The sequence below is a fragment of the Phodopus roborovskii genome, unplaced genomic scaffold (genome assembly GCF_943737965.1).
Source record: "Phodopus roborovskii unplaced genomic scaffold, PHOROB, whole genome shotgun sequence".
Lineage (NCBI taxonomy): Eukaryota > Metazoa > Chordata > Mammalia > Rodentia > Cricetidae > Phodopus > Phodopus roborovskii.
Window position 1 is genome coordinate 31,431,862 of NW_026126482.1, and position 72,089 is coordinate 31,503,950.

Sequence of the window (72,089 nt, forward strand, 5' to 3'; positions counted from 1 at the left end):
TGGGAGTCTATTCCAGCACTTAAAAGGATGAGGCAGCCTGGCAACAAAAACCCAATCATCATCATCACCATCACCTCTGTCCTGAGCTCCAGAGATACAGGGATTATTTAACCCTATAATCTGTGAGCCACATGTTGGCCATGTTGGAATAAGTTTGGAAAGGAATCAGCACAGGGGCTGTATGTGCTAATAAGCAGCTCTCTCCTTTGGCAGGGTACCACACAGGCTATCATCCCAGGAGTGGAACATGAATGAGCCTTTCAGCTTATGTCTGAATTTTCAGAATTATCATTAATTATAGTAAAGAACTCCACATTAGGGTAGCCATTTAACAATGAGAGGAAGTATGGATTGCATGCTGTTGCTTTATACTTAGAGTCATTTCGGTGTGTTTAGTGTAGAAATTAAAGCAGACAGGAACTCACTGAGTTTGTTTGGGCTTGAATTCTAGAGGATTTGTTTTTTGTTTTTCAGTTACTTTAGAAATAAAAGAGGCTCTCATGTAGCTCAGGCTAACCTGGCACACTCATTAGGCCAGGCTGAACTTGACCTCATAACTTTCCTGCCTTCTTTCCTGAGTGCTAGAATTATAGGCCTGAACTGCCACACATAGAGTTACAGCATGGATCCTAAATGTCCCCTAAAGGCCCATGTGTTAGAAGTTCTATCTCCAGTGTGGTGCCATGGGGAATTGTTGGAGCCTTTTAAGAGGTGGGACCTGGGTCATGCCTTTGAAGGGGTGGTGGGAGTTTTATCAAATCTGTTCTCTCTGTCCACCTTTACATGGGTTCTAGGTTGGCACAGTGAGTGCCTTTACCTACTGAGCTAATTTACCGGCCCTCACAAATTCTCTTCTAATATAGACAGCACATCTTCTGTTCTGCTTATATATTTACAGTACTTAAGTAAAATTGACTCCCAGGAATAAGTCTTGTTGCTATTCTCATGTTTTGCTTTTGGACAAAGTCTTGTGCATCCCAGGGTCAGCCTCAAACTTGCTGAGGATGTAGTAGCTGAGGATGGTCTTGAACTCAGACCTACCCATGTCCACCTTCCAAATCCTAGCATTGCAGGTGTACAGGAACCAGGTTCCTGTATGTTAGGCAAGCACTCCCCATGCAAGAAGGGTGCTTTTTTCTAACTTTATTTCAACCAAAACTTTCATAGATACCAAGCATCTATCTGGCCAGGCTACATTAGAGTGAATACCACAGGTTCTCAGGGAGATCGTACTCAGTTCCTGTAATTGATTTGTATCTGTTTAATGTATTAACCTTCGTAAATGAACTTGTGTTTCAAGTGAGTTTGCATTGATCTACTGTCCTCCAAGTGACCCAGGCCATGTGCATTTCAGAATGGACAGGACAGAGCCTTCCTAGGGAGGGAGGAGATGCAGGGCCTGTCTTGAGTGCTGGGAGTCCAACCTGTGAGGTAAGGATACTATCCAGCCAAGCTCCCTGACCACTGAAGTTTGAGTTAGTGCATGTGTACCTCAAAATATCAACTTGAGCAAAAAAAAAAAATCTTCCTTAAGATGAACTTTTGAAAAATATACCAGCATAGATAAGAATAAGTTATGACCTTAATAAAGAACAATTTTCTTTCTCCCCCTCTCCCATCCCACTTCCCTCCTCCTTCTCCTCAATTTTCCCTTTCCCTTCCTCCCCAGCCTTCTGAATTCATTCTCCCTGTGGCCTGTCTACCTGTCTATAGAAAATTACTGTGCAGTAATTATAAGCGCACATTTTTTTCTAACAGGCCAACAGCACATACGTCTCAAATGTCTCCACCTCTACTTTCCTGACTGCAGAAGCCAGGGAGCACCCTCCCTCCGTGTAACCGTTGTGAGGAATACAGGTTCAATCCCAGTGCAGGCAGAACTGGAACCTGGGATTCCTGGGTTCAGAGTACAAATCTTTAGCTTCTAGGATCTGGATTTTGCTTTTTGGAGGGTGTGCCACCAAAACCTGTAGATGGTAGAGAGAATGTGTTTTCTCGTGTGAATATGTGCTTTCTCTGGACATGGACAGTGACATTAAGGTATGATAGCCAATGGGGTAAGTGAAATTTTTATCTTTTATCCAAGGGGTTCAGTGCTTGATGTATACATAAACCTTAGGTTAAAACAATTCTAGAAGTCTGGTGTAGCAGCTTGCGTCTGTCATTCAGTTAATCCAGGGTAGGAACATCATTTTGATAAAGCTAGCCTGGGCTACACAGTGAAACCCTGTCTTAAAATCCGGGAAAGTAAAAATATATCTAGCATTCAAGAGTTTAGCTCTTTGGTAGGTTAGCTTGCATAGCATGTGGGTGGGCTTGGGTTCAGATTTTTAAAAATCTGAAGTGGTAAAGCATACATTTAGCATATGTGAAGTCCTGAGTTCAATCCTCAGAACAGCAACGTTCTAGACACAATTCCTGTCCAAACTATCATTGGATTGACCCTTCCAAAAATATCTTCACCTGAGCTTATATAGTTTCGTTTTCCTCTGTGGGGAAGGCGGACTGAAAATCAGCTGTGTATTGATTCCTGCAAGGTCTTTTCTGTAGATCAACAGACTAAACAATTCTTGAAAGCACTGTTAGAAAGGAAGAAAGTGTGGAAAAACAGCAAGACCGAGGCTCCTGCTCACCCCCTATTTACCTTCTCTCCATGAAGAGGTGTGAGCAGATTCGGCTTCATGTTTCAGAGAACAAAGCGAAGTGGGAACCTGCTCAATTACTACATTTATCCATAAGATTAAAGCCAAACTAAAAATGAAACATTTTTGATCCAAAAACCTGTGAAATTGTTCTCCTGTAGCGACTCATAAAGAGGACAAGGCTTGATATTGTGAAAAAGGCCCTTGGCCACATCACACTAATAGACACAAAAACAGCTTTCAAGTTGCTGGTTCTTTGATATCTTTGAGTAAAGGCCAAGGGCAAAAGACCAAGGCATGCTCTACAAGAGGCCAGAGGACCTGTGTCACAGGTCCTAAAACCATGTTCAGGAAATACAATAGAACTGTAGTACCAGTTGAGCTAAAACACAATTCAAATATATCTACAATGCTTAGAACTTTTATATAAACCTTGTCAAACTTCAGGGAGATGAAGACTAAATACTGGGACAGTGCAAGGCTGCTTTAAAAAAAAAAGGGGGGGGGCTTGGAATGGTGGCACACACCTTTAATCCCAGCACTCAGGAGACAGAGACAGATGAACCTCTGCGGGTTCCAGGCCAACCTGGTCTACCTGGTGAATTCCAGGCCAGAACAACACAGTGAGACCTCATCCAATGAAAGAAAAATTATGAATCTGGAGAGGTAGATCAGCAGTGGCTGTTCTTCCAGAACCTGTGGGTTCTACTCCCAGCACACACAGCTGCTGGAAAGTGTAACCCCAGTTCTATGGGGTCCAACTCTGGCTTCCAAGGACACTACATATGGTACACAGGCATACATGCAGACAAAACACTTATACACATATGATGATAAACTTTAAAAATTAGATTTATTTTCTGCGTGTGAGTGTGAGGCATGGATGTGCCAGGAAAGGTAGGTGATGGGAAATCAGAGAACAACTTTGGGACATCAGTTCCAGCCTTCTACCCTTCTGAGAGAGCATCTCTTTTGTTGCTTACTATGAGATTTGCACACCACGCTATTGATTGGGCCCCAGAGCTTGTGGATGATTCTACCTCTACCTCCCATCTCATCATAGGAGTGTTGGGATTACAGGCCACTACGTCTGACTTTTTTTTTTTTTTTTTTTTTTTTTTTTTTGAGTCAGGCTCTCATCTCACTGTGTAGCCTTAGATGTCCTGGAACTTGCTACATAAACCTAGCAGATATCAAAATCATAGAGGTCTACCTACCCCTGCCTCCAGAGTTCTGGTACTAAAGTCCTTTGCCACCACACCAGCTACTTTTGGCTTTTATGTGGATTATGGAGATCAGTTCTGCTTGTTAGTGTTGCTTGATAAATAACATCGATATTTGGGTTCAAGCTGAAGATCATAAAAGCAAAGTAGTGAGCCACTAGCTCTTACTGCCACCTCAGGTTGAAAGGGCTGATCCTGCTACCTCTTCTCAGCATGGCTGGAGAATCCTGAGACCCAATGTCTTCCTAGTCCCAATGTGGCTGGAGAATGAATGCCTGATACTGAGACCTTGCTCCTATTTTATATACCTCACATGAGTCCTGGGATTAAAGGTGTGAGCTCTAATTCTCTTTTGGACTGATTCACTCTAATGTATCCCTGGATGGCCTTGAACTCAGAGAGATCCATCTGCTTTTATCTCTTGAATCCTGGGATTAAAGGTGTGTGCCACAACCTATTGACCTCTATAGCTTGTGACTGACTTTGCTTTCTGAATCCTCAGGCAAGCTTTAATAAATCATAAATGATATATCACCACATGTCAGGCTTGAGGACAGAGGGCTACCTTAACCAGATGAGCCATCTCCCTAGCACCTAGAGAAAAGCTTCTTGGGTTGTGACCTCATACGGGTTCTTTTAATTGAATGTGGCAATCTCAAAATATTTGGCATCAAAAAAAGTTTTCTGACCCCACAAAACCCAAAAGTGAATTCAAAATCAAACACATAATGATCTGAGATATATCTAGCTGGCAGCCACTCAAGTTGCACTGTGGGATTCTATTTCTGTAGCCCTGGTTCTGAACACACAACATGTACACTTCTCCCTATGCCTGCAACTGCTCTAGGCAACACCAAAGGATGCTGCCTGAAAGCCCTTGACTTGGACTTGGGACTATTGGAGATGGTCAATTGCAGTGTTGATTTTTGTTTCCTGTATCCCAAACTGGTCTTAAATTTACCATGTAGCGGAGGATGGCTCTGCCTCCTCAGTGCTAGGATTCAGCTAGTGGGCCACCATACTTGGTTTCTGTGGTGCTAAGCATCAAACACAGGCTTTGTGCATGTTAGACAGTCGGCCAACTCAGCTATGTCCCCAGCCCAAGAAATAAAAACTTCTACGATTTTCCTGACATCATTTTTCAGCATGTATCAACTTAGTATATCTCTGCATGGTGTTTCATTAAATAGACAAACAAGCACTTCATTGAATGTATATTTGCTTTTATCTTTAATAACTGATAAAATAATCATACCCAAGAAGTGATTACTGTTTTGAATGATTTCGTTTATTTCTAAGTGTGTGTGTGTGTGTGTGTGTGTGTGTGTGTGTGTGTGTGTCTGTCTGTCTGTCTGTCTGTCTGTCTTTCGATATGTACATGTGAGTACAGGTGCCTGAAAAGGCTGGAAGTGTCAGACACCTCTGGGGAACTGAACTGACATGCCTTTGTGAGCCTCCTCATGTGAGTGCTAGGAACAAAACTGAGGTCCTCTGCAAGAGCAGTAAGTATGCTTAATTGCTGACCCAGCCTCTCCTGTCCCTAAAATTCACTAGTTTCTTTATAGTTTATCATTAGTGAATGTTCAAATTGCATATCTGGTTTCACATACATATATACCTGCAGTCCCACAAAAATTTCCTGGGTGAAAAGAAGTCATGGATAGAAAGTTCGAGAAGTCTTGGTGAAAGCAGATGAGCAGTTACCTCTAAAGCATGTATGATGGGAATATGTTCTTATGACCGGGTTTGTCCAAAGCAGACACAATGTAGAGGAAAAGGTTACAAGGAGTTGAGTGTCAAGGGAGCTCAGGGGTAAGGAAAGGGAAAGTAATTATGCAATGGATAGGCACCAAGGAAAATGACCCTTTCCTTTCCCTTTCTCAGTGCTCTGATCTTTATGAGAGTATTAACTTGGCTGAAGGAGGACCCTTACATTAACTCTAAGTGAATCTTAAAGAAAAATCTCCACACACTGGATTGACAGAGGTAATTTTAGATAAGATTTAAAAAAAAACTCAACAGGCTCTAGTGAGATGACTCAGCAGGTAAAGACACTCTCAAGCCTCCTGGTGTGCTTTCAATCCCCTAACTCAAGGAAGAAGGACAGAGCAGACTCCTAAAAGTCGTCTTCTGACCTCACATATACCATGGTGAGTGCACACTATGGCACATGCATGTATGTGCATGGGTACATACGTACACACACACACACACACACACACACACACAACTAATCATGAATTTTAAAAAGATTAGAAATTCATAGAGATGAAAGGAGAATAAATATATTTTTCTTCTTCCTGTTTTATTCTGTTTTTGAGACAGAATCTTACTGTGTAACCAACACTGACTTTGAACTCAGGATCTTCCCACCTCAGTCTCCCCTAGTAGATTACATGTGTGTACCACTGCACTAACAGATGTTTTTGAGACAGCAGTAGAGGAGGCCCTCTGTGCTGTTTCCCCAGTGTTTTGATGCCACCTCTTCCAAATAAACAAATGTCGGGTGTCTGCTGAAGGCCACACATTGGCCCCGGTACTAGAAACCTAGTGTGAAGGACATAGAGAAGCTGTGCCAGTGCTCAAGGGAGTTAGAAGCTGGGCATGTGGGCAGGTGTACTTCCTTGAAGAAACAGAGCATGTGGAAGCAGCCAAATAGAAGGATGTGTTTCCATCTCACCTGGTCACTGGAGGAATGAGAGTGAGGGAGATGAAGACACAGCACAGCACAGGGGGAGGAACATAAGTGAGCTCTGGAGGACTTATCATGGATGGAGGAGAGATGCAGGAAATGATATGGGGAGGTGGCCAATGCTAGCTCATGGAGGGGAAGCTGTCTGGCCTCTGGCATTGGATGGAGGTATGTAGCGACTTTTTTCTTATCACAATCAACAAGGCAATTCAAAAGTTCATTACATTTTAGTTATTATTTTGTGTAGGTAGAGGTCAGAGGTCAATTTATAGGAGCCCTCTTCTTCAACCATGTGTATCCCAAGGGATCAGTCTCAGATCCTAGGTGCCTTTACCAATTGAGCATCTCCCCAGCTCCAACATAGCATGTCTGTTATGATGACTCTTGAGAAAGTGCTTCAACAGTTGGACTTGGTAGTACACTGAGGGTGGGAGAGAAGGCTATTTGGAGGTGGTCAGATCAGTTTCAATCATGGTGTGCCTTCAAGCACAGATTTGGGAGAGGTCAACAGTCAAGGTCCTTTATGGTCTTTTTTAATGCTCTATAGACCAGGCTGATCTTGAACTCACAGAGATCTGTCTGCCTCTGCCTGGGGTTAAAGGCAGCCTGGCCTGATATGGTTATTTTTAACCTGACTTCCTGGTGTACAAATGGCTTTTTCTGAGAAGAGGAAGGGGAGTCAGTTTTTCTTTTTGAGACAGCCTTTCTACATAGGTCTAGGTGTCCTGAAACTATGTAGACCAGGCTGGCCTTTAACTCAGAGATCCACAAACCTCTGCCTCTTCAGTTTTAGGATTAAAGGCCATTTGCCACCACACCCTGCTTTGTTTACCTTTTTAAAATGTGTTCTTCTCCCCTCTCTTCCCCTCTTCATGTCAGTTCTCAAGTTTTACAAAAATTATTTTTATTTTGTTTTATGTGTATGTGTGTTTTTCCTGAATGTTTGTCTGTGTAACACTTGCGTGCTTGGTGTGTGCAGAGCCCAAAAGAGGGCATTGGATCCGTTAGAACTGGATTTAGAGATGGTTGTGAGCCACCCTGTGGATGCCAAGACTAGAACTCAGGTCCTCTGGATGGGCAGCAAATGCTCTAACCACTGAATGATCTCTCTAGCTCCCCCCCCCCCCCATCAGTTCTTAAAGGACACTAATCCTAAGAATCAAAGCCCCACATCTTATTACATCTTAAACCGTGATTACTTCCTTGGAGGCCCTAACCTCCAAATAGAGCCCATTAGAACAGGAAGTTAGGGCTTCAACATCTGAATTGGAGGATGTGGCAAACACTGTCTACCACTGAGAGGATTGGAGACGCCAAGGACAAAAGCACTAGGTCGTTATGCTGTTTAAGCCTGGAAGACTTAAGCACACAGGTAAGCCCCCACCCCCACCCCCACCCCAGCTGGTGGTATTGTTTCATTTCCCAAACAGATGGTATTACTGAGAAAAAGAATGAGGATCGTTGGTTGACGTTGAGGAAAAATTGTTAAGGTGGGTTTAAGATGTGTGAAGGTGAGATGTGTGAGGGAGGCAGCGTGGAAATGTCCAGGGACAAGGTGTCTTCATGCGTGCTTGGGTAGACCTCTCCTGGGTTGGAGGACCAGGAAAAGGAACTCGTGTACTGAGCAGCACGGACAGGCAGAAGCAGGGTAACAGGGGAAGAGTTCCAAGGACTGGCGATGGGAAGAAGCCTGACCTGGAGACACCCAAACACCCCATTACTGACAGGCCTCTAATCCCAGCATTGGGAGGCGACGTCAATGGGACCCCCAAGATCAAGGTCATCGTCCACTATAGAACAAGTGGAGACCAACCTGAGATATATGACAGTCTAAAAAAGTTAAAACCAAAACAACAAATAAATCAAAACAGGTCAAGTAAGCAAACAAAAAAATACTTCAAATCTTGTTAAAGATCACATTGCTTCATCCAAACCCAGGGGATATAACCTAGGAATACTTTTAGTTTAATAATTTATATTTTTTTTCATGGTTCACATCCTCAATCTTAACAGTTTTGTCTGAACACATCCCCACTTTTATTGCATTCAAAGTCGTATTTTAGCTAATAAATGAAAGAATCTTCCGGAAGGTGCCCTAACAAGCACTCTGTATTTAGCTGTGAATTTAACCTCTGTAACTCCAGCTGCAGAATGAAGTGATTTATGACAGGGAAAAAGTGTTGGCTAGGGAAGGAAATGCTTGTTTGGCCTACTTTATGTAGAATGATGGCTCTCACGTGGTTCCCCAAGGAAGGGGGTCCATCCCAAGGAGGATCCTGGGGACTTTTTATGGGGGCTCTCTGTGATCCAGGCCAGGAAGGTCTGCTGTGAAGTTCCTGCCTGCTGTGGACAAAGAGACTCGTCTCTAACTCTTTTTATGACAGCTAAGATTGCCAGCAAATAAAAGCAAACTCCGTAAGTAATGAGAGAGACACGGTGGGGGAGGGGAGGAAGAAAGGTCTCTCCATGCTAACTCTTAATATGAACCAAGAATGTAATGGGGCAGGGAACCTGAGCGTGCTGCTGAGCAGGTGGAACACTGACAGAGGCTCCATTTGTCTACTCCAAATTCAAGAGCAGGTGACAGAACACAGGAGAATAGTGTGGTGGCGCATGTGCCTCCCCCGGCCTGAGGCAGTAACCTCACTGGAGGAAACAACAGACTGCGTCTTTTAAAAGAATTTAAAACTCAATCTGAGAAAGCAATGCGTAAAAAAGGCCACTTTATTTATCTCCTGTGTTTTTTTGCTGTTCTGTTTTTTTTTTTTTTTTTGGAAGATAAGCTTGTATTTTATGTTTATGTACAGAAAACTTAGCAGTGAGTGTACATTTAACCCAGTTTAGTGGCGAGTTCTTTGGCCTTTGCTTTTTCCAGTTTGGCATTTCGAGCCACAGATTTAGGACCCAGGACATTGCCTCCCCAGTGGCGGCGTATCTCATCATATATCTGTCCTTGTAATTGGTCCTAATAGCTTCCACCAGCTTAGCCAGAGCACCCTTGTCTTCCGAGTTAACCTGTGTGAAAGCAACAGTGGAGAATGTCTTCCTGTGGACCAGCCGCCCCAGCCTGGCCTTTCCCTTGATGATGCAGTAGGGGACCCCCATCTTCCCACACAGTGCAGGCAGGAAGACCACCAGCTTAGTGGGGTCTGCATCGTGGGCGATCACCACCAGCTGAGCCTTCTTGTTCTCCACCAAGGTGGTGACTGTATTGACTCCTGCTCGAAAGACAGGAGGCCTCTTAATTGGGACATCCCCCCCCCCCCCTTGCCAGCAGCTTTCTTCTCGGCACGGGCCAGGGGCCTGTAACAGTCTTTGCTTCTCCTGTTTTGTCTCTGACCTGTACTTGTGAGCAAGCTTAAGCAGCTGGGTAGCTGTTTGCCGGTCCAGGGCCTGGATGAACTGGTTAATGGCAGGAGGTACTTTGAGATGATTATAGAGGATGGCCCTTTGCCGCTGCAGCCGGATGTAACGAGGCCATTCGACGAAGCGGGCGAGATCTCTTTTGGGCTGCATGTCCTGCCCAATGCCGAAGTTCTTAGGCCTCTTCTCAAGCAAAGGATTCACCACCTTTTTGGCCTCCTGTTTCTTCACGACGGCGGGGGTCCGGGCTACCTTCCTTCCTCTTGGCCTTCTTTCCTTTGGGGATCTTGCTCTGCTAGAGAAAAGAGCTGCTGTTCTGGTTTTTGATACATAGCCCAGGCTGGCCTCTAACTTGTGTAGCCATAGCTGACCCTGTACTCCTATTCTTCTCCTATCTTCTGAGTGATACGAATACAGGTGTTCGTCTCATCCCGTGTGTTTATTTGGCAGTACTGGGGTCTCATGCATGCTACATAAGCACTTTATCCTTGAGCTCAAGCCAGCAGTCCCTGTGATCCAACTTTCTTTTGGGCTACCAGCTCACAAATAACGACTTGGAGACTTATTATTAATTATGAAAGTTCTGCCTTAGCTTAGGTTTGTCCCACTAGCTCTCATAACTTAAATTAACCTGCTTTTATTAATCTACATTTTACCATGTGGCTTTTTTACCTTTCTTTCATCCTGTATGTCCCACTCTCTCCATGATTCCTTGGCATCTCCTTCACACCTCCATTATCTCCTCCTCCTTTCTCTCTCTGCACAGAATCCCTCCTATATCTCCTGCATAGCTATTGGAAGTTCAGCTCTTTATTAAACCAATCACAGCTATACATCTTCACACAATGTAGAAATACCCCACAACAACCAGGGTATGGATTTAACTCTAACTAACCTGGAAGTTGCTCATTATCTGTATCAGGCTGGCCTCCAACTCAAGCGAGATCTTCCGAGTGCTGGTTAAAGGTGTAAAGCCACCACCTGGGCCCTTCTGGTACTTCCAATAATGTCTACTTGATAAAGTCAAAGGTGCACAAAAAGACCCCCTGAGAGACTTCTCTGACAAAGATGAGCACTAAGGATTTCCTGGGCTTTTTTTTTTTTTTTTTTTCTCTCTGCCTGGAAGAAAATACCCAGTAATACCTCTCTATATAAAACAACACATTCACAGCCAATAATGGCCCATACCTTTAATCCCAGCACTTGGGAGGTAGAGGCAGATGGATCTCTGTGAGTTCGAGGCCAGCCAGGCCCACAGAGTGAGTTCCAGGACAGCCAGAGCTATACAGAGAAACCCTGTCTCAACAAAAACAAACTAACAACATATTTGTCAGTTCTACCCTTGCTTAAGCTGTATTGCCTCAAGTATTTTAATAGAACAGAAAAAAGCATGCAGAAAAATTGGAAAATACGTATTGCGAAAATTGTAAGAACTGAAAGCTAATAGATAAGGACATTTCCTCCCCTTGAATTCATTGCCTTTGGGCTAAATTGCATCTAGCAGATAGGAGGGATGAATGTTGTAGAACAACAACAACAACAAAAAAAAACCAAAAAACAAAAAACAAAAAACAACAACAACAAAAAAACTCCCAGGAATCAGAGTTCCACAATTACATCATCTACTATGGAAAAGGATCTGAGTTTTTTCTCCTTTCCTGCACCTCATGACTAGGTGAGCACCCAAGAACAGGGTTTGTCATCAAAAGTGTAATGCACTTTTTACTGATTCTCCATGAAGTATGGGTTCTAGCAGTACAGACCCTGGGACTGTGAGACTGTGGAAAGCAGGAGGTGAATTCAGAGTGTGTACAGGTGCTGAGGAGAAAAGAAACACTCACAGAAGGAAACACTTCAGTTTCTGTTTAAGACAGGGCTGTTCTGGGACCTTCTAAGCCTCAGAAGGCAACGGAATGTCAATGACTCTTGGTTCAAATGCTCAGCAAGCCAGGAGTCTTAAGGCATCAGGAGAGCCTATCAGGGTTTACACAAGTGCCCCTGCGCTCTCTCACGTGTGTGTGTGTGTGTGTGTGTGTGTGTGTGTGTGTGTGTGTTAGAGAAATAGAAAGTGGGATTTGCTGTATATCAGTAGTCTTAATATGAAAAAGTGTTGCTGTCACTCATAGGAGATTTCAATGACAATTCAATTATGCCAATCTGTCCCTAACTGTAAAAGAGGCTATATCTCCTGATTCAGAGAACCACAGAAAGTAAGTTTACCAGCTACTTACTTCACTTTCTAATTTATTGTCTGAGTTAGTAGTATATTCTAGGATCATGACAAGTAAACCAACATATAAACTTATCCTTACAGTCTCACAATGTACTTGAAACAAAGAACAAAGTTTTGTTTTTTTTTGTTTTTGTTTTTGTTTTTTTTTTTTTTTTTTTTTTTTTTGTGGAAGTCCATGAGACTGGCATTTTGTGCCTCAAGCTACCTTGGGGGTATGTATAGGGGTCATCTAGGTGAGTAGATATCAAGGAGGGTAGCCAGATCTTATCCTATGAAAGGTGTGCCTAGGAAGCTGCTGAGCCTTGGTAAAAAGCCCTTCAGTCAGCACGTGAGAAGGCTGTGTGCCAGCATCTCTCTCTGGACCATCCTGATCATCCTCACAGGGGCATGAGGGTGGTTTTCCTGAAGCAGTTGGGCAGTGGCTTGCTTCTTGTGACAGGACCTCTTGCCCTCAACCGAGTTCCTTTGAGAAGAACACACCAGAAGTTTGTCACTACCACCTCTACAAAAGTTGAGATCAGCAAAGTTAAATTCCCCAAACACCTGACTGATGCTTAGTTCAAGAAGCAGCAGTGCAAGCCCAGGGCACCAGGAGAAACACGAGATGACAGCGCAGTGCAAAGCTGATCAGAAAACCGTGGACTCGCAGACTTTGCCGAAGATCAGAGCTCAGCTCAGATCTGCAGTCTCAGGTTCTCTGGTGAACGGTATGTATTCTCACAAACCAGTTTTCTAAATAGCTAATAACTGAATTAAACAGCTTCATGAATTAAAAACAACAACAAAACAAGCAAGCAAACAAAAAGATGGATCATCATGAATTTGGGACCAGCCTGGGCTACATTGTGAGTTCCAGGCCAGCCTGAGCTACAGGGTGAATGACTCTACTTATAAAAGCAAAATAACAGATGTAGCAGGCTTTCTTTCGGGTCACCAACTGGCTCCCAAATCATGACACAGAGACATCTTATTAGTTATGAATTCTCGGCTTTCTAAGTTAGCTTAGCCTGTTTCTCTTCACCTACATTTTGTCTTGGGGCTATTTAACCTGTCTTTCTCTCATGTCCATAATTTATATCTGACTGGAGGCTGCTTGGCTAGCCCTGGGGGTTTCCCTCTTTTATGCTCTCTCCTTCTTTTCTTTCCTGAGCCTAGACTCATCCTCCTATTTATTCTTTCTGTCTGCTAGCCTTGCCTATCCCTCTATTTCTTAGCTATTGGCTGTTCAGCTTTTTCTTAAACTATTCAGGTGCCTTAGGCAAGCACCTGAAGCAAAGGCAACACATCTTTACATAGTTAAAGTAATATTCCACAACAACCCAGAAAGACAAAACACCCCCCAAAAGTCAGTGTACCCTGAACATACATAATATGGTTCTCCTGTTAGTATTTCTAATACAGTTTAACAATTCTAACAATTTCTACAGGTTTTGTTTTGCTTTGTTTGTATGTTTGGGTACGTGGGTTGGGGTGAGGCATAAACATGAAGGTCAGAGGACAACTTTCAGGATTTGGTTCTCTCCAAGAGACTAGTGTCATTGTTCATAAGATGGAAAAGATACATGTAGAACAGAGTTCCTAATCTCCACAATTGCCTGGGTGAACATGGCATTTTCCAATACTGTTGTTCATTTGAGTCCTTCTTTTTGGACAGTTTGAAGTCTTCTGTTGCCTGTGTTTTGTTTGTTTGTTGTTTGTTTTGTTTGTTTGTTTGTTTGTTTGGGAGACAGGGTTTCTCTGTGTAGCTTTGGAGTATGTCCTGGAACTCACTCTATAGCCCAGACTGATCTGACTACCTCTGTCTCGGTGAGTGCTGGGATTAAAGGCATGCACCACTCTTCTCTGTGTTTTAGCAGAAGGAATGCACTAGTACTGATCAAGAAATCTAGTTTCTCATGTTGATTCTTCCTCCGCCTCTTTATGTATTTATGTATTTATGTATTTATTTATTTATTTATTTATTTATTTGAGAGAGGCCTCATGGTGTCTTGAGAGTTCAAGGTCACCTTTGAGGTATAAAGCTATGTAGCCAGGTCTTCCTGCCTCCATCTCCCAAATGCTGGGATGACAATTGTTTGACAACATATGTAGTTTATGTCATGCCAGAAACTAAATGGAGGGCTTCCTACACGGGTAGGCAAGTACTCTATCAATTGAGCTACACTCCTAACCTCTGTTATAATTCATGTGTGTGTGTGTGTTACAGGAGATCAAATCCAGAGCCTCACAAAGTATTCTCTACTGAGCTACATCTAGTTCCTCTTTAAGAAGTTCAGATAACTTTTTCTTCCATTCCCATCATCCTTAAGGAAGATCCTTTCTATCATTTCAGACTTTATGACAGAGAATCAGTAAGCCACAGCACTGAGCCACCAGGCCCAGCTTTAGAAGATGTTATCTATCTATATGGCTATCTAACTATCTGTCTATCTATCTGTCTGTCTATCTATCTATTCGTTTTTGTTACTGTGAAGAGAGAAAAATACCTAATAATGTTCAGGATCTTTGTGGATAGGGTATGGAAGTACCACATAGGACAAGGTCACATAGGACAAGCCCTAAGGCAAGCTCTAACTACCTTTCCTCTAGGATACAGAACCCAACACCAGTATCCACTGTTAGCACTTTCATCTCACACAGCGTGGGATGTCCCAGTCAGAGTTACTATGAAGAAATAAATGAACAGTCAACACTTTCACAGAGGAGAGGAGTAGGCAGAGTTGTTTCTTTGTAGATGCTCTGATCTTATGTACATAACATCCTGAAGAATTTATAACAACAACAAAAGCCTCTGAGAATAAGCATATAACTTCAATGAAGTGGTAAAATACAGAATAAATATGGAAATACCAGATATTGGTATTTTAGTCATTATTTAAAAACCTTTGTAAGAGACACTTAACCCTATCATTTTTTAAATTCTTTCCAAACCTTCCCACAATGGTGGCTTTAGGAGAGAGAGAGAGAGAGAGAGAGAGGCTTATCTTTAGCAAGAATAACATGCCTGCCTGGCAAAGCAGGGCTACCATCAGCTGAACATGTCATGAACACAGACATTCAGGACAATGGGGAAGGAAGATGGAGAGGAAGGAAGGCCTCATGTGCTATGGGCCTGCCTTTTACCACAGGCTGAGGAAATAATCATTAAGGAGACAGACAGCACACAGGAGAAGATGGATGCTAATAGTTCAGAAACAAAAGAGGATCTCACTTCAGAGGACTTAACTTCAGATATCTTTTTGGGAAAGGGAAAAGGTGGATTATTTACTAAAAACATTTTTTTTACAATAAAACAACAATTGGGAATTAGGAAAATGAGAACCATGTTAGAGTAGACAAGGATCTTTAGTGGAGGTTGTGACCACAGCAAAGTTAGTTAGCAACTATGGAGCATTTTGAACATTTGCTGTGACCATGGGCAGCTTCTAGATTAAGCACTTTAATTTAGTATCTCATTTAATGTTCCTAATAACCCCATGAAATAGCTAATGACTTCTTAGTTTATTAGGTAAATAAAACCAGTGAATTTTCTGAAGAAGTCTAGCTAAAAGACAAAGTAAAATAAAAAATGGGACATGGTTGTGTATGCCTATAATTTCCTCCAGGCCGACTCCAGAAGATGAGGGGTTCAAGGACATTCTCAGGGGATACGTGGAGTCTGAGGCCACAGTGGTTGAGATTCTAATCAATGGTTCTTAACCTGTGGGTTGAGACCCCTTTGTGGAGTCAAGAACCCTTTTGTAGGGCTCACTTAAGACCATTGGAAAACACAAATATTTACATTATGATTTATAACAGTAGCAAAATTACAGTAATGAAATAGCAATGAAATTGTATGGCTGGGACTCTCCACAACACAAGGAACTGTATTAAAGGGATGCAGTTCACACTTAGTGGTTAAGAACCATTGCACTAGCTATATAAAAACAAAGGCCTGGTAAGATAAAGATTTACCAAGCCCACAGTGTTGGTTAAAAGGGCCCCCAAGTCCATAAATCAATAGTAAAGATTGAGAAGACCTCATTCTTGCTTTCTTTGGGCTATTGTAAAAATGAAGTATAGTGTACCTCATAAAGTCCTGCCTAATTTTAGTAATTGGTTAGTAATCTCTCCCTCCCCCCACTCCCCAGCATGATCAGTTCAAAACGAAAATAATTCAGGGCTGGCGATATGACTCAGAGGGTAAGAACCTTGCCTGCTCTTTCATAGGACCTGGGTTTGATCCCCAGAACTCACATGGTGGCTCACAATAGTCCTCTTCTGGCCTACTTGGGCACCTGACAAGTACTTGGTATACAGACATACATACAGGCAAAACACCCATTCATATAAAATGAAATAATAATAATTATTAAAAAAACAAAAACACTCACAGAGGCATATAAATAATTATAAATACAAGCAAGTCACATGAACTCTCTTGACTCAAGGGAGATATGTAGCATTTCTCGAGACAGGGTTTCTCTGTGGCTGTGGAGCCTGTCCTGAAACTAGCTCTTGTAGACCAGGCTGGTCTCGAACTCACAGAGATCCACCTGCCTCTGCCTCCCGAGTGCTCGGATTAAAGGTGTGTGCCACCATCGCCTGGCTTGTAGTCTTATAACTACGTGGTCATTTGATGACTTCTTTGTTATAGTGGCTAGGATGAAAATGAGGCTTGTATATTATCTCATATGGCACTGAAACAGCTGCTTCTGCACCTTGAGAAATTTGCGGAGAGGTAGTATAGCTTAGCCATACAGTTGTAACTGCCTAAAGCCCTTTCACTGTAGTCTGAGTCTTACTCCACCTCCCAGTTTCCCTCTTCTTCCTCATCCCCTTCCTCTCCTCATTGCTCCCTCCTATTCCTCATCTTAGTCTTCCTCTTCCTCCTTCTCTGCCTCATCCTCATCCTCCTCTTCCTTTTCCTCCTCCTCTGAAATATGACATTGGAGACTGAACCCAGGACCTTGTATAGGCCAGGCATTTGCTCTATCACTGAGTTACACTGTACCTCTGCTTTCTTTGTTACTTTGAATTCATTTTTTCAAAACAAGTGTTTGTAGTTAATATTTCCTATTGCCTTGCTGACTGTTGTCATTTGAGGAAGCAACTTGCTATGACCATTATGAAGCTGTTTATACAATTACAATAGGTAATATATGATTCTGTTTATCCCTACTCTGTCTCAGTGAGTGCAATACAGTTGATCTTAAACTACTGCATAGCTAATTAAGCACAATCCCTAAGCATTTGCTATTACTGAAGTGAACTTTCTTCCAGGGAAAATGTGATCTTCTACCTTCTGTCTCCAAACAGAATGCATTCTTCCCTCTATAAGAACCACACACAAAAGGTGTGGTTGAATTCCCTAGGACAGCACTTAGCAGCAGGTCTATTTGGTCTGTGATTCCTGAAGGACCAGGAGAGAAAAGAGCAAGGAAATCAGAAGGGCAGAGAAGAAGAAAGAAGAAAGGAAAGGACAGACAGAGGAGAGAGTGAGTCAGCTAACACAGTTAGCTCCCTGAGAGATGATTGCTGTGGGTACATGTGGCTCAAAATCGGTGGCCCCAGGGAAACTAGAATAGTTTACCATACTCCAACCTCCCAGTGAGTATGTCACACCACCTCTGAGGAAGGTTTGGACTGAAGGGCTTCAATGGCTGCCATTTGTGCCTTGCCCCTCTGTACTAATCACATGGTCACATGAGTATAAAGGGAGAGAGACATTTTGCCAGGTGTCATTGTCAGAATCCTTAAACCAAGCCTGGCATGACAGTATACATTTTTTTGTTGGTGTGCTTTTTTCAAGACAGGGTCTTTCTGTGTAGCTTTGGAGCCTGTGCTGGCCTCTAACTCACGGTGATCCACCTGCCTCAGCCTCCCGAGTGCTGGGATTAGAGCCATACACCATTACTACCCACCTATTTTTTAAATTAATTAATTAATTTAAAAGGTGGAATCACTTGTAGCTGAGAATGACCTTGAACTTCTGATCCTCCCCCTGCCAACTCTAGACTTACAGGTGTGGACCATTGTACCTGATTTTGTGTGACACTGGCTGGGGATGGAACTTGGAGGATGTTAGATTAATATTCTGCCTATTAAACCACATCTCCCAGCATTTATCCTGTGTGTGTGTGTGTGTGTGTGTGTGTGTGGTGTGTTCATATGTTTATTTAAAAAGAACAGCATACTGTGCCAATGAGAAGTGAGGTACCATTTTGGGTTTCAATCCTTTTCTGTTTCAGACAATGGAAGAATTGTTTGAGATTTCATACTTGAAATTTTGGAATCTGTATTCTTTTTGTTTGTTTGTTTGTTTGTTTATAGCCAGGAGTTAGTGGTACATGCATGCCTTTAGTCCCAACACTCAGGAGGGAGAGGCAGATGGATCTCTGTGAATTTGAGGCTGTCCTGGTCCACAGAGTGAGTTTCAAGACAGCCAGAGCTATACACTAAAAACCTGTCTCAGAAAACAATAAATACAAAATAAATACACATTTATTTCTTTTAAATGCTGACTGCAGTTTCCCCTTCCCCCTCTCCTCCCCCCCCCTCCTGCTAGCACATATCTTTTAAAAATACATGACATGTGGTCTCTACAAAGAGATGGATGGTGCCCTGGCTAACTTTATGTCAACCCAAGACACAAACTGAAGTCATCTGAAAGAAGGGAATCTCAGTTAAGAAAATGCCACCATTAGATCCAGCTTTAGACAAGACTGTAAGGCATTTTCTTAATTAGTGGTTGCTGTGGGAGCCCAGCCCATTGTGGGCAGTGCCATTCCTGGGCTGGTAGCCCTGGGTTCTGTAAGAAAGCATGCTGAGCAAGCCATGAGGTGCAGCCTAGTTCCTGCTTCCAGGTTCCTGTCCTGTTTGAGTTCTTATCCTGATTTCCTTCAGTGATGTGGAAGTGTAAGCCAAACAAACCCTTTCCTTTCCAGGTTGTGGGTCATGGTGTTTCATCACAGCAACTAAGAGCAACAGCCGCCTTTTAAAACACAGTATTGAACAGCCTGGCACAGACTCGCCTAGAAGCTAAGAGGATGAGGACTTCTGAGATTCTTCACAAGCTGTCTTTCTAAGGGGTATTTCATACATGGACAGCAAGGAAAAACTCTAAGGTTACATGATCCTTTGCACCTAGTAAGATCTTTATCCTTTCTTCCTTGAGACAGGAGTAAATATTTTCAAAGGCTTGGTAATCTTTTTTGATCTGCTTTAATCATTCTTTTTTTTTTTTTTTTTTTTTATCGCAGGGTCTCACTATGTAGTCCTGGCGATTCTTGCAACTCACTTTGTAGGCCAGGCTAGCCTTGAATTCAGTCAAGTTATTTGCTCAGCCTCCAAAAGGGTTGGAATTGCCAGTGTGTTCCAACAGGGAGGATTGGCATTGTTTTACACTGTAAGGGTTAAATGGAGAACTGGGTATTATTTAGGAGCTAGAAACTACATAGGGATTGATTCGACCTACAAATTGTAGTATTTTCCATAAGCAGCGGTATGGAATTGTCACTACTGACTTTTCGTGACTTTTAACGCAGATATTTGAGACCAGGGGAAAGAGCTTATCTGCGGGAGGGTCCATTTCTCCTAAAAAGAGACTTCTTAAGATCATCATAATTAAACAAAGAGGAGAATGTGCCAGACAGGGGTGAGTGGGGGTGTTTCCTCTTTGTGGTTGATTGTGATGCCTTCAAGATTCCTATCCTAAAACGCGGCTTTTGAACATCCAAGAGGCCAGTGACAGTTCCAGGATACCGCGCAGTTGTCTTCAGCAGGTGAGGGGCTCAGCGGACCCCTAATATATGGCCGTGTGCTTCCAGGATCCTATGCACCATGGTGTGAGCCGAATCTTGGCGGGACCTGCGCGGGCATGCGCCCCGCCCCTAGTGAGCCCGGGGCCTCCCTTTCACAGCTGCCGGAGCCACCGCCCTTGGCCTTCGCGGATCCTTTATCTCTTTCCTACTTTTTTTTTTTTTTTTTCTTTTCCGGTAGACGCCTCTACTTCACGTAGTTTCCCTGACATTCCAGACTCAGCAGGGTCCCCAACTTCAGAAACTGCTCTTAAGAGCGCTGCTTGCCTTTTGCAGAGGACTGCCCAGGCACGCGAGTGTAGTCCAGTGGAGGACCGACCTTGGAGAGGGCATCTCTCTGATCCTGGGATGCTATTGTCCGGTTTTCTTTTGACCAGGGAACCTTGTGCGCTAACTCTAGGGGAAGTTGATTATAAAGTTTCCTAGAGCTAATCCAGTGGGCTTTGGAGAGGGAAACACCAGACCCTCTGCAGACCCCGGGAGGCCAGGGGAAAAAAAAATCAACCTCGCATCGGAGTTGTCTTTGTTCTGCCCTGGGGAAGAGACCTGGCCAGCACTGCTAGGGTGATTGCAGGGACCCACACTCTTGACGTTCCAGACCGAGTAAGGGTCCCTTAGTACCTACCCTTCACGTCCTCCATTCTAGCCAGGAGCACTCCTAAAACCCCCTTTCACTCCATCTCTCCACCCTCAAATTTAAGCCCACGGAGATCCCATGTCTGGACTTGGGGAAAGAAAGAGTAAATGAGAAAGTGTACCGTGGTGGGGATGTCAGCAGAAGGTTTTATATTTGCTTTGGAATGTTTGGGTGTTTTTTTTTTTTTTTTTTTAAACCCCCTTTACCCTAAAGACTGACTCTTTATAAAGGCCGCCCTCCCTCTACTTTCTCCCACCTTCCTGCTGTTTTCTTCAGTTCTGGAGAGATCTAGAAAGAAAATTGGCGCTGCTTTGAGTTCCTTAGCGAGTCAGTCTTGTAGAGATGAGAGTCGAATGTTGAAGGTTTGTAAAGATGTCCCTTACCCGTAATGGAAGTGATGGACAATTTGCAGAAGACTTGAAGGTAGAGAGACATCCCAGATACTGAAGATTCCTGGCTTGCCCTGGACCAGAGGTTGGGGGAGGGGATGCAGGGCTAGAACACACCAGTTGCAGAGGGTAGAAGATGGGGAGTTAGAAGAAGGGGAGGGGGGCCCTGTAGCTGTGAAGGAAAGGCAATGGGGAGGGATGCCAGGCCTGGGAGTGGAGGGAGCCCTGTTAGACTGAGAGTCTTGTAAATGTAGTTGGAGATGAAAGGAAGTTACATGGAGTTTGCGAGGGTGGTCCCAGTGCAGGAACTCGCGCATCTTGACAGACATAGTGTCTGCAGCAACAGGTAGCTTACAACGGCTGGGTATAGGCCCCTGTGGAACACTTATTGGCTTCTGCCATGCAAATTTGAGGGCTTTTCTCTGGAGTCCTATGTGGGCACTGTTAGGGGAGGGACAGGAGAGTTTTCCATCACTTGGAGCGCCTTTGAATTCTTCCTGCCGGTTGGGTTGAAGAAGGTAAATAGGAGTGGAGGATTGTGGATGGAGAGGCTCCTCTGAACCCCACCTCTGATTGAGCGTCTTATCTTAAGAGGTTGACTTGTATCCTTCCCATTATGTCTCTTGAGATGCTGAGAAACGGCAGAAACTCATTGCAAAGTGGATGTCTCTCCCTGATTGGCAGGGAAAGTGCAAACAAAGAGGTGCATCTCCCGGAAACAATGAGTTTGGAGATTTCCCCCGGGCGTGAGAGCGCAGACTGAAGACTGGGTGTTCAAAGGGTGTGTGGGAAGGGACCTGGACCCGCATCTCCAGGGCAAAGTTTTCCTGGAGGTGGAAGGAGAAAGGGTCGGGACTGAGTAGCTGGTGCTTGGGGACAGAGCTGGCCGAGCTAAGCACCAAGACTAGGAGCCGGGCGGGAGATGCGGAGAGAGGGAGGGGGCGGGGAGGGAGGGGAGGGAGAGAGGAGGAAGGGGTGAGAGGGAGAAACCTGCCGCGGCTCTCCGCCTCTTTGTCTGCTCTGGGACTTGGAACAAAAGGGGGAACTCTGATGAACTCCTTCTCCCGCTCCCTGGACGCCAGGGTATCTCTCTCTCGCAACTTTGTCAACGCGACTTTCTCCGCTGTCAGGCTGCGCAAAAGTGTCCCAGCGCCTTGCAGGCTGCAACAATGGAAACAATGTCCCTTCAAAGTGCGACGAAGTGGGGGAGAAGGTGAGTGACTTGTCCTGTTTACCCCGTTCCCTTCAGGTCGCCAGGCTCCCAGCCCTTCCGAGGGCAAAGTCGTAGATCCAGTAGCCAAGTTTGACTGTTTCTTTCTTTTTTCTTTTCTTTTTTATTGTATCCCTTTTCCTGGTTCCCTTTCTTTTGTTCTTTAAGGCTCTTGTACAGATTGTTTTATTTGTTTATTTGGACCGCGTTCATCTCATTTACTTCTCTGGGGGGTCGTGGTGAAGGGCTGGGGAGAAGGGCATCTAAATGGGCACTGCCTCGCTTTCCCCCAGTTGTATGTAGGCTGGAAGAAAACATTCTAATAAGGATAGAAGCTAGATTAGGCTCACCCGCACCCGAGCCCGGACTTTGGTCACGAAAAAGGAAGGGATGCAGAGGTGGGGGGTCATTTCCTCACGCGTTTTCAAACTTCACTGTCTGTGGAGCGCTCTGGAGGCATGAAGCTTGCAACAATGGAATGCAGAAGGGATTTGGGTGCTAAGGGGGTTCCTGTAAATTGATAGGAGCCCTGGAAGTTTTCTTGGGGGCTAGGGTCCGGTGGAGGAAGCTACAGGTTCCAGTCTGTCAAGAGTTGCGCAGATGAAGCGGATGGGGCCTGGACCATCAGTTAAGAGTCCGCTCCCTTCACTTCTCTGGTCTGGTTCAGTTTCATGACCCACCCAGAATGACCTCCGAATCCATCTCTTCGGTGGCGGAGACAACACCCCCCCCCCCATTTAAGTGAGTTTGAATAGAAAAGGGACCACGAGCCTGCAGAGCTTCTCTGACCTAGCCCTCCGCCCCGCCTTTTGTGTTTTAACCTTTTGTTTCTATCGGCCACACCCGCCAAAAAGAGCGGCGGCTCTTCATTTCTGCTCTGCGGGGGAAGCTGCGCAGTTCCCTCCAGTTAGTGGTGAAGGGTAGTTTCCTAACTTTGTTTCCCAAGTCCCCTAACTTCGAAAGCTTCTGGGTTGGTTCTTGCTTAATAAGTCAACATCTTCGCTTTATTTGAAATTTCTTTTGCTGCTTTTCTCCTTCGTTTCAAAATTAATTTACCTCTACCAGTCACTCTCGAACATAAAAAAGATAACTTAGAGATCTAAGTTGGGGTTTGTCCAAAGGACAATTGTTGGCTTTATCTGTCGGATGTCTTCAAATACGACGCTGTCTTGATTCTGCAACACAAAACCAGGCCCATCATCTTCAGGTATGTTTTGTGGGACCAGTCCAAATACCAATGTAATTTATCAGCTTCTTCACTGCCTCCCGTGTTCCCAATTGCTGGAGGTGCTCTTCAAGCTCTTGGAACCACTCCACAAAACTGAAACACAGAACCCAGCCCACGGCTGGTAACTCCAGCAAGCATCCAAAGACAGCGGTAACTTCTGAAAGTGACCACTCTGCAAGGTGCCAGAGTGGTGGATCTCTGAAATTTCAAGTCAAAGACTTTAATAAATTAAGATGATGACAGCTATTCTTTCAGGAAGGGAGATTATAGACTGGCCTGGGAACTAACCTTAATAAATTCTAATCATATAGGTGTCATTACCAGCGCCTCCAAGTGTCATGCCATGCTTAGCCGGAATACTTTCCACTGATCTGCCTTTGAATTGTTCTTATTGGATATATACTTATCAGCCAGTGGCATGAAGATGTCCCGACTTCAGCAAGTTAGCTCCGAACAAAATGCCACCAATTTCTTCCTTTGGAGTTTCTTCTGTTACATGGTTGAGATTTTGGACAACACTTTCCTTTTGTGGATTATTGCAGTTTCATGACTGGGAATTCTCCACTTACAGAAGGTATGTTTTTCTTAGACAACCATAAGCACTTCACTTTGGGCCTCATACTTACTGGACTGGTAAACTGTCTCCTTGTTTTGAGTTGTTGCCTGACCAAGTAATTTACGACTTCGTGTTTCCTTCACAGTCTTGGGGACTGTTTTGTAGATCTTTTCTCTGGTAGAACAATGATTTGGGTGTGTGTGAGATAAAAGTTTATTGATTTTACAATGTGTCTGTCAATATCTGCACATATAATGAATGTTGATTTATGCAGATTTATGTATATTTTATGTCAGTAATGGGTGCAATATGTTCAACAGTTCATACCTTGTTTTATTTGTGGCTGATTTTCTCCTTAAATGCTGGAGTGGATAATCTATTTTAACAGAACTTATATGGCTTGCATTACATTATTATTATTATTATTATTATTATTATTATTATTTGTATCTTGACAGTTCATTTTGATAAGCAAAATCCACAAGTGGTTCCAAATAGATGAATTACTAATGGCAGGGTGTCGATACAATTTCTCTTAGAATGGAAGATTTAGCCATATTTAGCCATGCAATAATTCAAGGGCATGTTATTTTGTTTAACCTTCATGGCAGACTACCAAGACTTTATATTCTTTTTAAAATTTTAAAATTCTTTTTAATTTCTATTCATTTCTGGGAATGCAACTAAAAATTCTCATCTTCTCAATGATAGCAGATAGGCTTACTTTTGGATATAGTATTTCCTGCTCTGTTGAAGTGGTGGTTTGTTCTGGAAACTCAGAATTTGGTCAAAAAATTAGTTGGCAATAACTTTATCCCTCTATGAGTGAAACAGTGATTTTTAGGTTTGTGTGTAAAACCCACACTTCTTTTTATATCTACAAAATGAAGGTTTAACCAAACCCATGAAATCCTTCATCTTGGTGCAGTGCTTTGTCAATTCGTCATGAAACTTAGATACATCGTTTGTTGTGAAGTTTTGGGGCCTCATTCTCATTACTGTGTTTCAGTGCTGCAGAATCTGCTTCCAGAAAGGTGTGCTAGAGTGCTCTGTCAGGGTTCCCTACGTTTAACCAGAAGTTTATAGGCCAACACTTTTCTGAACACAGAAATGACAGTGTCACTCCTAAGAAGAGTATTACCCCTCTGAAGTGACTCGATTGGAGTCACTCAATGTTGGGTTCAAAGGTGTAGACTCAGGCTTTGGAATGAGTCCCAGCCCAGGCAATTACTCCCTGTGACATCTTGCCCAGGTTGCTTGATTTCCTCTGGTCCTCCTTAGTTTTGTCATTTGTAAAGTAAGCTTAACACCTGTCCCGTAGAAGTGTTGTGAGAAGCATACATGTAGAGCTGGGGATGTCGCTCTGCTCCATTGTGGAGTTCTTGCCTGTCATGCCTGAGACCCTGGGTTCAATTGCTAGCACTACAAACCACAACAGAAACCCAAGAGCACATATATCTGAACAAACCATAACATGGGGCTAAGAATTAATAAACTTAATTAACAGTACTCTTTTTGGCTTCTGCAATGAATTAGTGATGTTTGAATGCCTCAAACTTTCTTAACTGGCTTACAAAATACAAGCCATGTCCCACAGAACTAGTCACTAAAATAATCCAAATTAATTTGGAAGGAAGTGTGTGCATGCTTGAGCATGCCTTTCTCTGAGAACATATTCCATCCACTTCTGTTGTCCAATCACTTACAGATTAATTTGCTTCAGCAAACATCGGTTGAGCACTGCTATTAGCCAGGCTGCTGCTGAGGAGCCAAACTTCACCCTAAAATAAGTGGCTGTTCTTTCCCAGATAGAATGTCCCTCAGCTGAGATGATAGTGACTTCCAGAATTAATTTACTCAGATTTTCACCTTTGTTTTTACATTTGTTTGTTTATATGTTTGTTTTGTGGGTTGGGGCCTGGTGTGTGTGTGTGTGTGTGTGTGTGTGTGTGTGTGTGTGTTGGTCAGGAGCCTGCTTAGTGATAAGTCAGTGCATTTAGGGGATGAGTCATCCTACCTGCCTAGTCTGAAAGCTGTTACTGATGGTCTTTGGTATCGATTTAAAATTTGAAGTGTGTGAGGACTAGTAACTCGGTTCACACAGTGCTTGCCTCACACTATGTGAATCCAGATCAGTGATACATGCCTGTAACTGCAACACTCACCTGGAGCATCTGAAGTTCAAGGTCATCTTTCGTTATCAATTTGAGTTTGAGGCCAGCCCAAGCTACATGAGATCCTGCCTCAAAAAAAAAAAAAAAAAAAAAAAAAGCCATGTGGTGGTAGTGGTGGCAGCCCAGTGGCACACACCCTTAATCCCAGCACTCGGGAGGCAGAGGCAGGTGGATCTCTGTGAGTTGGAGGACAGCCTGGTCTACAGAGTGAGCTCCAGGACAGCTAGGGCTGCACAGAGAAACCCTGTCTCACCACCCCCCCATTTCCCCCAGAGTAGTTATTCAATAATCGGCTAAAACATGAAAGTAATGGCTTCCTGGGTTATCCACCTGGAAATGAAGAAGTGCCACCCCTCCATTCACTGCGGTCTTTACTCAGTGGTCTTTCTTTACCGAGGAACTCAGGGTGTGTGGAAACTGTGATCACTACAACAGGGGTTCTCTCTAAAACGAAGCCGAACATCTAGGACTTTGTTTTCTAGCTCTGGGCCTCAGGAGGGTGTGGCTTTACCTGGAGGGAGATTACTGTCCTTTTTTTTATCCTTCGGGAAGTTTTGGATAGAAATACCAAGGTATGGCTTCTTTTCATTGCAATTTACTCGAAGATGTTGCCTAGGAACAATAATATTAAGATAGGATAGGACAGAATATGAAATATGAATATTAAAGTGGAAAAATGTCTCCCAAAATGTATCCAAAGCTGTCATAAACATTCGTTTAGTCAACTACCCATCAGCCACTAATAGCTGGAAACAATGTCATAAAGTTTCTCTGAAAGTTGGTCATTGAAATTATTACCAGGCTTATTTAAAGTAGCTGGGGCTTTACACTCTTGGGATTTAGCATGGCCAGGACTGCATCTGCTTCAGTTGGGACAGTCCCCCAGGCTGTTCCCAATAAACTCCTGTAGGAAGCAAGTCTGTTCACCTGTCCTGTCCACAAATGGTGACTTTAAAGACCTCACAAGTAATGAAGAGCATTTGCTCAACTTTGATTTTAAAGTCTGAGAGGTCAGTATCTGAGCCCTGAGCTGAGCCTGAGCTGGGCCTAAAGCAGAGCTCTGAACTGGGCCATTCAGTGGGCCTTGAGCTGAGCCCTGAGTTGAGCCCTGAGCTGAGCTCTGCTTATTTATTTGCTCAAAGTTTCTCTAGCACCTGCTTGTATCCCCAAACTTACTTTGATTTCTTCATAAAAATTGTTTTTAAAAATTACATTTACTTATTTATGGTGTGTAGATGTGTGTGTATGCCAAAACAGCTTGTAGAGTTGGTTCTTTCCTTCCACAATGCAAGTACCAGATACCAACTCAGATTACCAGACTTGGCAGTAGGTGCCTTTACCCTCTGGATCATCTTCCTGGTCCTGATTTCTTCTTTCTGGTCTCAAGTCTGCTGAGTTTTTAATGGAACTTTATTTTTTTTTAAGACTTATTTTAATCTTTGTGTGTTTGTACATTCTCTAATATGTGCTTGTGCCATGTGCTGTGATGTCATGCATGCCTGAGGGGACCAGACAAGGATGTCAGAAAACTGGACCCCTTGGAGGAAGAGTTTTAGGTGGTTTAATCCCTCACCCATGTTGGTGCTCTGAACCAGATTTGGGATCTCTGTAAGAAGAGTGAGCTTTCCTAACCACTGTGCCATCTCTTCAGCACCAGTTTTACTGGCCTTTCTAATGCCATCCATCTCTAAAAACTTAGATGGCATTCCTGCCTATTGTTTAGACTAGGAATTAATCCTAGTACCTGGTGCTTTCTGGGCTGAAAGCACCCTCAGTCATCTGTCCATTATTGTCTAAGATAGAGATGTACAGAGGTATATCATGAATCTAGGACGCCTACACTGTTCTATCCTTTCCTCCCTCGTGCCTTCTTTTAACTACTATTGTGAGTGCACTCTGTGGGCCAAGTGATGCTACACGCTTTCAGGACATAGACACGAAGACCATCAGTAAAAGCCTGAAGCTTTTACTAGTGGAGGTAAAATATAAATTCAAACAAGGAAGTCACTATTGAAAAAAATGGGACGGGAAGGGAGAAGGGGATGAGAGCGGAGAGGTTGCTGTTCTCTATAGTCTGTCTGGTCAGGCATGGCCTTATCAGGAAGGTAACCTTGAGGGAAGATAGGAAGGGAGGAAAGGAAAGAACTCCTCCTATCTGGGTGGAGAGCATCCCGGCTGAGACAGGGACAAGAGCCTGAGTTTTCAAGGCAAAGCCAGGGGAGGATGGAGGGCACACATGAGACAGTAGTGAGATGAGCTATGGGAGGAAACAGGAATGTGGGCAGATAGCAAGGGGCCTTGAAGGACAGTCAGAGTGGTACAGTTTATATATCTATATATACACCAAGGGACAGGATGCCACTGAAGACTTTCAGACAGCAGATGACCTGACATAACTAAAGCCACCACAGAGTGACTCTGGTTGACTTAGCCAGAGCTAAGATGTGCAAGATAGAACCAGGGACAGCCCTGGAAGCTACTGTACTTATGCCACTGCCATGATGGTGGCTGGGACAGTAAGGTAGAAAGAGCCTATGGGGTTGGGGTGGGTAAGAGCCAAATCCTTGGTTAGAGCTAAGATTGGAGGGTTTTCCTGGTAGAGTAGATGGGAAATGGAGAAAGAAAGGGGATGCATAAGAATCTAAGACTTTCAGACTGAGCCCAAGAGGAGAAGGGAAGCCTTTCATCAAGATGAGGGTGAACTTGCAGGAAGGGTGACCAGTACCTCAGCTAGAAGACATAAGAATCTAGGTGTGTGTGTGTGTGTGTGTGTGTGTGTGTGTGTGCTTGCGCGTGTGCGTGTGTGCCTGTGTGTGCCCACTCACACCCATGCCTGCATAGAGGCCAGAAGAGGACATCTTGTACCCTGCTCTATCACCTTCAACCTTACTCTTTTAAGACAGGGTCCCTCACTGAACCTAGAGCTACACACAGCCATGCCTGTTTTTTTTACATGGGTTCTGGGGATTTGAACTCAGATTCTCATACTTAAATAACAAGCACTGTCACCGCAGTGAGTCATATTCCAAGCCCAAGATGCAGAGATACCTTTAAAGCAACTAAGCAGTCTAAGAGACAAGTCATGTTTTCAAGATAGTCATCTAGAAATATAGATGTATAAGTTGGGAGAAATTAGTGCTATTGTCATGGGTAGATGAGTTCAAGGGAATGAGTGTGGACAGCATAGGCATTGAGGCACTGAATTGTATGACCCCCACATTTAGAAGCAGGGAAGCTGATGGACAAAGACCATTTCTTTTCAGTGGTTTGTCCTGTTACACACACAGCTTTACAACGTCAAGGACTGGTGAGATGGCTCTGTTGGCAAAGTACTTAGGACCTGACTGTGATCCCCAGATCTCACATGAAACAAACTGGGTGTGGTGTGTCCTGGTAATCCCAGCAGAGGTAGAGACAGGCAGATCTCTGGGGCTGGTTGGCCAGCCAACCTGGCCTACTTGGTAAATTCTAGGAAAAACAAAGCAGAAACCTAAGATGGACACTCAGAATTGACCTCTGGCCTACAGACACCTACACACCCCCACATGCAATATATATGTATGTGTGCGTGTCTGTGTTATGAATCCTAAAATTTGTCACTTCCATCTGCCTGATGTAGGACAAGCTTTTGATCCCAGCACACAGGATGCAGACAAGTGATTGGAAGTTCAAGGCCAGCTTGGTCTACGTAGTGAATTGCAAGCCAGCCAGGGACACACAGTGAGACAGTCTTAAAATAGACAATGGACTTTCACATCTATTATCTCAGTGGAGACTCTTAGTAGCCACAGTGGGATAGCATAGTAATGCTCCTGTCTTACCTTGTAGAAGAAGAAATTAAGCCTGAGAAATAAAATGGCTTTTCCAAAGTCACCCAAGTATAATATAGGGCTATTGTTTAACTTCAGATTAGTGCCATTCACAAAAGAGTACATAATAGTAATGAAACTAAGTTCCAACCGTGTGGGACAAGAGGCATAACTGCAGTGTACACACAGCACAGGAATCAGAGCAGAGGAGGGGCAATCACTGCTTTTTGTTATTATACACACTGTCTCTTTCTGGATAGCCTAGGAGGGCCTTGAACTCATGATCCTTTTGCTTGGTCTCCTGCTTTTGTTTTTGTTTTGTGGTGTTGTGCAGTAACCCAGGGTCTCACCCATAGTAGGCAAACACTCTACTTTTTGCCCGCACCTCCAGGCCTTAGAACATGCGTGGCTTTTGGGCATGTTTTCAGAGGAAAAAAGACTAGTTTAAGTTAGGTGGGATGAGACAACAGCTGTGATACCTGGATGATGTGGGGGTTTGGGAGCTGCTCTGTTCAGGCGGAAGTGGATAGGAGGTAGAGTGAATGACACTGTGTGACAGACCCTTCCTGGGAGAGATAACATATGTGTCTGTTCACTCCAGAAAAGGAGTCCACAAAAGACCAAAGTAGCAAATGAATCAGAGTCCAGTTTGGTGAACTATTGAGTCGTCCCCCCCCACCCCCCGGGGTTACTAGCAGGAGTACGGATGAGGGATAATTCAAAAGCACCCTGGTTGTCAGAAAAGCCACCCCAACATGGTGTGGACTCAGACTAAGGAAAGCTGCAAGTATGGCGCTCTCTCTGCCTCTTGTGGGCAGTTCCACAGTCCTCACATCCCTTTCTGGCTGCAGTTTGGCTGTTGGGACTCCATTTGCAGCAACTGTTTATTCTCCAGAGCAAATGTTTCAAGTTGGAGGGAATGTTGCAATTTCGAGCTACTTCAAACTTAGACAAACTTTTTGAGATTTTTATTTTGGGGTGGGTGGGTGTGTGTGTGTGTGTGTGTGTGTGTGTGTGTGTGTGTGTGTTTGTGTATGAAGGTACGTGTGTGCATGTGCCTGTGGAGATTAGAGAACAAACTTGGAATGTTTTTCATCCTTCTTGTGTTGTTTTGTTTTGAGTAGTCTCACTGGCCTTGGATTCTGGGATAGGCATGGCTGTTTGGCCAACCACACCATGGACTTGCTGGTCTCTTTCCAGTGCTGCTATCACAATGGCCCCTTGTAAATTTTTTTGTTTGTGGGGGAGGTGTTCTGAGTGTGGAACTCAGGTCCTTATGTTACAAGGCAGGGGCTTTACCATCCTGTGAGCCATCTCCCCAGATCTGTTTCTTTGTTTCAGGTGGGGTCTACCGCAGGACAGGCTGGACTTGATCTTGTGACCCTTCTGAGTGCTGGCATCACAGGATTATGCCACCATGCAGATCAAAATTGAATTTGAACAGAGTGATTATGATGTAACATCATGGACAGTATTGTTATATACATATATATCCAAAGATACATGTTTTAAAAGTTCTACTTTTTTTTTTCTTGTCATTCATTGGAGCTTTGTCTGAGTAACCCCCTGTCACCTATGCTATGAGTTCAGTATTTGGGTTTCTACTTGCTGGGAAGCTTTTGGGATCCAGTAAGAAACATCCCAATTTATCTTACAAAGCAAAGATTTGCTGGGTGTAGTGGGATGTGCAAGTAATCCCAGCTTTTCGAAGCTGAGTCAGGAGGACAGTAATTTGAAAGCAGTCTGGTTTACGTACAGAGATCTTGGCTTAAGAGAGAATTTTATTTTTATTTTGTTATGTGTTTGTTTTTCCTCACTGAAGGAATTCCGAGTAGGGCTGTTCCAGGGAGCCTAATGGGGTTGCTTTGTATTGCCTTGGCTGCCTGAGATAGGAAGAATGACCTTCAATACATATGATATGCACATATTTGTGTTTTTTGTTTTTTTGAGACAAAGTTTCTCTCTGAAATAGTCCTGGCTGTCCTGGAACTTGCTTTGTAGACCAGGCTGGCCTTGAACTCAATGAGATACGCCTACCTCTGCCTTCCAAGTGCTGGGATTAAAGGCATGTGCCACCACTGCCTGTTGAATTGTTTCCAATTTTTAACTATCTCAAATAGTACCACAGTGAACATTTATCCATGTGTTTGCATGGATGGATACTTGCCTGTCTCTTGAGTAAATACCTAGGTGTTGAATTGGTGGGTGGCACAACAATTATATGAAACTTTAAAGAGACTCTTTTCTAAGTTTGTGTCTTAGTCACTGTTCTATTCTGTGAAGAGATCATGACCAAGGCAATTCATATATATATTTATTTATTAATTGGAGGCTTACTTACATTTTCATTGGGTTAGTCTATTATTACCATGATTGAGGGTTGTCATGTCAAAATTCAGGCAGGTATGATGCTGGAGAAGTAAGCTGATCTGCAGACACAGATGGAGAGAGGGGGAAGGAAGGAAGGAGAGGGAGAGAGACAGAGACAGAGACTAGGTGTTTTGAAACCTCAAAGCCCAGGCCAGTGACATACTTCCTCTAACAAGGCTACACCTCCTGATCCTTCTAATCTGTCTCAACTGTTCACCATCTGTGGTCTAAGCATTCAAAAATGAGAGCCTGTGGGGGCCATTCTGACTCAAATCACCAGCCACGTTACAGGCTTGGAATTATTGGCAGCAATGGATGACAGCTGGAGTTTCTCTACATCTCTGCTTTTTATTAGCTTTTTGTGATTGAGGAACATCCATGAGAAAATTTCCCAGCATAACCTCAGAGCCCAGGATAAAATGGAGCCACTCATAGGGCTTAGTTTAGTCAGTGAAGTCCCTAGACCTCAACAGGTCTGTAATGCTTGTCCTGGTCTATTGTCAGAGAATGAGGTGGGTGACCAGCCACCACACGGAGGGCTTTGTCCCAGTGGAGTGTGCTGCTAAATCGCACATACAAAGGGAGTGGTGTTCTCTGCACATGTGGTTTAAAGGTTAGCTACAAACTCACAGAGAAGCTGTCCATGCTGTTAGACTCATGTCATTAAAGCATTTTATCACGTTAAGCAATTGGGAGAACTAGGTGGGGGGTAGAGGTGGGAGCCGGGGCGAGGGTGGGGTAGGGTTTGATACATGCCTGTAATCTAAACTCCTGGGAGATGGAGACAGGATAATCCAGAGTAATAAGCTAACCTCAGCTGCTACATGATACCCTGCCTCAAAAAAACCAACCAACCAACCAACCAACCATCCAAAGGCAAATAAAAAAGATCACAGAAATAATTTGGGAGAACTAACCTGTGTAAACTACTGCAAAGCACAGCCCTGGGAGGTGACCAGTGGCAGTTGCCAAGCCCCAGCATTCCTCTCTTATGAGGCAACATATGAGGTTTGGTATCCCAGTAACAGTTTTTCACAATCTTGAGGGCATGCAAGCTCACAGTCTCAAATCTTGGTTTAAGATAAGATATTTAGACTAGGTTAAGTGTCAGGCAGCTTGGCAGCAATGTGAGAGCAATTTGAGATTTTTTTTTTAAATAAATTACTTTCTTGACATTTTTGAGATAGTCTTACACTGTAATTCAGGTAAGCCTGGAACTTATGGTGTAGCTCAGACTGTCTTCAAATTTGTGACAACCCTCTTGCCCCTGTCTTCTTAGTGCTGGGATTACAGATAAAAATCACCAAGTCTGATATTTTGTAATTTGTTTTTTTTTTCCATTTTGTTTTATTTATTTATTTAATTGATTTTTGAGACAAGGGTCTCAAGTATCCCAGGTTAGCTTCAAACTTGCTATGTAGTCAAGGATGGTCTTGAACTTGTGATACTGCTGCTTCTGATGCCCAAGTATTGGGATTACAGGCAAGTACTGCCTTGTCCAGATCATGAGCTGCTCAAGATTGGTATGTACCCAGTGCATTTGTTATACTAGGCAAGCATTCTCTGAACTACATCCCTGGCTGGCTTTCCTTTTGTAATCCTTTAAAAAATATTTATTATAGGGTCTGAAGTTGGGTAAGTCTACAAGATGTAGATAATGCCCATGGTAGGCTGATATGTCAGGAAATTCCAGAGCAGCTGGGTTTATGTTTATTATGATCAGTAGGGTGGAATGGAAGACTCTGAAAATGAATATATAGTTAAAAAAACTCTAAATAATTAGGAGACATTAATTAAAAAAAAAGTGAGCACTATATGATGTCAGACTTTGTCAGACTTGTAATTCCAGCACTCAGGAGGAAGAGGTCAAGAATCAGAGGTTCAAGGTCAGCCTACTTAGGGAATTTGAGATCAGCCTGGGCTATATAAACAATGCTTTGGGGCTTATTCTTCTCACTTTTTTTTTCAAGTCCGATGTTCAAAGAGCTGTAGGCAGGCAGCCCTACAGTTAGCTTCACCAACCAACTCTTACAGCTCCAATCTTCTTTGTATGTTCTCTCTCTCTCACCTGCACATACACAGACTCATAATTCCTTCAGTATCTATGACCACCTTGATACCAGAATCCAAGATGCTGATGTCCTTTGTGTTGGCAGAGAAAGTGTGGTCACACATACCAAAATATTAGCGCTCAGAAAGTTAAGGCCCGCCTCCTTCCTACTTGGGTCCTATTAGTCTTCTAGGTTTTTCCCGTCTAGTGGTTCACTTACTTTTCTCATTGCTGTAAAAGTTCCAGTGTCGTGAGGAAAAACTCATTTCTGCTCCAAGTGCAAAGGGATGCAGTCCATGCTGGTGGAGAAGGTGTGGTCTCAGGAGCATGAGGCAGCTGGCCACAATGTGCCTGGCAGCCAGGAAGTAGTGAGTGGTGAACGCTGCTGCTCAGCTTGTTGTCTGCTCTTCATTTATCCAGGCTGGAATTCACCTCCCTTAGGCACCTTTGTTTTTAAGTTAACCCTTTCTGGAAACATTCTCATAGGCATGATTCTAAGTCCCATTGATCTAACAGTGAAGGCGAACCTTCAGATATGGGAATATGGCTTTTCTAAAACCCCAGAGCAGGATTGAACCCACAAATCCAGGATTTACTCTTTCTCTTGGGGCCTGGTCCCAGGCTCAACTCAAGTCAATCTGACAGTGGTGTCTTCACTCTTTGAGCCTTTTACTTCTGACACCAATTTGGAAGAAAGAACTTGAAATGTCTTTACGATGCCACGCACTGTAGCCTGGACCTATCTCTGTGCCCCCCCCCCCCCCCCCCGGCCTAAAAGGTGATTCTCAGATGTCCCAATGAGGGAGGGAGGCAGGTGTCAGAGTGCATGCTCAAGCTCTTTGCACATGTGTTACCAGGAGGTAAATAAGAAGTGGAAGGAAGAAGTCTAGAAGTTGGGGCTCCCAGAGTCAGGCAGTTCTATTTAGCCCCACTCAAGCTGCTCGTATTCCCTTCCTGTCTTTTAAGAAAAATACCCCAGCACAGGAGCTCAGCTGGGAGCTATTGGATGAAGTCAGTGTCCTGAGGCTCATCTGCATAGGTGTTAGACTCTACAAGGAGCTGCATCACCAATGAGCTCTTCTGAAATGCTTCCCAGAGTTAGGCCACTGTGGTCAGAATAGAGGAGACACTGATACAACAAAGAACTTACCAGCATATGTTTTCAGCCTCTTGCATTTTGTAGATTAGTGTAGTTCAAAGGATAAGGGAAGTTCACTATCTTTCTGTCTTAGGGTAAATAAACCTTGGTTGCCTCTGAATTACTGCTCAGCTTTTGTCTCAGTGTGGGAATTCGGGTGAAAGTTCATAGAATGTTTTTCTTGCATCTTTTTTCTTGTCAATGCCTACCTGACTCTACAGCCAAATTAATAACTCTCACTTTACTCTCATGACCCAACTGCTATTCCTAAGTATATCGTGTGGGCTTCCATCCAAATGTTTGCACAGGACTAGCCAGCAAGGATGGGAAGGACGCTGCCCTTGTTCTAGCGCCAATAATTGGCTTGGTGACATGGCCTCCTGAGTTCTAAGGGTTTGAGCATGATCCCTAGAAAAGGGCGCTCAACCTGAGCAACTGGTGCTTCCACCAGAATGATCCCATCTTGTTTTTTAGTTTTAGTTACATAAATTTATTTGTGGTGTATGTGCACGTGTATGTGCATGTGTGCGTGTGTGTGTGTGTGTGTGTGTGTGTGTGTGTACATGCACTAAGAAACCATGACACACTTGTACATGCCAGCAAACGATTTGTGAGTATTAGTTCTCTCCTTCACACAGTCATATCCAGGGATTGAACTCCTGTTCTTAGACTTGACAGCATGCACTTTTATTTACTACTTAATATTCTGTCTTGACTTTTTGTGCTCTTCCACTGTTTTAGGCCCACACTTAAATAATGGTTGTTGCTGTTGTTTGTTTGGTTGGTTGTGGTTTTTTGAGGCAGGGTTTCTCTGTGTAGCTTGGGCTGTCCTGGAACTCATTTTGTAGAACAGTCTGGCTTGGCCTCAACTTTACAGAGCTCTGCCTGCCTCTGCCTCTGCCTCCTGAGCACTGGGATTAGAGGGGTGTGCCACCGCCTTGTTTGTTTGTGAGATAGGGGCTTGCTGTGTAACTCGATCTTGCCTCAGTTTCCTCAGAGCTGGGATTGCAGGCATGGGCCATCATGCCCAGCTATACTCGGTACTGTTTGTCTTCACTCTTGCTCTCATGTCTCTTTTGCCCTTTGCCCTGTTTCTTTTTCCCTGGTACCACTGATTGCCATTCCACCTACCCCTCCATCCATCCCTCCTTTCTTTCATCCATTCACCTACCCATCCTCTGTTCATCCATCCATCATTCATTCACTCCCTTGCTCATTCATTCTCCCCTTCCTACCCCCATCCATGCATGCAAACATCCATCTTTCCTTCTACTATGCATTCATTCATTCAGATATCATTGGGTAGCTATCTGTTATGTGTTAGTCTTCAGCTAGTGTTGATAATACAAAGTTTAACCAAGCTGAAGGTGGGTCCAGCCTTCATTCATCTTAGGGGAAGTGGTTTCTGGGTATAAATGCATGAAGAACCATGGAGAACACCTTTTGGAAAGGTTATCAGCACCTGTAACCTGGCACTGTCTGGAGCTTAGTGGGTTCCCCTCCTAACTTCTTGAATGTCAAATTGAGGTCTCCGGTCTCCACTAGCTTTTATTTTTATTTATTTATTTATTTATTTATTTATTTATTTATTTATTTATTTTTTAAACTCACAGAACTCTTATTGAAAGGATTCTATAGAATGTGCTTGAAGTTAAATAGTCTCTGGTTCCTGGGGATGGCAGGGGAAGAGGGAAAGATTCTATTCTTTAGTTAATATGTGCCCATCATAAGGGATGTACCATCTCTGCTCTCTGATAGCTTAGAGAATGCTTGGTAAATTGCTCAGCAGAAGTAAGAATTGCAGACCCTATAGGGCACCTGCCACTTGCTTTACTGTCTGTCTGTCTGTCTATCTATCATCTATCCATTTTATTTATCTATTTATCTATTTATCTATTTATCTATCTATCTATCTATCTATCTATCTATCTATCTATCTATCTATTTTAAGCTAGGGCTTCTCTGTGTAACAGTCCTGGCTGTCCTGGAACTACTCACTCTGTAGACCAGGCTGGCCTTGAACTCACAGAGATCTGCCTGCCTCTGCCTCTGGAGTGTGCCCTGCTTGACTGCCTGCCATTTCTTTTGCAGCGTCTCTGAATGCTGGGAAAAAAAGAGGCTGCTGCAGGCCTGAGGCGCTCAAGCCCAAACCCAACAGTTGTCTACTCTGTTATCTACTAGCTTGTGGCAGTGAAGACCTGTCTTTCTGTGTCTTTCAGGTTCTAGTCTGTAACTAGGATGGCCTTCAGGTCATAATGTCACCCTCCTGAGAGCTGGGATGTCAGGTGTAAGCCACCAGGAGCTGTGAAAAGACAGAACCCAGCTTAGACACACAGAAAAGCGATGGTCTAACCTTGTGGCAGCTGTGCTTACAGCTGTGATTACAGCCATGCACCCCAGGCCACTGCTCCACTGCGGTGCCACCAAAATGAAGCGATGGAGGCTAAAAGTGACTAAAATGGTCTTTGCCGTGGAGCTTCAGTTGAGGGTTTTAGCCTAGAGTAGTTACCTTGGGTTACCTAGATAAGCCCTAAGTCTACTCTCAGAGCCCTTACACTAGAGGGGACACACAGAGATTGCACTTAGGTGGCCATAAACCAAGGAGTACCAGCAGCCACTACTAAGTGGAAAGGGAAGGGGGGACTCCTCTTTTTGACTTAGACATACGTCTGTGGCTTTAAGACACAGACTTTATGTACTCTGTCACAGTAGAAAATAATTGGAGCCTGGCAGTGGTAGTACACACCTTTAATCTCAGCACTCAGGAGGCAGACGTCGGCGGATCTCTGTGAGTTCGAGGCCAGCCTGGTCGGCAGAACAAGTTCCAGGACAGCCAGGTACATAGAGAAATCCTGTATCAAAATAATAATAATAATAATAATAATAATAATAATAATAATAACAACAACAACAACAATAATAATAATAATAATAATTTCCAGGACAGCCAGGTACACAGCAACAACAACAACAATAATAACAATAATAATAGGGTTGTAAGGTTGTGTGTGTGTAGGGCAAGAGTCTACCTCATCTATTGTTCTGGAAGAGCTGGGTACTTTGATTTTGAGACAGGGTCTCTCACCGGCCTGGCCCTTACCCTTTCAGCTGGGCTGGTTGGTGAGCAGATGCTGGGCTTTCCAGTGCCTGCCACCACACCTGGCTTTTTATGTGGGGTCTGGGGATTGAACGCAGATCCTCGTGTTTGGTAGCACCTTCTCATCTGTGTTGTCTCCCTGCCTCACTGCTCTGTCCACTTCCCGAGGGTTGAGGCTTTGTCTCCTTCTGTCACGGGAGTCTTGACAGTAAGCAGACTTCTGCACACAGCAGGAACTACATATCCAGCTGCTCGAACTGACTTCTTCATTGGCTCAGAACTTTAGAGCCTGAAGATTTGTATTTAAATTTTTATTGGAAGAGAAGTGAGGCCGGCAAGATTGTGGCATTTATTTGCAAAAGAAGAATTGATACCCCAAGGCTTACTTCTGTCTCAGTTTATTGCATCTTGAAGCTTGGATTTACACCACGTTTTTAATGTAGCAATTCCTGCACCGGGCTAGAATATTAATAGACGCACCAAGAAAGCTCATCTGGCAGAACAAGAAGAGCGAGTTGGTCCAGGCAGTGGTTTGATGTCTTAATTAGATAGGACTTCGGGGTAGGTGCTCCTGCACTGACAATATCTAAGTGACAGTGTTCAGGGATTTCTGAGTCAAAGGCAGAGCGTCTCTGCTCAAATCTCCCATGAAATACAATTTGGAAACTGTGAGCCTGGTTCTCACTCAGGCAGAACCTTGCTGTATTTACTGCGACTTGGGCTGAACAGCAACTGTGGATCACATTCTTTGGGAAATAGAGTTTGCTTTTATGTGTAAAGAAGCCACAGAGAAATAGCTGGGGTTTGGGCTGGACAGATTGGGCTGCTGGCTAATAAGACTCTACCTCATAGTGGGGCTTTTTCCTCCCCTCCCTTCTATCTGATCCCCCCTCCTTCTCTTGCCCTTTCTTCTTATTCCTTCTACTTCTCCCCACTCCCAACAATGACCTCAAAGTCCTTATATAGGCAAGGATGACCTTGAACCTACTGGTCCTCCTGCCTCTGCCTCCCAGTTGCCAGGGTTACAGGTGCATCTGCACACTCAGCTAAAAAGAGGATATTTTACAGATAAACTGTGAGGCTGGTTTTTCCTTTTTTTTTTTTTTTTCTTTCTTTCTTTCTTTTTTTGTGAGTGTTTATATGGTTGCTTGACATCATCTAGAACACTATTACTATGACATTAGAGTTTGTAAGACTTGGTCATTTCAGCAGATATTTACAATAATAGGGAGGAAGTCACCAACTCCATCTTGGCTGTAGAAGTGAGTGGTGAGGATTTCAATGAAAAGTGAGGACTCTACCATGGAATTGGACTTTGACCTTTTGCTTTGATTAAAGCTAAATAGGCCTAAATAGGCAATTTCATTGTTTTATTTATTTATTTATTTTACTGTCTTAATATGAAGCACTTTTTGGTATGGAATTCTTTATGTAGACCAAGCTGGCCCTGGTCCACCCTCCCTTCCGCCTCCTGAGCGATGGATGGGATTAAAGGTGACAAGGCAATTTGTATTTTTTAAGCCCTCTCACTTCCCATGTTCAACCAGTGAAATTCTTGGATTGTTGTTTATCCTTTCACTCTCTGACAATATTTTAAATATCTGCTGGAGCTGTGTAGCTCTTACTTAGTAATACATACAGGGTTAGGAAGCACTGACGAGTTAAGTGGTATGATCGGAATGTCTTACACGGTTCCTTATAGGAAAGCCTGCATTTCAGACCTTGTATTTTCTGCCAGGAACAGAGAAGCTGCTCATTAGACAGTTGCTTATAGAATGGATTTGGTATTGAATAATGAATAAAACCCACAAGTTTTGATATCAGCACAGGCCTAACTAGTAATCTGAGTGCCCTGAGCTCTCATGTCACCCCAATAATGAAATCCCCCTCCCCCACCTTTTCTCTTTTTGAGACAAAGTCTCACATCTGAAGCTGGACTAGAACTCATCATGTATCCCAGACTGTCCTCAAACCTGTGTTGAGCCTAGGTCACTGTACCCTATCTCAAAACACAGCTAAGTAGGGTAGTGGTGGCACACACCTTTAATCCAGCACTCAGGAGGCAGAGGCAAGAGGATCTCTATGAGTTCAAGTCCAGCCTGGTCTATAGAGCTAGTTCTAAGACAGGCTCCAAAGCAATACAGAGAAACCCTGTCTCAAAAGACCAAAAGTTAAAAAAAAGAAAAACAAAAAATCTAAAACCAACTAACAAAACAAACAAACCAAAAAACCACAGCTAAAAGCCAAATAAGGAGTTGGGTTTGTTTGTTGTAATTAAAAAAAATATTTCGATAGGGTCTTACCATGTGGTTCTGGCTGCCCTGCAACTCTTTATGTAGATCAGGCTGGCCTTGAACTCACAGACATCCAGATGAATGTAAGAGGCTGAATTCAGGGATGGCTGGAGGGATATGTCCTTTTTACATGGCAGTACTATTGCTGGCATGAATTCACAGCAGCTGTGGGTTGTGGTTGTCTATAGAAGATAAAGCCAGTCCAAATTCTAGCACAGACTGGAGAGAGATTCAGTAGCCTTCCCTGCTAACTGAGGGCCTCTGGATGCTGGATGGCTTCTAGAAGATGGAGAATTAGTTTTCTTTAAGAGTGTGGCTCCTGGTAGGCTAGCCATGCTCTAGCGGATGGCATCATATCCAGGAGTATATGAAAAGCATACCATTTGATTTGAGGAGTTATTAAAAAAAGAGAGAGAGAGAGAGAAAAAGGGGACATAAACTTGGGGGTTTGCTAGGGAGGGGAGGTTAGATGTGAGCGGAGTTAAACTGAAAATGGAAGTTGAAATTGGTCAAAATACATTGTATGAAATTCTCAAGGAATTAATGAAAACATTCAGGAGAAAAATAAAACAAACAAACAAACAAACAAACAAAAAACATAGCAAGGACTGGGGATATAGCCTAGTTTGTAGAGTGCTTGCGTAATGTGCATGAGGCCACAGATTTGGCCCTTGTCACCCACAGACTGTTTGTGGTGGCCCAATCCCACCACTTGAGAGGGAGAAGTAGGAGGATTGTGAGTTCCAGGTCATCTTCTGATGGAGGCTGAGTTGGAGGCCAGACAAACGAGCAGAAATGTTTATATGAAGCATGGATGGTTACGCATAGAGTTCCTTCCTCTTTGGTCTTAACTAGCCCTCTGCTATTTTCTGACTTAATGCATTTTGATGGGAAAATATTTTTAGCTATTGCTTGTTTACTTTATTGTGAGTAGGGATGACACTAATAAGAAATCCCTGGAGAAACTTAGAGCCAATGTCTGTTACCTGCCAGAGCTACCTCGTGTTTTCTTCCTTCAGATGATGTGCCTGTGTGCTTCCCCAGGGTTTTTGCATAGGGGGAGGGGGCTTTCTGTTCTTGATATTCACTCTCAGTAAGGTCACCTTCATGATAAGGACTGGCGCCGCCCAGAGGAAGCAGCTTTCACTAATTACCAAGAAGTCCTTTCATCTTCTTTCAACCATTTGTTCAAAATGTTAAACAAAACAAAGCAACCCCCCCCCATGTGTTAGGTAAGGATTTGTAATTTTAGTGGCTGTTGAAAACCCTCAACTATTGTCTCTGTGGCTAAAGATAGATTTTGGAAGTGTCTTTGTAAAAGTAATAAAGCATGATTTTGCATTCCTTTAATCCAGCACTTGGGAGGAAAAGGCAACTGGGTCTCTGTGGTTCAAGGCCATCCTGGTCTACAAAGTGAGTTCCAGAACAACCAGGGCTCTTTAGAGAGACCCTGTATAAAATCATAATATAATAAAAATCCCCAATTAAAATACATTAAAAATTTTATTTTTGTTTTTCATATTCATATAAAATTAAAATAACCTAAAATACTCAGAAGTAGTTCCTTTTTAGGGGGGGGGTACAATATAGTGGTTTGGGTGAAACAGTTATTGAGATGGAGAAGATGGAGTTTTTGAGATAGGGTCTCACTAGCCCTGGCTAACCTTGCCTTTGGAATGATCCTCTGCCTCTGCCTCTGCCTCCTGAGTCCTGGGGTACCAACCCAGCCCAGCCTCTCTTTTAAAGTGTTGCTGTTAATTATTCAGTTTAAGGTTGATGATATCAGGGGCCAGATAAATGGCTTAGTGGCCCAGGGACAGGTGATAAACACTCATTGATCTTGCAGAGGACCTGAGTCAAATGGCTCATAGCTGTTTAACTGCTTATGGTCTCCTTGGGCATCTGTACACACACACACACACACACACACACACACACACACACACACACACACGTTCAAAAGAAAACAATTTTAAAGCAAGTTTCTTTTTCATACATGTTTTGGTTATATCCATCTTCTTTTCTTTTCCAATATCTCCCAGACCCCCCTCCCCCATTTCCACACACCCAACTTTGTGTCCTCCTTGAAAAGAAAAAAAAAATTATAACCGCTCAGTCCAATTTGTGCTGTGCACATATTCTTGAATGTGTAGCCTTCCTTGGGAGTATGGTCATTTTACGAGAGGGTACACCTTTAAAGAAAACCGAGTCTCTCTCTCCCAACAGATATCACCTTCCAATTGTTTTTTTAGTAAGGATGGGACCTTGTGTCCAACTCCTCTCACCACATTGGGATTTCATGTGGCTTGAACTTGCACAGGTCTTGTGCATGCTGTCACAAGCACTATGAGTTCATACATGCAGCTGCACTCCTGTGTGTAAGATACTGTTTCCTTGTAGTCATTCATTGCCTCAAGCTCTTGCTGTCTTTCCAACTCTGCAATGATTCCCGAGCCTTGGGAGGAAGAGGTGTGATATTAGATGCCTTCATTTGATACAGGAGATGGGAGGGCAGGGTAAAGGAGGAAGTACAGGGAGGAATAAATGACACTCAAGATGTTTTGAAGAAGTCATATGACAACCTAATACCTTAGAAACTTCTGTAAAAAGGAATAATTAATATGGAGTTAATCTGTAAAAGGGCTACCAGTGCTCTTACCAGACCCCCAGTCTAACAAATAGTCCATTGTCAGGAATGGGCTACTTATTTGGAGTTGTTGGTCAGTGAGGTCCTATAGTTCTCCCTCAACATTACAGGCTGTTGGCAATGCTATTTGACATTCAGTCCCTATTACTGAAGACACCGAATACTTGAGTCAGAACATGGAGATATCAAGCTATTACAGATGTGGAAGATTCATTCTTGCTGGCTAACTTTCATAGTGATAGAAGCACTACAGGAAGAGAAAAATAACATCAACCTTACCTAACTATGAACCCTGCCAATTACAACAGTGACTGGCCTGGCAAGACATGCCCACTTGTGCAATAGTGACATGAACATCAATAAAGTAACCAACTATTTCTGATTGGATTTGAGTCCTACTTCACAAGATACAACCCATACCCAAGCACTATTGTTGAGTAAGAACCTGTGATTAGACATGTCATAGACCCTCGGGGAGAACCTACTACTATTGCTCTTCTAAAGCGTATGGATTAAACCAACTCCTAATGACTTACTGTTATACCCATAGATTAATGCATCTCTCACCTTCATCAGAGAAACTTCTATTTGTGATGAATGGATTAACACAGAGATCCACAACTGGTCAATGTATAGAGAATAAGAAGCTGTACAATGCTCAGTCTTGGGCATGGGGAGAGTGATGAGGTAGTTCATTTGTGGGGAGATAAAATCAGAAAGAGTAGATGACTTGAGCCTAAAAGGGTTTGCCTTTTTCTATGTCTATATAGAGCTGGTGTTTATTTTTGTTAAAAAAAAAAAAAAAAAAAAAACCAACTGAGCTTGGTGGTGTTGCCTTTAATCTTAGTACTAGGGAGTCAGAGATAGGTAGGTCTGGGAGGTTAAGGCCAACCTGGTCTAAAAAGTGAGTCTTTGTCTCAAAACCAACCAAGCAAGCCTCACAGACATCAACTACAACTCCAACTTGTAATAGTGACACAATTTTTCTTTAGCTTTGGTGTGACAGTGGTAGGGAATACAGTAACTGTCTTACCTTTGACTAGAGCATCACTGACCATGTCATAATTGCTAACAATCGTTCATTGAAGCCATCCATAGGGAATAATTGTAAACCAGGGAATCCTATCTGTCATGTTCCTTCCTCTTGGGTTTGATGGACATCCTGAGTTCTGTTTACTTTCATCACGACTACTTAGGAATTCTATCCTAGTCTCTTTCTTTTTAACTTTTATTTCATGTGTCTTGGTGTTTTGACTTACATGTATGGCTGTGTCAGAAGACCTGGTCGGGTAAAAGCTGCCATGTAGATACTTTGGGAAGAGCAGCCAGTGCTCTCAACCACTGAGCCATCTCACCATTCCCCCCCTCCCAGTTTTTTTTCATAATGGTTTTATTTTTGTTTTCTGGTTTCTGATCATAGATTTTAAGATTCTTGTTTCATACTACATGATGAAGATGAGGATGAGTGTTATATTTTTAGCTTATAGAGACTTCATGTATTTAATAAATTTAACATAGACCATATTAATTACAACTGTGAGTACAGAGACCTGGTCACTAGCCTATTGAGCCATAAAGCTTCATTTACTCGCCCTTAAAAGCTTCTTTTAAAGGCCCTGACTGCAATGGACAGATATATTTAGCACAGGTTTTCAAGTGTCTTTCTAGAAATGAAGGAAGGGCTGGCTCTTCACTCGTATGGCTATGAGCTGTCAAATGGTTCAGTAGATGTCAACATTCCTTGACACTCTGAGGTGGTTCATCCCAGAAGTTTGTGGCTTGTGACAGGCTGAGTAACTCGCCTGAGTGAGAATATAGCTTGAAATGAGCCTTCCTACTGTATGTACCTTTATGCCTAGTGTGCTGAGAAAGTATGCAGGAGAAGCATGGGGTAGTCATGGTGGTGGCTGCAAGCATGCCAAGTGGGATCCATATATTTGCCCCTCTGATTTGGGTCATTGAAACTTAATTTTTTAAAAGAGATCTTGGGTATTGAGGACTACTGAAGTGTTCAGAATAAAAAGTTGATTTTATTGAGATTCCTCTCTCTCAGGAAAGTATAATGATGCAGGCTCTCTGCAAATGCTTGGAGGGAATTGAATGTCAGGTAACTGCTTCCAGTGCAGAAATCTGCTGGTGATTAGGATTCTTTTGTACTCTATGCGATGGTGTCTAGAGTGGCCTGAAGTCCTCTAGTTCTGCAGATGGTGGCTACTGACTATTATAAATCACAAGCCTGGACACATTTGAAAAGGCTAGGAAGGGACTCCTCTTTTGTCGCTGGAGAGCCCATCGTGCAAACTTATGAGGGTCCCTCATTAATTACAGACCTTGACAGTTCTAGGACTAACCACGGAAGGGGACTTGCTCGTGAATTACCGCTGGCCTGTGCTGAACCGGCAGCTTCCTTTTTATGGCGCTGAAGATGGAGCCAGAAGGGCAGTCACTATGCTCAGCAGCGGTCTTCTCCTGCCTTTGTCAACTTGCTGATACAGCATTTGGATAATACCAGTGGACCCCCGCACCTCTTTCAAGTGCTTTACATTTAGACAAATTTATGTTTTAGCAAAAGGTTAACCCTGACAAATTGTTGTAAATTATTTCTGTAGGGTCTGCTGCATGGATTCATTCTGTATGATGCATAGGTGGGTGTGTGTTTTAGAAGCACGTGCTGCATTTTCTGAGCCAGTAGGCTCACTCAGCAAGTCAAAGTGGGTAAGGTTGTGGTCCTGCTGTGGGGATGAATGTCATTCTCTCAAGGTGAGGACTTAATATCCCTTTTTTTGTTTTTCTTAATTTCATGAGCATTGGTGTTTTGCCTGCATGTATATTTGTGTGGGGGTGATGAATCCCTTGGAATTGGAGTTGCAGATGGTTGTGAGCTGCCATGTGGATGCTGGGAATTGAACTCAGGTCCTCTGAAAGAGCAGCCAGTGCTCTCAACCATGGAGCCATCTTTCTGGCCCTTAATATTCCTACTGAATTACTTGATACTTGATACCCTCCATATTTGTGACACCCTCCTCCTCTCATTATCTCTCTCTTATGATGGAAGACAATTCTCTGTTCACTTACCTCTGGAACAAGTGTGTTCTGTGTGTTTCCATCACAAGTACTTGCACACATGATTGTTCTAGAAAAAGCAGGACCTTTTCTTTGATTCCTGGCTCATAGAGAGGATGGAGTAAAGGTGGACCTTCACAGGGGCAAATATGCAAATTAGCTACTCAAGTTCCCTCCCCCCCCCAACACCCCAATCTGACATCACCAGACAAAAACAAACAAAGGAAGTAAAAAAGCATTGAGCATAAGGGGATACCATCTAAGTGAAACAGATAGGTCAAATTTGGCAGTTCAGAGAGAAGCCTTGCTTATTACTTGGGGCTGAGGATCAAAGCTATGACCCTGCTGATTAAGCCAGCTCTCCACCATAAGCTAAAACCCCACCCACCCCTAATACGTAGTTAGAATTTAGAGTATGATGTGCCCGGCCTCCAGTACTGAGATTTGAACCTAGGACTTTGTACATGGAAGGCCAGCACTCTGTGAGTGAGCTACACCCAGCCCCAGAAAACCTAACTCTGGTAGATTTAAGGAGCCTTCGAGGACCTTATGCTCTGAGAGCAAAAGGAATCAGGACACTTTCTAAACCGAATGCTGCATCAGGCAGCCATGGCTGCCATAGCAGAGAAGCACAGATCAGGTGGCTCCAACAACAGAATTCTTTTCCATACTGGAAGTCCAAGATTTGTTCTGATGTATGGGAGTGTAGGTTCTCCTTTGTCTCTCCTTGTGTAGCAGATGGCTGGCCTCTGTCTGCCTACTCCCTTCTTTTATATGAGATGATGTTAAAATTCTATTTTCTCACAAATTTGTCTGCTATTTTGGATTTTGGTCCACAATCATGGTCCTAATTTCAATTTAATACCCACTCAATGAGTTCCCTCATTTAGTCATAGTCTAATCACTGAAGTTAAACTTTAGCATATGAATTCTTTATTGTTAATTTTTGTAGGGTTGGAATTGAACCTGGGGCCTCTTGCATGCTTGGTAAACACGCTGATACTAAGCTAAACTTGTCTGGCACCAAATTTGATGGGACTTAGATCAGTTCTTGGCTGATGGTGATGGTGGTACTCATCCCTGGATACTAACTCAACCTCTTTTTTCTTCCAACTGTTCTTTTAAAAGCACCCATCAAAACAAAAGTGTATTTTAACTGATTGACTATGTATGGGGTGTCTGTGTGTGTGGGTGTAGGTGTGTGTGGGTGGTGTATTTGGGTATGAACACGTATGCCAGAGTGCATGTATAGAGGTCAGAGGACAACCTTGGATGCTGGTCCTTGCCTTGTGTCATACAGTGTCTCACCACTGTGTGTGTCCAGTCAGCTGCCTCTGAACTCCCTGATTTCCTGTGTGAGTGAGGGATTATACATACATATGCTACTGCGTCAGGCCTTTCTGTGGGTACTGGATTGGAACTTACAGTCAGGTTTGGTTGGCAAGTGCTCTTCTCACTAAACTATCTCCTTAGCTCGCTTTTACTATGTGTCAACATACCTGCTGAGTTCACAATTTGTACAAGAAATGAAAGATAAGAGAATGTCATCTCTTCAATATATTTTTATAACCACTTTACTAGGAATAAATACATAAAGAAGAGTACACAATTGTAAAAGCATTTTCAATGACATATCACAAAATAAACTCTTTAGATGAGAGTGGATTCTCCCTTTCTGCCTGCTCAGTGACGGTTCCTCTGTAGGGCAGATGCTGCTGAGAGTTTCCTGCTATCTAGTTATGGTCATAGGAAGGTCTCCATTGCATCCAAGCTCCACTCAGTTCTCTGTGAGACTCAGGCATACAGCAGCATCTCCTTGCTGTGTGACATTTGCTTTTGTGAACATGCCACACTGCGTTCCTCTCTTCTATTCTTGGAGGGCATTTGGGTTGTTTCCAGCTGTTGTTAGGAATACTATTGCAGAGAACATTCTCCTTTTGGATTGAAAAAATATTTATTTGGCAAAGATTGTGCACTCAGGACAGGTGGTGTGATGATTTGATACACTATACAATATCTTTGTGAAATGTCTCTTATTGAACATATGTGTGCATTCCTATTATGGGATGGAGTTGCTGGGACAGAGAGCATATATTAAACTTTAGAAGATGCTGCCAAACAGTTTTCCAAAAGTGCTTGTACCAATTTACACTTCCCTCAGTCTCTGTGGCAGTTCCATGTGTTTCCACAGCTTTGTTCATACTTGATTGCATTAATTTTTAAGTTTTAGCCACTCTCTTGGATAAGCAGTAGAATCTCATTGTGTTTCCACACAGGCCAATGAATTTGAGTATCTTCTTTATTTGGTTTTATTGAGACAAGGTCTCATTTTACCCCAGGCTGGCCTTGAACTTTCCACAATCTTCCCACTAGTGCTCCCCAGGTCCTCAGCTGATGGGATGATTGTAGGTGTGTGCGATCCTGTCTGGCACTTTTGCTTTAACATTGTCATAGCCGAATGTGTGAGGCTGTTTAAAAACAGTCAGGCCTGTGAAGGTCTTCCCATATCTCTCGGTTCTTCTGAGTCTTAAGCATATAAACAATGAGTTGGTTCCTCCTTTGGAACCCCCTGCTGGGTGAGGGTGTTTTATATCAGACTATCTTGGTTTATGTTAGTGACAGATTCCTTGTTCCCACAGAAGTGTCCAAGGTTGGGTCGTTAATCTGTGGTCACACATTGTTGTTGCCATCTCTTACAGTGATAAAGGTTTTTCAACCCCAGATCACTGATTCCTTGATCATCAAATTATTAATTTTTGCTAGATAGAGAGATTAAAAAGTAGGGATGAAGTATGACTAAAATATACCCACTTATGGGTGGTCCCATCTGGTGGCACTGTTCTGGAGGTTGTGGAACTTTTAGGAGGTAGTTTCTAGAAGGAAGAGGCTCTTTGGGGAATAGGCTTTATGGGTTATGAGCTTGTCTTACTTCCTACTGGGGCTCCCTGCTTCCTGATCTGCAGATGCGTGAGCAAGTAGTCTCATTCTCTGGTGGCCATAGAGCCACCTCTTAAAGCATCCTCTTAAACCATGGGCTAGGATGAATTCTTCCTCCTTTAAATTGTTGCTGCTGCATGTTTTCATTCATGTTTGTGTGAGTACTTATTTGTGTGAGGGTATACATCCACTTGTGTGCGTGTATGTGGAGTTGAAAGGTTGACACTGGGTGTCTTCCTCCATTATCTATGTATCTACCTTACATATTGAGGCAGTGTCTCTCACTGGAAGCCAGAGCTCATTATTGGCTATTGGCTAGCGGAGCTTGCTAGCTTGCTCTGGGGATCTTGTTTTCGCCTCCTCCTCTTACCAGCCGCTTAAGTTGCTTCTTGTCAGGTAATTGGTCACAGCAACAAGAAAACAACCAACACAAAACTGAGTGCCCTAGAAAAACAGATTGGAGAACTATATTTCCTGATTGATTCCTGGCTTTTTAGTTACATTTATGCAAGAAGGGTGTTAGTGCTGATGAATGGACTGGCTCTACACAGTAGCTTATGCTGCTGTTTCAGATGATGGATTGAGGCTGAGCAGTTGCATTTGTGCTGAAATCTCTCCATGAACTAGTGTCTGGCGAGTACTGTCTGTAACCTTGTGAAACTACCTGTCATAGATACCAAAACCCATGAATTTGCAGGATCCTTGCATGAAATGGTGTAATGTCTGCACAAACCCTATACTAGTGCTTCTCAGCCTTTCTCATGCTGTGACCCTTTAATACAGTCCCTCATGTTGTGTTGACCCCAACCACATTTTCATTTTGCTACTGTTATGAGTCATGATGTAACTATCTAATATACAGGATATCTGCTATATGGCCCCAAGGGGGTCCAGACCCACAGGTTGAGAACCACGGCCCTAGATCATCACTTAAGCTTTTGGTTATCTCTTGGTAACTTATCATATGCAGCACAGTATAAAACAATTGCTTTAAGTGATGGTAGCACTGTAGCATTTAGACAATGATGGCAAGTAAGAGTTGGTGCCTGGTTTTATATCCCCATTTTTTTTTCCCTGAAATTCTTTTGACCCCTAGTTGATTGAATCTATGACAGAAAACCTGAGCTAACTGTAAATTCATTGCTGTCTTTTTCTTTGTCTCAGTATCTTGTGTGAGTTACACAGTCATGGTCTGAGACTTGTCCTTGGTAGCTTCATCAAGCCATATTTCGGGCACAAAACTATCATTTAAATGGTAGTGAGTTCAAGGCCAGCTTAGTTAGTCTACATAGTCAGTTTGGGATAGCCAGACCTATTTAGAGGGGCCCTGTCTCAAAAAAATCTAAACCAAACTAAACCAACCCCCCCCCCAACAAAGCACAAACAAAATAAAGAGCAGTAAGAGAAACTTGACTAATTGACTCGTCCAGTCCATGGGGGTTGAACAGGGCCTGTGCACAAGTTAGCTAGGTATCCTCCCATGGAGATAAACCTCAGCTCTCTATGTTTTTTATTATGGGGGAGGGTCTATTCAGCTGCTGAGGCTGAGCTGCAGCCCACATACATCTTGAATTTGCAGTCCTCCTGCCTGAGCCTCCGTGGTAGCTGGGATGCACCACTAGGTCTGGCTGAAGTGGTTGTGTTTTCGAAAAGTATTGTTCCCTTGGCCCTCTGTTGGGGCCCAGATATGTCAGAAAGATCCACTTCTCTCGTGACTTACCAAGCAGAGCATACTGCTCTAACTCAGCTGTGCCTGTTGACACAGGCTCGGGGCCACCTTCTGCTTTCCCTGGATGACAAGACTATAAACAGTCCTGGCAATATCTGTTTACTTCTCCACCTGCTAGATTAGGTTATCATTAGTTCAGAATCCCCAGTATCTAGCATGTTGTTGGACATGTCCACTGTTCTGGTCAGTAAACACATGCCTTGGATGAAAGAGAATAAACTCATAATGTTAGCAGCCAAATACAGAGGTACCCATTCACTCTGTTTCAATGTGTAATTGCATACCAGGAAGCTATGATGTGCCTGGCACAGAGCTAGGCTCTGGATCTGAGTCATTGTGCCCAAACAGACCCGGCAACTAACTGCTCCAGCAGGCTTCCAGGTTGGGAGGAAGGGAGTTAAGGAGCCACACATGGTTATGGTTGTGTTTAGTTAAAAATTGTGCTAAGTGCCTTAAAGCACGGGAACATGAGACTTGTAAGGGTGACCCCAATTGTGGGGACCGAGAAGGCTCCCAAAGAAAGTAGAGTGTAAGATGAGATCCCAGGGTGAACAGAAACTAAGGAGGGGATGAGAAAGGCAAGAACACATTCTTGGCTGGGGAAATGGCCTTAGAAGTGCTCTGCGGCAAGAGAGAGCATGTTGTGCAGATCCCTGAGCTTTCTAGAAAGATCTATCTGGAAGACAGGCCAGAGTCATATGATAATTAGAGCTGTTTTTTGTTTGTTTGTTTTTTGTAGTGTCTCATGACTGGACTCTGGGCCTGGGCCATGCTAGGCAGACACTCAACCATAGGAGCTACTTCCCCATACCAGAGTCCTGTCCTTCACGACTTCCAAATCGTCAATGAAAGTGGGCCTTACCTTAGAAGCCACACTTTGTCTTCTAGAGGCTGTCTGTCTGGATAGTGAGAGGAGTATGAGGGTGAGGTTTGCACTTTGTGAGAATTACCTCATGCTGGGAACTAGACCATTATACTGCAAATGTACACAGTGAAGGAAAAAGAGTATTTATCCTTGTTGCTCCATGTCACTTGTATGTGTGACCTCCAGAGTTCAGGAGGAGGAACTGCTCTTCAAAGGCTATTCCATCGGACGTGTGTGGCAAGCAGCCATGGGATAGTATTTTGCAATCCTGGATGAACAGTGCAATAGTTTTCAAAAGGAGATGTACACAATTCTAGAGCTCAGTAAACAGAGAAAAATAAAACAAAGCAAGCAACCAGACAACAAAAAGTCAAACCCAAATCAGACCACACCTCTGAATCCAGGGAGCATATGCAGGAGATGTAACATAGGAGACATGCTTCCCACATAACAGACACTTCCAGAAAATTTCAGACCTGGGAAACGGAACACAAGCAACCCAGACTGCTACAGCAAACACTGGTTAAGGAGGAGAAGGGATGGAGGAGACCCTATCCAGACTTATAGGTTTAAAAAAAAAAAAAAAAAAAAAAAAGAGTCACATAAGTGAATGTCTTCCTTGAGCTCCAATTTGGGCACATAATTACAAACATGATTTTATGATGCAGTTTGGATGATAGGAACAGTGATGGGTATTTGATGGCATTAGGGGTTATTATGAATTATCCTGGTGTGGTGTTGTTATTTTGACAACGTCTCAACAGTAACAATGATGACAGTCAGAGTCTTTATCTTTTAGAGGGATCCACTGAAATGTTTATGAATAGGTGCTGAGCTGTCTGGGACTTGATCCTGATGTGATCAGTGTGGAGGCGATGATGATGGGAGTTTATTTACTATCCTTTGTAACTATCATCCACTCTTCCATTCTGAAGAATTCTGCATTGCTGGGATTAGCTCAATTGGTAAAGTGCCTGCCTCAAAAATGTGAGGACCCAAGTTCAGATCCTTTGTACCCGAACTGTATAACGTATAAAGCTGGGGAAGTGGAGACAGGCAGATCCCTGAAGGTCACTAGCCTTCCTGCTAACCAAATGAGTGAGCTCTAATTCAGTAAGAAAACGTGTGTTGAAAAATAAAGTGGGCAGGGTGACTGGAGAGATGGCTCAGCGGGGAAGATCATGGGGTTGTTCAATTCCCAGCACCCACATGGCAACTCACAGCTGTCAGTAGCTCCAGTTCCAGGGGATCTGACAACCTCACACATACATGCAGGGGAAATACCAATGTACATAAAGTAAAAGTAATTAGAAAAAGAAAAGGAAGTGGACAGTGATTGAAGAAGTGTACAAGCACACATTTGGGCATGCACACACACATGTATAAACTCATAAACACAAATTCATGAACACAAGCACATATAGAACATACACATGAATTTTGGCAGATTTAGGAACAAAAAGGAAAAAAAAAACCAACCCATATTAGGTGTGACTTCTCACCCACATGCCCCCAAATCCTCAGTTAAATATTATTACCAGATCACAAATTAATATATTGATACATTAAAAGTCTTTGGGGTTGTAACTCAAGGGTGAAGCATTTGCTGGCATTTTTTTTTTTCTCTAGGAGAAACATAAATTATAATGCCCATTATACTGATGAAATTTTTTAACACATGAGAATTGAAAATTTTGGATGTCTAGGAGAAAGTCAATGATAGTTAATGTTACCAATAATTCCATCACTCTGGAGAAAGATATAGCTGCTATTTTGGAGTACCCATCTCAGGAGGGATATATACATAGTGAAAAGAAACTGTAATCATAAATTGGTGAGCCCTCTTCTTAACAGTCCATTGTGGTCTTTTCCCCAGGGCACCGAGAATTCTTTTAGAAACAAAACTGAATGGTTGTTTAGTACTGAGTCATATAGAAATACATCTGTGGCAAGATTGAGTCAATTCCCTGTTGTCAAACACTGAGTTGTTTACATTTTCTTTTACATATGTAAATGATGCTCTACTGACTAGCCTTATAGATATATCTCTTGTACACTCTTAATTATTTCCTGGGGGTGAATTCAGGCAGTGGAGTTGCTGGGCCATAATCATATGTTTGTATAGCAATTTTATAGGCCTTTGGGAGGTCAGTTCTAACCTGTTCTCTTATGGGTGTCAATGTGCCTGTTTGTGCCCAGCCTCCGCCGATTTTGCATGTCATCTCTCAAAGTTGTTTTGGTCAGTTTGTCAATGAATACTGACATGAACCTGTTTTTGTTGGTATTTTGATTACCTGGAATGTGAGGGTTTTTTCTCTGTTACTCACTGGGTTTCTAGGCATGCTCCTATGAATTTTTCATACTTGTTTTTCTTAAGTTTGTGCAGCCTCTGTTTATAAAGTGTCCCGTTGTGTCATGTCAATCAGTGTATCCATGTGCTTTTTGGTCAGTGTGTGGAAAGTGCTGATATGGGGATCTGTTCCATTTTCTTATGTTCAGAGTGACTGATCTGTTTGTGGATTCTCCTTACTGTTATAAAGTCTTTTTCCATTTCAGAGTCGCTGTGTCTGCTTGTCCTTTCTATTCTTCCATTTCCTTTAATTTGGCTGATTTACATGAATCTCATTTTGTTATGCTCCAAAGGATAGGAACCAATTATCCCAGAAATTCAACAGTTCTTCCATATTACTGTTCCATCACTTTTAAAATCGTCTTACAAAGCTTTAGTAAATGTAAACTACAATATTATTACCAGATGAGTCACATGTGCCTTGATGCTTGTGTGGAGGTCAGCACAGTTTGCAGGAGTTGTTTTGCTCCTTCCATCCTAGGTCCTGGGAATCAAACTCAGGCCATCTGGCATGGCAGCAAGTGTTTTGCCTGCAGACCTATTAAGATCTTTTATATAGGGTCTTTTGTTGTTGCTGTTGTTTTGTTTTGTTTTTTTTTTTTTCCCCCAAGACAGGGTTTCTCTACATAGCTCTGTAGACCAGGCTGGCCTGAAATTCACAGAGATTTACCCACCTCTGCCTCCCGAATGATTGATTAAAGGCATGCACTTTATATGCTCTTTCAATATTCTTTTTTTTTTTTATAGTGCCTTGCAACCTAGTTTTATGCTAGTATAAATCAAGATCTAAACATTGAAATTTTTTTTTTTTTTTTTTTTTTTTTTTTTTTTTTGAGGCAGGTTCTTGTATAGGCCAGGGTGACCTGTCAGTCACTATGTAGATCAGGGTACCTCAGGTCCCAAGCATTATAAGTGTGCGTGCACTATGAGATTATAGGCATGTACTGCCATGCCTGGCCGCTAGATTCTTTAAATATATAATACCAGTGTAGTTTTGTTTTATTTTTTTAAATTCTATTTTAAATTTTTCCATTGTTTTGGTTTTTGACACAGGGTTTCTTTGTATAGCGGCCCCAGCTGTCCTGGGACTCACTTTGTAGACTAGGCTGGCCTTGAACTGACAGATCTGCCTGCTTCTGCCTCCCAAGTGCTGGGATTATAGGCTTGTTCAACCACTGCTTGGCCTACTTATTTAGAATTTTTGAGACGGGGCCTCACTATATAGCTCTGGGTGTCCTGGAACTCACTATGAGACCAGGAAGGCCTCAAAACCACAGAGATCTGCCTGCCACTGCCTTCCACATGCTGGGATTAAAGATATGCATTATCACATCTGACCCTATCAATACATCAATACAATTTAAAGGTGTGCATGTGTGCATTCGCTCGCATGCATGTGTGTATGTGTGTGTGTTACGTGTGTGTGTGTGTGTGTGTGTGTGTGTATTCCTACTCAAAAGAATGCCTTGTACTCCCTTCCCCTCTCCCCCTCATCAGGGCTTAGTTTCAAAATTGACCTAACTAGTAAGCTAAAAAGCTAAATAGTAGTAGTGTATGTGCTGCCTTCGTGACTTAGTTTCTTGTTTCTATTTTCTTTCTTCTTCACGTGGGCATGTGTGTCTTTGTTGACATTCATGTGTATGTGTGTCTCTGCAGGTATCAATGTGTATGAAGGTCAGTGGTCAACACTGGGTGTCATTCCTTAATAGCTGTCTATCATTTTTGTGAGGTAGGATCACTGAGGTCTGGGGCTAACTCATCAAACTTATCATGTAGCCCCAGGGATCCTCCTGCTCCCATTTGCTTGGGTGCTTGGTTGGCAAATGTAAGATCTCATACTTGCATGGCAACTGCTTTACACTGAGCCATCTCCCTGGTCCTTCTTCTCTTCTTCCTTTGTGTCTTTTCTCGTGTCTGTCTATTGTACTGGGTCACCTCCTGCCATTTTCATGCAAGTATATGATAAACTTTGAGCATGTTACTTCCCCTATACTTTACTGCTATTTCTTCTTTTTAAGAGTATTTCTGAGAGCCTATTGGTTTCCGTGGCTTTGTGACATGGACCAGGATTATAGAGAAAGTGGAGATTTGCGACTTTGGCAATCAAGACCAGAAATTTCACCTGCTGTTTTGTCACTAACTGGCTGTATGATTTTGGGAGCATAACATTATTTCCCTGGAACTTGGTTTTTTCTAAGGTTATTTCTCATTTAGTATTTCGAAGCATATGATGCTTAAAATATCTAAACCTCATTAATGTATGTGTGCATGCTTGACCACATAGGACACACACACACACACACACACACACACACACACACACCTGGATTTACATGACACCATAGGTTAGGGGATACAGCTCAGTGGCAGCCTGATTTCCCTACTCAGCACTGCAAAAAATAAAGTTAAACTAAGGAAAAAAAAAAAAAAAGTCATCACAGCAATTGAAATGTTACAGAAGTGAAAATTTGAGATATATTTAGGTGTTTCTTCCTCTTTTTGTTTACCTGGTGTAGGCTCAATTTGGCATTTTAAGTTTTCAGAACATTGGCATTGGATCTCAATTCTCTCAAGCATGATTAAGAATAAAGCATGACCTCACCCCATAAAGAGATGTCATCCTTCTATTTTAGCTGTTCATCTTAACACTTCTGAGGAGAAGATCACATTTTTATTTTAAGATTTATTTTATAATAAATGACCCAGCTTTAGTATTTTGAACCTGGCACAGTTTACATATGAGCTGGTCACTTAGATCTGACATGAAACTGACCTAAAACCTTATTTGTGTGTATGTGTCCACTTATGTATGCATGCATGTGTGTGTGTGCCCATATGTGTGTGCACTTATTTACGTGTACGGCGGTATAAGTGTGTGTAGGTGGGTGTGTACATAGATGGACCTTACATATCATTTTGAAGGAACCACTCCCCTTGTTTTTTGACACCAGGCCTTCTCCCTGGAACTTAGGGCTCACTAAGTCATCTAAACCGTTTGCCCCATGAGTTCCAGGAATCTGCTTATTTATACCTCCATAGCTTATATCACCATGCCCAGATTTTCCATGGAAGCTGGGGTGCTGACTCAGGTCCAAAAGCTTAAGTAGGAAGAACTTCACTGAATTGAACAGACTCTTCTGCCCCACCCCCACCCCCAATGCTTACTTTGAATAAGAACACAACAAACAAAAGCTTGACTTTGGAGCTCCAAGCCCCTGGAAGGGAATACTGAGCAAAGAATGTCCTCATTGGGTGCCCAGGTTATAGCCTTCTGCTGGTTCCTCACGTGTGCATTACTGACTATCTAAAAACACCATCGACTCAGAAGTGACTGAACTTGCAGAAATAGCTCATGAAGTAATTTTCTATTTAGATAGTCTGCACTTTCTAGAACAAATACTCTTTAACTAGGATGATATTAATGTATGTCTGACAGCAACGGCATTGAGAAGCCAGCTTTTGCAAAACACTTTTGTCACCCATCCAAGTGTGGGTCTTTTATGACAGATTGTTGTGTGTCTGAAGGAGCTATTGTGTCAACAGTGAACATCCTAATGAGTCTGAAAATCTGACTCAATGGAACAAATGCATTTTAATGGCATGCCTTTTACTTTAAAAAGATGTACCAAAATAGAGAGGAGTCTGAAAGCAGGGCATTATTTCATAATGGAAGACTAATATGTGGGTAGTTGTGGCTAAAGGAAGAGTGTGTCTAGGGATGAATATCGACTTCGCGTGGATGAAGTCATTGTCATCCTCAGACTGCCCATCCGTGCTCTAGCAGAGTCAGCTGAAGTGCCAGAGGGAAACTAAAGCAGTGGGGGATGTTGTGGGTGGACACTAAGGGAGTCTTTTCCTGATGTGCAAGGTTAAGGTAGGGTGCTCAGAGCACCTTCTAAAACGTGTTACAGCCCCATAGGGTCACTCCTCCATTCACCGCAAAAGTAGTTCTGAAATACCTTGTTGCCTTAGGGTTTATAGTCAGGTTTTAAGAGTACCCTCACAATGAGGGGCAGGTTTGGAGGCTAAGATAAACTTTCCTCTTAATCACTCTCTCCCTCGATCTTCTTTTTGAGACAGGGTCTTAATTCTGTATCTCTGGCTAACCTGGACCTTGTTATGTATACCAAGCTGGCCGTTAGCTCACAGTGATTCTCCTGCCTCTGCCCCTGGAGTGTTGGGATTACAGGCTTTGTGTTACCATACACAACTTGAGGCTAAGGTAACTTTCTAAAGTTTGCCAAGTTTTTAAAGAACTAAGTTTCGATATGAGGAGCAGAGAGTATATAACAACAATTTTGTTAAATATCATTGTAATTTTGGAATTGATGTTTTTTTAGATTTTTTTTGTATTATTTTTAATTATATGCATGTATGTGTGTAGATTTGTGCATGTTAGTAAATTATATATACCTGGAATTGGAGTTACAAGTGGTTTTGAGCCCAGTATGGGGCTGGGTACCTAGGCTAGGTTTGCTGTCCCCAGTATTCGATCTTAACCATGAAGCTGCCTCTCTCCAACCCCTAGAGTTGATTTTTTTTCTTTTAAGGACTGGCATATTATTTGTGATATAACTACTTTTCTTCTTTATTTGTTAGGACAGGGTCTCACTCCTGGCTTGGAGCTCAATCTGTAGAACAGGCTGGCTTCAAATTCACAAAATTTCACCTGCCTCTGCCTCCTGAGTATTTTGCCTCTTTTCTTAGGAACCAGATGGCTCAGTGTAGCTCTTTCTGACCAAGAATTATTCACTATCTATCCTAGGTTGGCCTTGAACTCTTGGTAGTTCTCCTGTCTCAGCTTACACCACCTTATCTGGTTGTTTGTGTTATTTGTAGGGGCTTAACCTTTGTAGAAATATAATGTAGCACATTTGTCACATATATTTATACTACTTTGTTTGCTACAATTCATATTCCAGGCTATCAGAACCCCTATCCATGTATGCTTTTAAATTTAAACAAAGTTGGGCATGTGCTGTCAGCCTGGGATTGTGTAACGTCGTGGTCCATGATGATCCATAGGGTTTTGTGTTACATCTGCTGACTAGAAACAGCAGCAGCTCTGTTCCATCAAAGGCCTCTTAGGAGGCTGAACCCTTTGGCAAGATAGAATAGAGGAAGTTGGAAGAAGAATATGAGTGCTTGATTGTCACATAAAGCATTTTATTTCCTGTCGACCCCAAGTCACCATTCATGTCTCTTACGATCTCCTCTTTCAAGCTTCAATGGTGGTGGTGCTGTGTTAGGGTTCTTTTCCATGTTTCTTGTTTCATGGATATGAGGGGTAGTTCTTTTCTCATTCCGGTAATGGATGCCTCCTCTTGCTTTCTGGCAGCCTGCCACAGACAGGCAGGGCCGGCTTTTGAGGAATGTTGTGTGATTGGCAGTTTCTTGAGCAGGAAGTTTGGAATGAGATATGCAACTCTTGAAATTAGAATATGCATGACTAGCTGGGCATGGCCAAGGTTGGGAGGTGGATTTATATTCATGGTGGTCTCCCAAGGAAGATGTCTTACATTGAGACACAATCTGGTTGTCCCTTAACATGGCTCATCTACAGATTAATACAGGACAGGTGCTCCCATGACCTGGAACTGAAGGTAGTGAAAGTTGTCAGCTTTCTAGCCTGAAGGAAGTGACATCCATCTTTAGGATGATAACGTGGTACTGCTAAGTTGGTGCAAGAGGCAGCAGTCCCATGAATTTACTCCAGCCATGTCATGAGCTGTGGGTGGAAATGGACCACAGCCACTGAATATCCACTTCACCCGCAACAGATGCTTTCCACGGTCGCATGGAGCACTAGATCTAAATGAGTGGTACAGACTCCGAAGCACATTCAAGAAGGAAAATTAAAGAGTGCTCTCCTTCCCAAGCTTAGCTTGTCTAGGTTCTTTACCCTGCCTACATCCCTCACTGAAAAACATCCTGGGGTGCACGGGGCGGGGGCACAGATGGGAAGGAAAGTAGGACAGGAGTTAGAGGTAGAGAGGGAAGGGCAAGCTTTAGTAGTGAAACCAGCCCGGGGCCAGGTGGGCCTGAAGCTCTTGGGCTGGGACAAATCTCACCATCAGTATGGAACCACCCTGGGAGATCATGTGTCTCCTTCCATTCAGAGCCCCAGAAATGAGCTTCTTCTCCAAATTCCAGACTTGATTTCAGTGAACTGAAAGGAGTCTTTTGTCCTTGGGCAAACCACACATTCCTCAGACCAATTTGCAACAGCCAGATTTGTGAGTGATGGAGGGTCCCCTGAAGGGAACAGCCTCTTTGTTGGGAATTGGAATAGGGCAGAGGTGAAAAGGGGAGTGAGGCAGATGTCATTTTGTGCTTTGCAGCTTCCTATTTTCTAGCAGTCTGACCTGTAGTAGGCAATGAATGCCTGGTTGTTAAATGAATGCTTGATGGTGGATTTGGGGGCACATTTGCTATTTGTTGCTATTAAAGGGGTATTTGAAGAGTTTTGGTGGGTTTTCCCCCCTCTTATTTGGAGAATTTCCTCAAAGGAGGATAATCATTCTCCCAATCAAAACTTTTCTACCAGGAGATGCCCTGGAGTTTGTTTTCAGTTATATTTTCTTTTGTAGTTAAAGGAGGTCTTCAAGTGCCCCTGGGTACTGATGCAAATGAGGAACCCTAGCAGAGGACCCAAAGGTCAGCGATGTCCATGTCTAAGTTGGACAAAGATGTCTGGGCCTCACCCCTTCCTCTGGGGCCTAAACCATTGGCATCATACATCTTTCCCTGTAGTTTCAAAATATAGCCTATAATTTTGCACACTAAATTTGTCTGTGTTGGCATTGGCATCAACTAACTTAGTCTCTCTTTCCAGACACACAGGCACAAACACACACACACACACACACACACACACACACACACACACACACATTCAGAGCCCAGCAGGGCATCCAAAGGACACCCCAATGTAGAGGTTATCATCACTGGGAGCCCTGCTTCATGATGACATGGGCTCATCTGCCTCCCACTTTGCCCCAGCTTTTTTCTTCTTCTAGCTGAGGCAACCCTGCCAAACAGTGAACACATGGATGCATTGCTGACAGTGTGGGAAGATGGAAGAAGAGACTTTGGGGAAACATCTATTTACAATCCAGTAGAGGTAGAGCAAAGCCCAGGGTGCCTATTAGGCCCTCTTCTGGGTGTGGTGCCTCTTAGCAGCCTCTTCCTAGTTTAGGTGTGCTCGGGGTTAACATATTTTTCCAAGGGATGGAAGTTCAGGATGAGAAATGTGAGTTTCTGAGCGCCTTCTTCCTGTTTTTGGCCCGTCTGTGGATGTACTTTCTATTCCCACTCATTGTTACTGATAGAAGCATATAATAGCTTTGAGAAGGATTTTGCTGATGCAAAAGAACCGTTGAGGGTTTGAATAACCTGCCCAAGGCCACTTGGACTCTAACAGATGTTCTCTGATCCAAAACAAGTTGTCTGTGTTTAGCTTCTATCAGGTTCGATGGTGCTGACATGGCATGCTGTCTAGAGAAAGGGAGGAGGGAAAATAACAGACTTGTAAAAAGATTCTTCACCAAAGCCCGTCTCTTTGGCTGCTGCCCACTGCCTCAGCTGCATAATTGGCTGGAGATTTTGTTGAGGTTTGCTTGTGTAAAGTTTCCCACTCCCCCCCCCCCAGGTGCACAACTATGAATCCTTGCTCCCAGCTGGTGTCCTGTTTTGGGATGTTGTGGAAATTTGAGGTAGCGGTTCCTTGCAAGAGGAAGTGACTCATTAGGGGCTGGCCTTGCCATTTCGCCCCTCGGCCTGTGGCTGATAAGCTCCCCTCTTTCCTGTTCTGTGTAGATGGGAGGAGTCTCAGACATATGTCACCTGTCACCGTAGAAGCCTGCTGCCATGCCTTCCTGCCTTTGAGAGACTGTGTCCCTCAGACTGTGAGCTTGAGTGAGTCTCTCCTCCTCAGGTTGTGTCTTCTCATATATTTACTCAGAACAACAATAAAAGCAATCAATATGGTGGTCTCCTTTTACAAAGGCCTTCCTTGGCGGCGGCAGTGGCAGCGGTGTGTGTGTGTGTGTGTGTGTGTGTGTGTGTGTGTGTGTATGTGTGTGTATGTGTGTGCGCGCGTGCGTGCACTTGCTTTGTGTTTTGAGTTAAAAAAATCAGTTGTTTTCATTGATACAAATGAATTAACCTTTATTCTGGAAAGTTATATCTTAGAATTTAAACCTAATTTTCTTTAAATCAGTGAAAAGTGGATTAAATAATTTTCAGTCGTCATCTTCTTAAGATGTCAAGATTTATTATGACAGTTCAGTGCCTTTCTCTGAAGTAGCAGTACATAGGCACAAATAACTTTTATGTTTGACAATTTGTGATTTTGACTCACAAAAAAAAGACAGCAAAAATCACTGTCACACAATACTTGCCAAGAAAGTATTTTCTACTTGTACTGCTCTACAGGTATCCTTTTTATTTACACCCCCCCCCTATTCTCTATGGTAAGAACACTCAACATAAACCCCGCCTTAACTTTTAAAGTGGACAGTGCAGTCTTGGTAGCAGGAGGCAAGGGAAGCTGTAGGGCAGTACTATAGAGCAGGCCCCTTGCATCATGTTTAATTAAGTGCTTTACACTTGTTGATGATTAAGTCTCCATTTCTTCCTTCTGCATCTGTTGCCAGCATCCCACTTTGCTCACATACCTTTGACTACGTAGGTACCTCATACAATGGAGTTAGGTCACCTTATGTCCTTCTCCTGGTTTAAACTTGGCACCGTGTCCACCAGGTTTGCTCAAGTGATTGGATTTTTATAGACCTTCCTTCTTTGTAAAGATGGAATAATAATTCAATTTTGTGTTTGTGCATGCACATACTTGCTCGCTCACACACACACACACACACACACACACACACACACACACACACACACACACGGCACATTATCTTTGTCCATTTACCTTCTGAGGGGCATTTCGATGCCTTGACCATCTTGGCTATTGTGAGGAGGGCAGCAATAATCTGAGGAGTTGTTATTAATGTCTTCTGGAGGCATTCTGATTTTGGTGCTTTTGGGTAAGTCCCCAGAAGTCGGATTACTGGATTCTATAGTACTTTTAGATCTAATTTTTCTAGAATCCTCTATGTTGTTTCCCACAGTGGTTCCACCATTTTGCAGCCTCACTTTGAATATAAAAAGATTCTACTTTTCTCCACCAAGCTTGTCTTATTTTTTTTTTTTTTTTGTTTTTTTTTTCAATAGGCATCCTAATAGGTATAAGAACTCACTGTGTTTGTGATTTGCATTTGATTTCCTTGATGATCTGTGACATTCAGTCAAAAACTTTCTCTATAACATAGAAAACACAGTGAAAAGCTGAGCTAAAATATCTGCAATTCATATCCAAGAGAGATGTTAACCTACCAAAGGAACAAGCCAATAGCAAACTAACCCAAACCAGTTCAGCCACTAATAACCTAATCAAAATAGTCTAAGAAGGTGAACAGACATTTCTTCCAGGAGGATGGTCTCATGGCCACGGGTGTAGAAAAACAATCCGGTGTCTCTGCAGGTATCAGGCTCTAAAACCTTAATTTCCTTTCTTTAAGTGCAGAGCAGGAAGGAGGAGTGTGGTGGCTGTATACTCCTTTAATTCCAGCACTCCTGAGGTAGAGACAGCAGATGTCTGTGAGTTCTAGCCCAGCCTGAGCTACATAACTAGACCCTGCCTCAAGACTGACTGACTGACTGAGTAGACAGGAAGAAGGCTCCATTTGGAATGAATCTCCAGGTTCTCTCCCTGAGAACATGCTATGTTTACTGTTAACTATTCCCTTAAAAGTACTGCTAACTTTATCTATGTAAGGTGGTATCCATCGCACACTCAGCTTCATCGGAAGGAGAAGGAAGTCACGTGCATACATTTGGGAGGTAGCTGTGTATCTGTGTGTATTCTTGCGAGCAGTGTGGATCCAGCACAGACGTTTTAGCTGTGCTGCACTTGAGAGCGTGGAATTCCCTCAAGATCCAAAGGCCATGGGATATTCTTCTGAGGACTGCCGCACATATTTCCTGTGTGTATCTTGTTTTGTCTGGGGACTGCTCTACAGAACTCTGCCATCTGTAGTGGGTGGCAACTGTATCTCAGTCTTGAAGAATTCATCTGTTAATTTTCTTTCTTTCTCTGACTTGATGACACCATTGTGGTTACTTCTCCTCCCTCTCCAATCAATAACATCTCATTTTCCATTATTACATCTTAAGTATATTGCAGTGGCTGCAAGCTGTTACATTTTCATTTTGGTAATGTGATGGTTGGAAAAATCTGTCAGGAAATAGTCGCAGTAGTTCAAGTCCTCCAAAGCTGGGCTGTCTTCCAGATGAATCTGCCTAGATGGAAGGGAATCTCCACCTGCCTGCATTTTGCAGCATTAGTTCTCCAGCCTATATTGTTTTCTCAGACCCTGGAACTCCAGACAAAGCCACCTGCCCTTGTGGCCTCGGGTCCTGTCTCTACTCTAGCTACTGCCTCTTTGTTTTATATTTGAAAGACTATTAGGGAGTTGAGATGCAGTGTCTCACTGTTGTTGAGAAATCAGGAAAAAGGGGTATGGCTGCAAGATGCAATGTATACCTATAATCCTAGCACTCAGAAGGCTGAGGAAGGAGGATAGAGTGTGAGATCAGCTTGAGCCACAGAGCAAGATCCCATCTTTAAACAAAACAACAAAAACTACCTAGGGTTTCCTAAATCAATCTTTAGCTGAATATGGGCATGTCAGTGCCACAGTGACAGGATCTGGGTCACAAGTGTGTCCATTGCCAACGGAAGCAATCTCCCTGAGAGGAATTTGTCAGGAAGCTCTTCGTTGGTGGTTTTAATGCCTCAGCTGATGTTTAATGAAAACTCCTTTATAGTGAGGAAAAGCTCTTGTCTTTTAATGATGCTTCTCAGGTTGGAAAAAGTAGGCTAGCCAGTGCTAGGAACTTACCTGTTTAGGGGAGGTGTAGCTTGGAGGAATGTGTTTTAGGAATGCTCAATAAACACTGTGCAAAGCTGGGGCTGGAGTGTGGCTCTATGTCATCCGCCAGTGGCAGTGAATGAGTCAGAGTCCTATAGAGCCACCATTGAGCCACAGTCTCTTGTTGGCTCTGGGTTCTGGGATGTTGACTGGCAGCTGGGCACGCAGCATGCTCACCGTCCCCCTCTCCTTCCCTACTGGCTGCTGTCTTAGGGGAAGACTGTACTCATTCATCATTTTGGACATTTAACGGCTTTCTTTTTATGGAGGTATGCCTCTGCATTTGGAGTGGAAACAAATGAGGGTTTGTTTCCTTTTGCAAGGTGCAATCTTATGCTTCTTTTCACAGCAAAGGAAAAGTCTCAGATGAAGAGAATGAACTGAGTTCAATGTTAAGAACGAGCTGCCCTCATTGTTTCTTTCTCTTTCTCTTTTTCCCTTCCTTTCCCTGGCCCTAATTCCTTCAGGACTAGTCTGTCAGTCATTTACTTTTGCTCTCCTAATATTTATTAATGTGAGTCTCTGAATTTTTATATAAATGGTGTCATGGGTACCTCATCTTACAGAGGAGGCAGCCAGGTACCACATACTTGGAAGTTAGAAGCAACAGAAATGGTTTTTTCCAAGTTCTGGGAGCAAAGGAGTCCAAAATCAGCATCCTTGGGCTGATAGCAAGGTTGTTAGGAGTACAGCAAGACAGTGGCTTCACATTTCAGAGTGTGCAAAGACAAACAAATTTAGCCAAGGTGTAAAAGAGTGGAGAAAGATTTACTGCTTGCAGTAGGTAAGGAGACCCCAGGACCTTCCCCTGACCCCCAACGATGTACTTTTTCAACAAAGGAACCATGGCCATTTTTATTTGGAGATTGTGATAGTCACACAAGAAAGCAGTTGAAGCAAGCACAGTCCTGGGCATGCTCAGTCAGTAAGTACATTTCCCAGCAATCTCAGTTGAAGGTCATGGTTCATGAAGGCAAGACCATTATTTTAGCTCAGTCATTTCAGGCATGCCTGCCATGTTAAAATGGTAGACAGGAGTATTTTTGGTGTGTTCATCTCTGTCCGTATTACCCGAAAAATGAAAAGTACACTTTGAAGATGCAGTGAACCAGCTACTTGGGAGGATAACTTGATCCTGAGTTCCAGGTGGTGATGGTGGTGGTGGTGATGCTGATGGTGATATTCTTCCTGTTTGACAAATCTCCTTTATTCCCATGACTCTTGGGTTACAGGATAGCTCAGTATTAGCAACATTAACCAAGGATGCTGGAGATGCACACACACACACACACCCACCTCCTCATCCCACCCAGCACGCTCTCCCCACCCTTTGAAGGTCCTTTTTGTAAAGGTAATGCTACAGCTTCTGGAGATTGGAGCCGGCATCTCTGGGGCCAGTGTTCAACCTCTTACAGTACCTGCCGTGCCACTTGCCTTTTGCAGATTACAAAGTCTATTTTAGGAAGTTTTCTTGGCATACTGGTTAATGTAGACTTTCCTCATTGGCTGTAGGGTCTTCCCAGGAATGGCCTTCATATGTGGTTTTTAGTTCTTCAACTGATGAGCGGTAGTTTTACTGAAATGCAGTAGTGACTGGTGAGGGGGAATAAAAGGGTACACACTGGTTGGCAACCTTTGTTCCATCTCTGTACCAGAGATGAGTCTTCCTATAATATTTTCCTGGCCTAATGCAAATGCTTATTTTTTTTAACTATATAATAATAATAATAATAATAATAATAACAACAACAACAACAATACATTTTCTTTGCACATCTAGCTCACCCACATTGCTACTGTTGGAGGAGTTGGAAATATTTGCCAGCTTTATTTGACTTATTCATTTCATTCTCTAGGGCTTTGGGTGCCATCTTTCCAAAATGGAGACCGTCATCATCTTCATATCTATCCTTATTAGTTATTATTATTATTATTTTTTATTTTTTTGTATGACCAAGTGTCTAGTAAGGAACAGCTTAGGGGAGGGATGTCTTACACTGTCTCACATTTTGAGGAGACAGCCCATCATGGTGGTGACTAAAGCACAGCTGCAGGAACTTGCTCACATCTGGGGGGGGGGAGCAGGAAGTAAAGGCAGCTAAGTGATGCGGTGTATAAACCACAAGCTGTACCCCCACACAGCCATTTCCTTCAGGTTAACAACACCTTCCCAAATGCACTAATTTCTGGGGACCAAGTTTTAGCTGCATGAGCCTGTGGGGGAAATTTCACAGTGCATCTACACTTCTTGTGTTCCTTCTTGTGTTCCTGGGGGTTTCAGATAAGTTAGTACATATAAACAACAAATGGCCCACCCAAGCACGCAGATGTTTCTTTACCCCAACTGGCTATTTTGTTGTTATGGCTACTACTATTTTTTGTATCCACTCCTAAAGAAAATATCTCACATTTTTGGCAGGGGTTATGAGCTGGTGCCCTTCCAGTTTGCTTTCTCCATTGGCAATAGTCTAGCTAGACTGCTTGGCTATGCGTCCCTCAGTCTTGTTTGAACTGTGTGGTCTCACTCCCCTGGGCTTCTTTCCTCCCATCTTTTCCCAACTATTGAAGTTTCTCTTTCCTGGGATTAACTCCCTGACCATTGTGCTGTTGCTGAGTTTGGGCCGGTTTGTTCTTCCTTCCTCTTATTCCTCTGTGGTCTTTTAGTCCTCAGTTCTAACCTTCCTCTCTTTCTCAATCCTTTTCTCTCATCTCCATAGTCTTCACACTCTTCCTTGTCATGAAAACAGCTTAAACAATGGGAAGGTCCTACTACGGAGCATTTAGAGAGAGCTGGTACCTAAACATATGATATAATTAGGATGACTGAAAACTTATATCAGCAAGAGCAGAAGGTTCAGGGGATCCCAGAGATCAGCAGATCCTACAGTCTGACAAAAGTTGAGGGGAACTGCATTGTCTCTAACACTTCAGTAATAGAGAAGTCATGGTCTCAGTAAGAGAAATTAGCAGAAGTATCTACAATGAATACCCATGACATAGATTTTATTCAGTGATGGCAAAGACATTACTCTCTGTTTTCATGGAGAAACTATATTGTAAATTCTAGAAAGTTTTATCTAATTCTTTAGGTGTGTGCATACCTATATTTGAGTGTGTGTAAATGTGCATCAATATTTTAGAGTAAATTACTCTGAACTTGCTAAATTTAAATAGTATATATTATTAGTCTTAGGGAGGTATTTTTTTTTTTTTAAAAATACAGCTTAAATGTTCTTGTAAAGTACAGAATAGCATTTTTAGATAAACTTTTACCTTTTGACTTTTCTAATTCATTTTTCTCTGAAGTCCCTGCAATATTAGCAGTAATAAAGGAAACCTAGCCAAGATGCTGGCACACTGATAGGCTTGCTCAAGTTGTGGTTAATGGCTTTTGTTTTCAATTTTCTTTACCTGTACTTTTAAACTAAAATTTAGTTAATATAGAAAATAATAAGCTTTACTGTGGCATTTCATATATATATATATTATATATTTCTATATTACATATACATGTATAAAATGTATATATGTATTTGCATTTTGTTCTACTTCCCCCATATACCACTTCCATTGTTCTCTCCAAATAGTTCCCTCTCTGCTTTCATAGCATATGTATATGTTTAAATATAGATTATGTATATGAAAGAAAGGGTGATATTTTACCTTCCCCATTAGCCTCTATTCTTCCCCTCTCTCCCTCTGTCCATTTTCCTCCCACATTGTAGTCACATTTCTACTTTCATGTCTCTTTCATACACACACACACACACACACACAGATGTACAGACACAGATTCACAGACACACACACACCCCTAGATTCTGTATGTGAGAGAATGTGCCTTCATCTTCTGAGTCAGGCATGTTTCTGTTATACAATGATCTCCAGTTCCATCCATTTTCCTGCAAATGATGCAATTTCATTTTGGTTCTTTACGGTTGAATAAGATTATATTAGTGTGTGTGTGTGTGTGTGTGTGTGTGTATCTTTCTGCCAATCAGCACGTATGCTGGTTTCTGATCTTGGCTCTTGTCAGTAGTGCTGCAATAAACACAAAGGTGCAGACGTCTTGATGGAAGATTCCTTTGAATATATATACAGGAGTGGTATAACCAGATCATATGGTAGTTCTATTCTTAGTTTTGTGGATACTCTTTACTGCTTTCCTTAGTGGCTACACCAATTACATCCCCGTTCAATTAGTTGGAGGAGATAAAGCCCTACATTCCTAACAACAACAACAACAACAATAATAATATTAACTCGAGGTAATTGCTAAGCCTTTGCTTGCAATTTCCTAATGGCTAGAGTAGAAATGTAGGTAGTAAAATAAAGCTACCACATTCCCTTTTAACATGTCAATTGAGTAGTGATCTGTACCAAGCAGGTGGGGACTTCCTTGCAGAGGGCACACACCTCACTGGGAGCCCAGAAATCAGTCACTTTGGGTCCAAAAAGAAATGTTGAGAGAGCAGCTTGTTCATCTCTGAGGCCCCATGGGAAGTTCCTGCTCAGCCCCAGTCTTCCTTTCGCCTGACTGCCACCCTGCTTTCTGCTTGCATACGAGGCGGGGCTTCTGATCACGCAGCAGTGATGTCCAGCACTGTATTGGCCCTCACAAACCCACAAAGAATGGGACTGTCAGTCTTTTTCTTCCTGCCTTAAGCCCGAAATGATTCTGAGTCTAAAGCCCAGGCTCAGTTCTTGCCGGTTGTGTGTGGGTGGCTCTCCTGTGGACTAGAATGATTTGTGGATCTTATTATTACTTGGTTCCCTCCTGTGGATCTAATGCAGAAGACTGCTCGGAGGAAATGAAAAGTTCTAGGTGTTGTCACAGCCAGAACAAAGGTTGTCTCAGGATCTGCTAGCAGTTAGTGGAAGAGCTCAGTAATCTCTGGGTTCTTAGAATCACTGACAGTGTGTGTAACTTTACATTAAGATAGTCTGCTGTTGAGAAACTGGAATTGATAGCATTTATGGAATCTAAACTTTAAGAGATCAAAGGGAGGCAGACATCAGAGTATGAGTCACAGAGTTTTTTTGTTTTTTTAAGCCTAGCTTTGCCCATTCACACTTTGTTAGGATCACTGTCCATTTGTTGTTTCTTGCACTCCTCAGTGCTTGGGCTGGTAGATTAGTCACAGTAGTTGCGATACTGGTGACTTCCCCCTATCCATCAGAATAAAATCAACCCATCACTCTTTGACTATTTTCCCTCTCCAAGAGAATGACATATAATATAGACTTTATTCTTCTCAAGGTATCAGAGAAATGATATCTGAAATAAAATTCATGCATGACGCAGTGGTTTGTTTACATTTAAAACAACGGATCATGGCAAAGCATTTTATCAAAGACCCTGGAACCAAATGCATATTCCAGACTTTCAAAAGTATGCAGCAGAGATGAGGGTGAAGCTTCAGTGTGGTATGTATAATACGGGGTGTGCCCCGTTAACCCACACATCTCAGCTACAGTAACAGAAAGAGGTAGACTTAGGAGAGCTTAAGGCAAAGAGATAGAGTGTGCGTGTGTGTTATATATACATCCTTTTTAAAAGCTTTTATATACATAAACACATGTGCATATGTATGTATGCACATATATACATACGTATCTGTGTTTTTTTTAAAAAGACTATCTCATATTTTCAATTTATGTTGTAATATGGATAGTAGGCAACTCAGGGAAACAAAGGCACAGTCTTAACCGTCCATATTTTCCAGGATGAAAGCAGACAAGTGGAACAGAACAGAACAGAACAGAATGGAATAGAATTCCAAAGTATGGGGCAGCAGATGTAGAAATCTCTTTGCCTTTCTCATCCCTGTCCTCTCCACCACCCATCGTTATACAAAGTGAAGTTTGCTTGTGCTTTTATTTTGCATTGTTTTTCAGGGCAGAAATAATTTATGTTGTGCCTTTCTAGAGGCTTGCTTTTTATTTTTAAATTATCCGCTGCAGTTGATAACAGTTTGAAGTTTATTGGTCTTTGAAATTTGAAATATTTGACTATAAGCCTCAAACACACTGAATCTTTCTGTGGATGTCACTTTTTATATTTATTTATGCTCATTTACACATGTGTACACCTGTGTTTTGTACACACTCAAGTGCATGCACGTGCGCACGCACGCGTGCACACACACACACACATACACGTCCATGTGTGTAGAGGCCAGAGGTTGATACTCATTGCTTTCTACTTTATTCACTTAATTAATTAATTAATTAGTCAATCAATTAATTTTCTTTTCTATTTTTTTTTTAAAGAGAAACTCTCTCACTGGTTGGCTATACTGGTAGCCAGCAAGCTTTGGGGATCTGCCTGTCTCTAGTATTCTACGAGGCCTGCCCTACACCGCCTCTGGCTTTCAAGTAGATGATAGGCATCCAATCCAATAGTGGCTAGAACTTTAATCACAACCCATCTCCTGGCCCCCGGTCACTGTTTTGTCTGTCTGTCTGTCTGTTTGAGATAGGATCTCACTACATAGCCCCCATCTTTGAACTCCTGGTATAAAGCAAGCTGGTTTCAAATTTACAAGAGATCCGCCTGAGTTTGCTTCTTGAGTGCCTGGTTTCAGAGGGTATGCT

General features: G+C 42.9%; 1 pseudogene; it reads right to left on the reverse strand.

Moving 5' to 3' along the window:
- Positions 1 to 9,359: 9,359 nt before the first annotated feature.
- Positions 9,360 to 22,598, reverse strand: LOC127229102 (60S ribosomal protein L7a-like; annotated as a pseudogene).
- Between the last annotated feature and the right edge of the window lie 49,491 nt (positions 22,599 to 72,089).